The 72,089-nt window shown below is 30.9% G+C and overlaps 9 protein-coding genes across 9 annotated transcripts; 6 read left to right on the forward strand and 3 right to left on the reverse strand.

The window, feature by feature from the left end:
- The first annotated feature begins 2,880 nt into the window (after nt 1–2,880).
- Nucleotides 2,881–10,390, forward strand: LOC132925081 (uncharacterized). The gene is given in 5 exon segments (XM_060989506.1): nt 2,881–3,199; nt 3,261–3,292; nt 3,295–3,489; nt 10,064–10,210; nt 10,289–10,390. Coding segments are annotated over 5 exon segments (795 nt in total).
- A 2,276-nt stretch (nt 10,391–12,666) lies between these two features.
- Nucleotides 12,667–14,984, forward strand: LOC132927256 (uncharacterized). Its single transcript, XM_060991756.1, has 2 exons — nt 12,667–13,281; nt 14,128–14,984. The coding sequence occupies exons 1-2, from the start codon at nt 13,036–13,038 to the stop codon at nt 14,563–14,565; spliced, it is 684 nt and encodes a 227-aa protein (XP_060847739.1). The 5' UTR covers nt 12,667–13,035; the 3' UTR covers nt 14,566–14,984.
- On the reverse strand, nt 13,306–17,103 carry LOC132927255 (uncharacterized). Its single transcript, XM_060991755.1, has 2 exons — nt 16,406–17,103; nt 13,306–13,966 (listed from the first exon to the last, which is right to left on the reverse strand). The coding sequence occupies exons 1-2, from the start codon at nt 16,772–16,774 to the stop codon at nt 13,415–13,417; spliced, it is 921 nt and encodes a 306-aa protein (XP_060847738.1). The 5' UTR covers nt 16,775–17,103; the 3' UTR covers nt 13,306–13,414.
- Nucleotides 17,104–19,534: 2,431 nt separating this feature from the next.
- LOC132925082 (52 kDa repressor of the inhibitor of the protein kinase-like) lies at nt 19,535–22,205 on the forward strand. Its single transcript, XM_060989507.1, has 4 exons — nt 19,535–20,055; nt 20,205–20,602; nt 20,857–21,881; nt 21,948–22,205. Exons 1-4 carry the CDS (start codon nt 19,535–19,537, stop codon nt 22,203–22,205), a joined length of 2,202 nt encoding a protein of 733 aa, XP_060845490.1.
- A 129-nt stretch (nt 22,206–22,334) lies between these two features.
- On the forward strand, nt 22,335–26,267 carry LOC132925083 (uncharacterized). Its single transcript, XM_060989508.1, has 3 exons — nt 22,335–24,001; nt 24,132–25,633; nt 26,197–26,267. Exons 1-3 carry the CDS (start codon nt 22,335–22,337, stop codon nt 26,265–26,267), a joined length of 3,240 nt encoding a protein of 1,079 aa, XP_060845491.1.
- A 17,055-nt stretch (nt 26,268–43,322) lies between these two features.
- On the reverse strand, nt 43,323–44,890 carry LOC132925085 (uncharacterized). Its single transcript, XM_060989509.1, has 2 exons — nt 44,858–44,890; nt 43,323–44,762 (listed from the first exon to the last, which is right to left on the reverse strand). The coding sequence occupies exons 1-2, from the start codon at nt 44,888–44,890 to the stop codon at nt 43,323–43,325; spliced, it is 1,473 nt and encodes a 490-aa protein (XP_060845492.1).
- Nucleotides 44,891–45,813: 923 nt separating this feature from the next.
- Nucleotides 45,814–47,243, reverse strand: LOC132925086 (general transcription factor II-I repeat domain-containing protein 2A-like). Its single transcript, XM_060989510.1, has 2 exons — nt 46,501–47,243; nt 45,814–46,087 (listed from the first exon to the last, which is right to left on the reverse strand). The coding sequence occupies exons 1-2, from the start codon at nt 47,241–47,243 to the stop codon at nt 45,814–45,816; spliced, it is 1,017 nt and encodes a 338-aa protein (XP_060845493.1).
- Nucleotides 47,244–53,990: 6,747 nt separating this feature from the next.
- Nucleotides 53,991–61,627, forward strand: LOC132926614 (protein decapentaplegic-like). The gene is made up of 6 exons (XM_060990988.1): nt 53,991–54,444; nt 59,328–59,429; nt 59,522–59,677; nt 59,881–60,085; nt 60,161–60,381; nt 60,918–61,627. The coding sequence occupies exons 1-6, from the start codon at nt 54,300–54,302 to the stop codon at nt 61,316–61,318; spliced, it is 1,230 nt and encodes a 409-aa protein (XP_060846971.1). The 5' UTR covers nt 53,991–54,299; the 3' UTR covers nt 61,319–61,627.
- A 207-nt stretch (nt 61,628–61,834) lies between these two features.
- LOC132925087 (uncharacterized) lies at nt 61,835–63,411 on the forward strand. The gene is made up of 3 exons (XM_060989511.1): nt 61,835–62,332; nt 62,478–62,557; nt 63,326–63,411. Exons 1-3 carry the CDS (start codon nt 61,947–61,949, stop codon nt 63,409–63,411), a joined length of 552 nt encoding a protein of 183 aa, XP_060845494.1. The 5' UTR covers nt 61,835–61,946.
- The last annotated feature ends 8,678 nt before the right edge of the window (nt 63,412–72,089 follow it).

A 72,089-nucleotide genomic window follows, 5' to 3' on the forward strand; every position in this document is an offset into this window, starting at 1 on the left:
AAATAAATTTTTTATCATGTTTGAAGCCGACGGCGATGTGGGAACTGCTTTCGTATACTTCCACGTCATATAAATAAACTACAATAATGTAAAAATTAATTTTTTTATTTTAAATCTGTCATTAAAGTTTGTTTAATATTACTTTTGTTTTTGTAATTTATGCTTATTTTCCATTTTACTATATTGTATTGTATATGAATAACAATTAATTATAAATATTAGCACTTGTCGAAGTTTTATTATTGTAAGCATTTTACAATAGAAAATCTGAGTTTTTAAAACAGGACATTAAAATACTACAAAAGACAGCTGAATACTAAATTATATTATACAAAATATAGTTTTGAATAATTTTACTGTATGCAATAATATGGCTAAACATAGCTAAACTTTCCGCTGTGCAGTCTGACCAACGACAGTGGAATGAAACGTTATTTTGGGCGCTCAAAAGTCCTATTCAAAATTTATTTAGAAAAAAAAATGTCAAAACCCTATTATCATATATTCCTTACCTCAAATATAAAATGTTACAATCATATATTTATTTTTACCTTGTGTGTAATTATTTGAACGTAGAAAAAATTGTATGTTGTATACGATTTTTTCGTATAAATAATGGTACTTTATATTTTATTTATCAGGGAAATATAATTTATTTTTATGTTATTTACTGTATGTGTAATAATGATACTAAATAGATAAAAAAATATTTATTTTAATTTTTTTTTTGTTTTACAATCCAAAGTTATTTGGACATTTTTTAAATTTCAAGATTTTTTATTTTCTGTTCCGTATGAATAAAAATTACTCAATTTTACCCAAAATATAGTATGTACATAAAATAAAGAAAATTCCAAGGATTTTTAAAATGTTATTTTTATTTTTTGCGTCCATATGTGATTATAGCGCACAGAAATTATTTCTGTAAGGTTTATCGCAATATTTGCAACAAAACATGATTATATAGGATATTTATTAACTTAGACATTTGAATTGGGTATTTTTATGTCATTAACAAATAAGATAATTGTTATGACGATCAATTACGTATATTATATTGATTTGAACTTGTCGTTAGTTAGTATGTAGTTTGTAATTTTGCAAACGTGCAGTTGAAGTGAGATATTTATATTTAACATAATATACTTTAAAAGCTATAGAGTTTATTCTCATAAGAATATACACTTGTATTATTAACTTTATTTATTTACTTTGTACGTGATACATGTTATATGCTCTATGCAATCCATGACAGCTGTTAGTACAAGACAATTATTGTTTATTTTTATTCAAGATAAATTCAGTGGTTTGAAGTGGAACGGTGTAAAGCAATAGAAAGTGCAATTTTAAATTTTTCTTTAGCATTATCAAAAATATGGATAAAAGGTTGCCGGAATAATAATTAATTTAATTAAATGCATACTGAATGGCTTGATTCGTACTTCAAAATATCTAACCACAATAATAATAAAGTTTCAACATCGTTAAATGAAGGTAGACGGTAAACCTATTAAAAATTTTAATGAATGTACAGATAGTTCTAAAAGACGAAAAAATAATATGTCAATAGCTACTTCTACTATGACAACTCCTGAGATACATTACGCTTCACAAAATAAATGTTCATTGGCTAGACAGTGAAATATTTTCCAACTTTTTAAAGAGGTAACATCATCCGATAAAGCTTCAGATTTTATAGTCTTACGCCAAGTTAAACACTTCAAAAATTATACCACTTACGGCTGATGAAGCGTTGGCATTTTTTATTGAAAATGATTTAACTAAACAACAATATTTGAATATACGATTAACCGCGAAACAACATAATGCTGATATTTATTCACCGTATGATACAATTATTGCAGCAAAAGCATTGTGTTATCCCAAAAACTGCATAATATCTGAATCTTTTTGTGAAATAAAACTTCAAGATCTTCTCAACCACGCCTCAAAAAGAATATTTGAAATTCCTTTAATACATTTTAATGAAGATTATTTAAATGAATTTGAAATTATTTATAAATGGGGTTGTGATGGAAGTAATGGACAGTCACTATATAAACAACAGTATCATAATTCAAACTAATGTTCTGTCAGTGATTTATTTCTTTTATCAATTGTTCCTCTCCAGTTGCACTCTTTTAATGAAACTAATGAAAAAAAATATAGTATAGAAAAATATAAGAACTTCTACACGGTTTTGTAGATCAATCAAGTTTAAATTCCAAAAAGAAACAAAGGTTACTACATTACACGAAGTAAATTCTATTGAAGACCAAATACAAAATTGGTTGGCTTCACACATATATTTAATGGTAAAGAAGTAACAGTTAAGCATACCTACTTTGGTATTTACAATGGTTGACGGAAAGATAAATGAGTTATAAAATATTATACATAATTTTTAAATAGGTAGTATTTATTTTAAGTTATTATTTACATGTTATTATCATAAATGTATGTAACTCCATGACAGATACCTCAAGTCAAAGATGTTACATATTTTGTGGTTCTTCTCCAAAAGACATGAATAATATTGATCAGGTAAAAAATAGATTAATTAACCACGAATCTGGACTGTCCACACTTCACGCATGGATACGATTCTTTGAATGTTAGATACACGTTTCATATCGTTTGGAATGCAAGACTTGACAAGTATGTAAGATTGTTATAATATAAAAAATGTATTTAATCAATAATTACATTAAACATTAAAAATTACATTTTAATTTATAACACCAGCACAAAAGCTAAGTTTTGCACAACGAAAAAAAAATTCAAGAACGTTTTCGCATAGAAATGGGTTTATTGGTTGAATGGTTGATGTTGTACTACAAGATAAAAACGAACTAATATTAATTTGATAAAATACGAACTATGCAAATTATACATATATTTACTCTTACAAATATACTTTCAGGAAAAGGAAATACAAACGATGGTAACACGGCAAGACGATTTTCAGAAAAGAGCGCGGAAATAACTGGAATTAATTTTACATTACTTAAACGTTTTGGGAACATATTATCTGTAATTGCTAGTGGACGTGAAATTAATCCAATTACGTTTGATAAATATGCTTTGGCTACGGCTAAATTGTCTGTACATCTTTATCCTTGGTACTATATGCCGGCAAGTGTATACAAAATACTTATTCATGGAGCTGATGTAATAAGATTCGCCATTCTGCCTATTGGTAAAGAATTTATTTTTTTAAATATATTAAAATAATATTTTTATATATTTATTTTTTGTAGGACAACATTCTGAAGAAGCCCAAGAATCTATAGAAATAAGGATTACAAACGAATAAGGCAAAATCATACAAGAAAAAATAGTAGATTAAATACCAATAAAGATTTAAAGTACACATACTACTCATTAGATCCTTACATATCGTCCATAAAGAACTACCGAATAAATGTCGACTCACATTCAGTGATGATTTACAAAACTTGTTTATGTTTCCAGAAAACTCAGATAAAAGTACAATTAATGTATTAAATTCTTCATTTTCAGAAATTGAAATATAAGAAAATGAATAATCTATCATATTAATATAATTATTGAACTTTTTTTTAAAGTTCAAAAATAAATTATTTAGATACGTGACATACATTTACCTATTTAATAATATAAAAATATAAATGTACAACATATTATCTAGGTATGTAGGTAAATACAAAGATGGATACATTTCCTTTGTATATTTTGATATATTATGTATATGTTTCAGGTGAACGAAAAAAAATAAATCATGTTTTGTTGCAAATATTGCGATAAACCTTACAGAAATAATTTCTGTGCGCTATAATCCACTATTGACGCAAAAAATAACATTTTCAAAATCTTGGGAATTGTCTTTATTTTATGTACATATCAGGTTTTGGGTAAAATTGAGTAATTTTTATTTACATGCTACAGAAAAAAAAAAATCTTGAAATTTAAAAATTGTCCAAATAACTTTAAATTGTAAAACAAAAAAAAATTAAAATAAATATTTTTTTATCTTTCTAGTATCATTAATACATATACAGGAAATAACATAAAAAAAATTATATTTCCCTGATAAATAAAATATAAAGTATCATTAAAAATAAGGAAAAAATCGTATAAAACGTACAATTTTTTTCTACATTCAAATAATTACACACAATGTAAAAATAAATGTATGATTGTAAAATTTTATATTTGAGGTAAGGAACATATGATAATAGGGTTTTGACATTTTTTTTTCTAAATTAATTTTGAATAGGACTTTTGAGCGCCCAAAATAACGTTTCAGACCACTGTGCGACGCGCCGACGACTAACGACCACCAACAACATGTATATGTCGCATCCACTTAATGTAATCGTATTTTTCATGAAATGGATATCCATTTCATGAACAACGATCATATCGTGTAAGTCAAATTTTAGTTCATGAAATGGACATATATTTTATCCATTTCATGAAATGGAAACTCTTATTTTACACTTTGTGTAATATTTTTAATTAATTACATCAATGGGTAACATTTTGTGAAATCGAAATAATAATATTGATACGAGTACACGAATCTAGTATCTTTAAACTGTAAGTATTAAGATACTAAATAGGTACCTATTGTAGAACTTACTGTACTATACTAATAAGTAATATGTTATCGACACCTGTTATCGATAAATAATCGCATCAATTGTATGAGTGTAATAGCACTCTGGAAAGTTTTTATTTTTATTTTTATATGATGCCAGTACGTTTTCTCGAGCCGTATATTAACGTTCATTACAAGGAATACAATTTATAAAATGGAATTTGATTCATTTGCTGAATATTATGAAAAATTAAATGCCTACTATGTAGGCAAACCCGGGAAAAAACCACCCACCAAAAATGAGGTTCAATTAATAATTGAAGAAATATTAGCGGCCAAAATAAAAATGTAAGTAATTGTTAAAATATACAAAATATTTACACTTCAAATAAAATTATAACAATCAGCCATCAGGGCTTGTATTTCAAAAAACTATTTTGTTTTATGTTATTTGGAATTAAGAGGAAGCTATACCCGCAGTGTTGTCTCTGTCTTACTAACGTACATTATAACAAATTTTCATTCAGTAGAATACATTTTGTGATGTTAGCTTTAATATTAGAGTAAATTTACCTATTATCAAATTTAAAGGTAAGAATATTATCTAGACAATGACATATGCTTTTAATGATATTATTATTTTAGAGTTATGAACATTTTAAAGTTGTAATATTTCACATAGCTGTAACTCACTTTAAAATAATAATATCATTAAAAGCATATGTCATTGTCTAGATATTATTCTTACCTTTAAATTTGATAATAGGTAAATTCACTCTAATATTAAAGCTAACATCACAAAATGTATTCTTCTGAACGAAAATTTGTTATGATGTACGTTAGTAAGACAGAGACAACAAATGCGGGTATGTCCTCTTATGCTTTTATTAGGAGTGCGATGAAAAAAATAAAGAACCATAATACATCATACAAAAAATTAAAATGATGAAATAATATTACAAAACTAAACACACCATTACCGTCCGATTTGAACGACAAAGTTCAGCGCAAATCATAAGCTTCTATATCTATAGCCGCTGCGCTGTCGTGATGTTATTATTACGCGTATATAAAAAACCCGCGACATCTAATTTTTTAAAAATTACCGAAGTTAATAATGATAAAGAGCTTACATAACGTGAAACAGTTTCTCATATTTCTGGGGGACAAGGTTTTTTAAGTTGCATTTGTAAACGCCAATGTGAATCAAAACGTTGTGCTTGTTTTAAAGCTTCGGTAAAATGCAACATTCGTTGCCATAGCTCTAATATTTGTAAAAATAAGTAATAATTTATTATTTATATAAATAATAAATTATTAATTATTATTATAATGATTATTATAACTATTTATATTTATATAATTTATTATTATTATAAAATATAATTATAATACAATATTACATAATTATAATAATCATGAATAAATGTAATAAAATGTACTCGTATCAATGTTATTATTTCGATTTCACAAAAAGTTACCTATTGATGTAATTAATTAAAAATATTACACAAAGTGTAAAATAAGAGTTTCCATTTCATGAAATGGATAAAATATATGTCCATTTCATGAACTAAAATTTGACTTACACGATATGATCGTTGTTCATGAAATGGATATCCATTTCATGAAAAATACGATTACACTAAGTGGATGCGACATATATAATACATAATAGTATAATACATATTATAGTAAATCATGAATGGCGGTAGTTATTTTTGTAACACTAAATAAGTGAATAACCAATGTTTAAAAGTAAAAATAATATGATATAATATTTTCACGTTAATAAAAAAAAATAAATATTAAACGTGCATAAAATAAAATTTCACTGTATTTTAGAAAAACTGACTTCGAATATCAGAAAAATTAATATAATGATATCATTGAAAAAAAAACTCAAAAAATGCAAAAGAAAAATTAGCGATAATTTAAAAAAAAGCTTTTATACTCTTCAACCTCATATTTATAATTTTATAGATAAAATATTATATTATTACAATATGAAATTTACATTAACATTAATAGTATAATTGAACCTTATAAATATAAAAACCCAAAAAAAAAAGATTATTCAACAATACAATGAAAACACTATTATGAGGGCTGAATATGTGAAGATGATGTCTCATTATTTTTCTGATATATAAGTATATAACTTATAATCATTAGAGCGCGGATTAGTATGCATTGAAAACAAATATGAGCTAAAATAACAATGTAAGTGTTGCAATGAAATGTCTTACTGGGACAACTGGGAAAAATATCTGTACAAAGATGGAAAATGTATTGAAGAAAAATGTTGGTCTTGCTATGCTAAAGAAAATTAAAAACATTCTTAATGGTGAATTAATTGACATGAAAGACTTACCAGAAGACTTAGATATTAATGATCTGACATATTTCTAAATATGCTCCCATCACATCGGTAAACGTAGAAAGATAATTTTCCGCCTATAAAACTTTACTTACAAATAATAGAAGGTCTTTCAAAGTCGAGAACATAAAAAAACATTTGATAATCCAGTGTAACGCAAGTAAGTACATAATTAGAATTATAAAATGATTATTTTTTAATACATAAAAATTATAATTGCTAGGTATAGAAGATGCTGAGTGTTGAAAAATCCAAAGACCTCCCATTCAACAGTTTTTACATTTTATTTTAGTAATATAGCATGTATAAAATATACATTTTTAGTCATATATACAAGATATGTTTTTTTTTAAATTAAATTTGAATAAGTATGTATTTTTTAATTAAAAATAAATGCATATTAAAGCGCATATTTTGATATTTTTTGGTGCATATGTATGCGCATATTTTTAAGATTTTAAGCACATAAAGTCCCGAGCCCTGATTATTATTATTAAAAGTGCATAAAATAACGAAATCTAAAGTAAGGATTTAAACGGAATTAAAATATAATGATAATAATCTTAAAAAACTTACCTCTTTTGGTACAAAACACTTTGTTATCGATTTCTCTGACCAACAACAACCCGAGTATCTGTGAAATAATGTAAAACGGACCTAAGGTCTTGAATCCAAACGTTTTGCTCATCGTAATCATAATATTATTGATCCAAAACAATGTTGTAGACAATTAAATCGTTTTTGCAGTATTAATTTTCTCTAATATATTTAATAATAAACTTAAGATCAGTTATAGTTTTCTTCAAATGACGAATATCAGCTTTATATCTAATAACAAAAAACCTATAATATGGTGAAGGGTATTGACATAATTATTATATAATGTGTACCTGCCAATAATGTGTAATATGTATAATAAACATGACGTACCTATCAATTCTCAGTGAAAACATATAATATTGTATTGATTTAGTAGGAGGTAGGTACTTATTATATAAAATTGCTTAGCGGACGATAAACATAGGTACAATATCATTTAGTTGATGGGACACCTGTCATGTAAAGTCGGTGAAGAACATAATTATCGGGCTTGTTAAAATGTTTTTTCCAAGACTAAAATGCATTAGTGTTAATTGTTTTATTGTTGATAAATCATATCGTATAAATGACAGGTATATATAAGTATAATATATTATACTATAATGGTAATAGATTAGCTTAACTGAGTAGACAAAATAAAACATAAAGTTTTGATTTTTTATGCATACCCGAGTAACATAATAAGTTTTTTTACTATACAATAGTTATAAAAAAAGAACAATATGGTGCACTGGACAAGTCTTAAAGACTTTCATAGGCTGATTTTGAATACGAAAATGTACATACAATAAACCGTGCTTGGGTTGTTTAGAATTTAGTGCAATAACCGTTTATTTTATAAATGTCGAGTTTTTAGTTCTATAATATATCATTCAATCATTGTACATGAAAAACGATTTTGAGCGAAGATTTTTCAGACCTTATCATTAAATTAATTTTAATTTTCAAGATACATATTTGATATTACTATTTAAGTAGGTACACTATCGATTTTTCACACTCATTATGATTAAGGGTATGCGAATAGGTAATCGATTTGTACGGATAATTAAATAATGTTAAATATATATAATGGACATGATTACATGAATATAAATATGAAATATAATTAAAAATAAAACTATTGTACTGTATATATAACGTATAAGTATTATATAATCATAATAAAATAAATATAAGTACATTGTTTTATATTTAGATATGTATTCTTAAAAGTACTTAGTATAATTTATTTTATTTTAAAATTTAAAAATATGTATAACATAAAGAAAAGCTATATATTTATGCTTATGGACCAACTAAATTTAAGATTTGACAAATATTTATATTAAAGAGAGTCGTAGTTAATAATGAAATACATTTGTTCAAAAATTCCATAATACGGATAATTGACGTTCCATTGTAATTTATTTTACTCTTAGTATGCAAGTGGATTTAATTTTTTTTTTTTTTAATATCGCATTCATTATATAATTAATATTTATACAATATTATTAATATATTTATTAATAAATATGTATTTTTTTTCTATTTATTTATTTTAGATTCTGAAAAAAGTGAGAAATGTATTGATTTTATAATGATATGTTATTTTCTTTTTTTGTATCTATCATCACGATTTGGAGTAGAAATAATGCTTTGATTTTTGATTTCAGCCCCTCTTTGAAAAGGAAAATTCATCTAGTTGGTACTAGAGGGTCAAGTAAAAAAAATCCAGTAGTTTTCAAAAGCGTCAGGAAAAACCCTAAAAAAGTAACGAAAAAACAGGTATTTTTACGCATAATCAGTTTTCGACAAAATCGATTTTTTATTTTAATTCAACTTAAAAACGAATCATTGTAAATACTTGAAATTTTCACCAAATGTTTATATTAGTGTTTTCTATTTACGATTAAATTTTCAAAATATTTTGACCTTTTTTAAGCTACCTATCACTGAAAAAAATAGTACTTGTAACATTGACAAACGCGTTTTGTAGATAATTGACAAATCTAACATGTATTACGCTGACAATATTTTATCGTAGTGATACAATTATTGATAAATTAATAAAAAATTTGTCATATAATGTTGTGGTTTTTTTATCAACCTGACAAAAAGTTGAAAGTTTGATAAATCTTATTACATCCAACCAACAAAATGTATTTATTATTTACAATATGCATTTTTTTTAAATCGATAATTATTTCATCATTCTGACAGTGAATTGTACTTGAATGATAAAATCATATTGTATAAAATATATTTTTCTATTGACAAATTAGTTTGTTCAATGCAACAAACATATAAATCAGCTTTACCAAATATGATTATACTTTACCTAAATTCGTATCTCTGTCCACTAGGTATATATATTATATATGCCCACTTTATTTTTTATGAGAATTATTATAACTTATAATACCTACATTGGCTAAACATTGAATGTATGAATTACGTTTATTAGTTATTAAATAATTTATAGTGTTTTTAAATATTATATTTTATATTTTGCAATCCAGCATATAAAAGAGAAGAACCCTGTCCTCTATTACAAAGAACAAGGCGATGAAAAAATTGAATATTCAGCAAATAATGCACAAGAAGATAGGAACATCATATTGGTTATAGCAATTTATTTTCAATTAAGTATATGTTGGAAAAATTTGGTAATCATATTGTATGTATAGATTCAACACATGGGACAAATATAAATGATTTTCATCTAACTACTCTTTTTGTAATAGACGAGTTTGGGAATGGAATTCCAACAGCATTCTGTATATCAAATAAAAAAAATACTGCTACAACCCAGACTTGCTGCGCTTAATCTATTGGACCTAATATGACAGGTGACAGGTGCCAGGTCATTGACACACAAATTTGCGTGATATTTTTTGTTTACGTACTTCACGCACAACAGCGGCGATATCTCGCGCGACAAGATATCGAATAATACGAGTAATTAAAAGGTCGCTCAAACGTCTACGAAGTATTCGTTAGTTCATAAAATATTATATTAAAATATATTAACTATTATAATATGGAAAATAATGAAATTAAAATTATACGAAGTGAACGAGGCGAAGATCTAGTACTATTAGATAGTAATAAATATCGTTTTATTCGGAAACGTAAAGACAAACGGTTGAAATGGAAGTGTTCAAATAATAAATGTACTGCAAATATTCTAATAGACTCGGAAAAAAAATTATTGATTCAAAGACTCGGTAAGCATTATCATTCCGATATCCCCACGTCTACTATAGAAAGTCAAGTTGTACGTGAAAACTGCAAGCAAAAAGCCGTAGATTGCATTTTAACAAAGCCGAATAAAATAATACGCACTGAACTTTTAACAGACAATTATTCGACTCTATGTCATAAAGACTTTAATACGATTAGGAAAACCATGTACACCGAACGAAGAAAATATTATCCACCATTTCCTAAGTCACTCGATGAAGCATTTACTCAGCTTAAAGAAAATCAAAATGTACCTGACAATCAACTGTTTATATGTTTAACTACAATACAAAATATGGAATTTAAGACGACTTGTACTGACTTTTTTGGCGACGGTAAATTTGAATATGCACCGAAATATTTTGTTCAGCTTTACACAATTCATTGTTTTAAAAATGGCCATTATGTGCCTGTAGTATACTTTTTTTTAAATGACAAATTAAAAGAAACGTACAGTAACATGTGGAAGTTTATTGTTGATTTATGTTTTAAAATGACAAATCGAGTGTTAACCATTACTAATTTGCACTTGGATTTTGAACTTGGAGCCCATAAAGCAGCGGTAGAAATGTTCCCTCAAGTTAATATTATTGGTTGCAGATTCCATCTAGGACAAGCATGGTGGTGAAAGGTAAATTAAAAATAAATTATACTTATAATTATTTTATTATTTTAATTTTTAAAACAGTTAACTTTTAAATTATAGCTTTAAAAAATTGGGAAGTATATCATTTTAATTGAAACATTTATTTTTATTTTAGATAAATAGTGAAAGTAAACTTCGAAATGCATATCAAAATCTGATGACGCCGTAGGAAATTGACTAAAGATGTTTTTTAGTTTTCAATTTATAAACCATGATGAAGTTGAAGATGCATTCGTAGAGTTAATCGCTGTTTGCCCAAATGAAGAAATTGGTCACATTTTTTCAGATTATGTTTTAAATAATTACATAGAGCCTGGCTGTCCGTTTAATACGAAATTGTGGACAATGAAACCTTCGGAAAATCCCAGGTAAGTTTCAAATAAATTAATATATGCAAATTAATAATTACTACAATTAATAACTTTCTAGAACTACCAATGCCGCTGAAAGCTTTCATAGAACATTTAACAGCCAATTTTACAGTTCTCATCCAGCAATATATATATTGTTATTTAAACACTAATTGAAACACAATGAGAAACTTCATTAAAAATAGCAGTTATAGAACAGGGTAAAAAAAAGAAATGTCAATAAAACTATAAAAAAAAATAATTAATATTCATAATAAATATATGTGGTAGGTATGTAGCAAATAAAAGTTCAAGTAATTTATTAAAATATTTAGAGTATGTTGGATTACGCTATCCTGCTATAACTAATTTATAGGTAACTCATGTGTCATTACTTATTACTAGGGCAGAGGACTTGTAGCATTTGCATATTTTTTTTGCATAGTCGCAAAAATAGCAGAGTGTGAAACCAATACGTTTCATGCTTTGACAAAGCTAGTTTTGAAATTTTATTGTGCATATAAATGCATATTTTGCGTTTTTTTTTGGTTTTAGGGCATATTTCTTGCATTTAATATTTTTAGATGCATTTTTAAGTAATTTTTCATTTTATCAATATTTTTTGTCAACGTTTTTATTTATTTATTTATACAACCAAAATAACGTTGGATTTAAAATTATTTTAAATTTTGATCATAATATTAATAAAGTTATTGATTTTACACAGACACGTGTTTTTCCTAGAAACACATCTCAAAAGTTGCCGATTAGATTGATTGTTGGGTTATTAATTTTATTTATAGACAGTAAAGCTAGCCATACACGATCCGGTTCGCCGGAGAGGTCGGATTGCGCAGTTTAACCTGCACAGTTTTAAACGATTCCCGACGACAACATACACGCCACGATTTGCCGGATACGCAGGACTGCGCAGTCACACGCTTTCCGACCAATAGTCCTCAGCTGCGAGTCGTCGAATGTTCAAAATATTTATATTTTTTTGCCGTTTTTTTCAATCAGATTCTCTAACATATTTATCACATTATTTTTTTAAAATTTACATTCAATATGTCAGCCCTAAATGACGACGCCATAGCTTTGGTAGGCTTAGCTCTAATTCTTAAAAACAAAAAACAAAAAAAAACGCGAAAAATGGACCAAAGATTGGCTCTTAAAACGAAAAACCTACAGCCATGTCAATTTATTAAATGAATTGAGATTCGAACCACTGGATTTCAAAAATTATTTACGAATGGACGAGGATACTTATCGTAATCTTCTGTCAATGGTTGCGCCTTTAATACAAAAACAAGACACTGTAATGCGTAAAAGTATTTCTCCGCATGAGAGGTTAGCAGTTACCCTAAGGTTCCTCGCAACTGGAAGGACTTACGAAGACTTAAAATACACTTCAGTTATTTCATCTCAAGCACTTGGAAAAATTATTCCAGAGACCTGTGATGCTTTGTACCGAGTGCTACGTAAGGAATATTTAAGGGTAAGTATACAAAGATACAAAATATTGTAATGAATATATCATATTTTTTTTATTTGATTATAAGTCATATTATGAATTATTATGAAATATGTAATTAATATTTATTAAAATCTATAATATGTAGGTACATAGTTTAGTTTTCAAGCGAGTTCATAAAATTAGTTATATAACAAGCAGCATTTTCTGGTTGAGTTTGATGTTGATTAGTTGTGTTGCCAGCAAAATCATCATTTTCTTGATACACGTAGACACCATTTTCAGAAAAACTGGAATTTGAACTCAAATTAGAATTTGTACTAAAATTGGAATTTGAACTATGATTTCGCGAGTAAAAGCTTGATGTAGTTTCTGCTGCTGTTGTGAACTTATGGTTTAATGTCAAGCTACCCATTTCAGCCTCAAAAAGGATATCATTAATCAACTTTTCAGCAATGATTCGCTGCCTTTTTTCCAATTCCCTCAATCTCATAGCAAAACCTTTTGAAATAACGTCAAACCGATCTTCTTCTATTTTTGGTCGTTTAAAATGATCACGCACCGACACCAACACCTCAGTAGTTAACTTTGCATCGTTTTTTTTAGATTTTTCTGCCCTTGGTGGATTAACGATATCTGATCGCTCAACTGTCGAATTTACCGAGTCGATTCCTTCTACTTCATTTTCCAGATTTTCATCTATTCCAATCTGAAATCAAAATGAGATTTTTTTTATTATTTATTTAAAATTACAATGTGTCAACATATTACATGTTATTACAAGGTATTATTTCAAAAATGAGATTCATTTTATTTTAAAATTAAATAAAATTTTAATTTAATATAATTTTCAATTATATTTTTTTTCAGTTTCCTACAACTGAAAAAGAATGGAAAGACATTGCACAATTATTCGAGGGACGTTGGAACTTTCCACACTGTATTGGTGCGCTCGACGGAAAGCACATAAATATTGTTCCACCAGCTGGAAGTGGATCCGAATTTTTCAATTACAAAGGCCACCATAGTATGGTTCTCTTAGGATTAGTAAATGCAAATTATCAATTTCTATTGGCAGATTTTGGAACAAATGGCAGACATTCTGATGGGGGCGTTCTTCAGAATACAACGTTTTTCGAAAAACTACTAAATGAAGAATTAAACATTCCTTTCGCAGACAACATTGAGGGAAGTTCCAATCAATTACCATATGTTTTTGTTTGCGATGATGCCTTTCCGTTACGAACTGATATGCTTAAACCGTTTCGACAATCACATTTGGATTGTTATGAAAAAAAAAATATTTAATTACAGGTTAAGTCGCGCACGACGAATCGTGGAAAATGCGTTCGGAATATTGGCAAATCGATTTCGTATTTTCCATACACAAATTAATATTGAACCAAAAAAAATCGAAAAAATTGTAATGGCATCATGTGCATTACATAACTTTCTCATTGTAAATTCTCCTACTTCATACGCGCCTCAAAAATGTTTTTACCAAGAAGACATAGCAAACGGAAGTATAACTACGCTTGGATACAACGTTGAAAATAGTAATATGCATAGTTTAGATCGTCGTAACTCGGGGAATATTGCAAATAGGGCAAAACAAGTACGAGAAGATTTTATGAATTATTTCTGTAATGAAGGCACCGTGCCATGGCAAAATAAGTTTATCGCGTAATTTAGTATATTATATATTTATTATAAACGATATATTTGTATATTTGTATTTTTTTTTTTTGTGTCTGACGACAATATTTGGAGCAGTAAAAATGCTTCGATTTTTGACTTCAGCTCCTCTTTGAAAAGGAAATCGAATCTAGTTGGTACTTTGGGGGGTCAAAAGTTAAAAATTTTCAATATTTTTTAAATGAGTCGGGAAAAACCCTAAAAAAATGACGGAAAAACGGGATTTTTTAAGCAAAACCAGTTTTCGTCAAAATCGAATTTTTTAATTTGCTATAACTCAAAAACTAATCGATGTAAAATATTGAAATTTTCACAAAATGTTTATATAACCGTTCTCCAAATACAGTTAAATTTTCAAAGAATTTTGACTTTTTTTGAACTATTTATAGACAATTGAAATTTTTAATTTTCATAAGTATTTTTTTTTAAAATAACGATAAAATTTTTTTGGCTGGCCAGAAAATCTTGAAAATTTAATACAAGGTTTCTTATAAGTTGTTCTTAAAGTGATAAAAAAAAATCCGAAATCGTTAGTCCCAATTTTTTTTTTTTTAAGTGCTTAAAGTTCAAATTTATACGAAATATGTCAAAATTGCAAATATTTGTAAGTAATTTTGTGGTTGAAAAATCGTAAAAAATTTTTCTTTTATAACTAAGTTTTGAAAATTTGGTACAAGGTTCTCCAAACATTTTTCTTCAAATATCTGTAAAAAAAACTCTACCGGATTGAGACAAAAATTTTTTATGAGTGTTTGAAATTAAAATCTTTAAAACCGCGTTAAATAACGGTTTAGCCTCAAACGGTTTTTGATATTTGTTGTTATTCAAATAGTATAAGTCGTAAATACTTGAAAATTTTACCAGTTATTTAGATTGCCATTTTCTTTACGTGATTTGATTTTCAAAATATTTTGAATTTTTTTGAGCTATTTATAGACAGTTGAAATTTTCAATTTTTTTTTATTTTTTTTTTATAAATGTTGATAAAAAAAATTTAGCTAGGACAAATTACTTGAAAATTTAATTGAAAGGTCCACATAACTTGTTCTAACACTCATTCAAAAATTATAAAAATACATAGGCACAATTTTTTTTTTATTAGCATTTGAAGTTCAAATATTGACAAAAATTCGTCAAAATCATGAATATTTTACTATCAAAAGCTAAGAATTGATGATTTAATACTATGCTGTCCATAAGTTAAGCTTAGAATAATTATAAAAAAGTTTGAGAATTATTCAATTTAAAAAATTTTACGAGTGTTTAAAGTTTTAATTTTAATTTGAAATCAAAAATACACGTGTAAAATAATGTTTTACTACTAAATAATTTTCGATTTTTGTTATTTTTACAAAAATAACTAAATATAAGATCTTAAAACTATCTTAAATATTTCAAAAAAATATAAAAAATATATTTCATGAAATTTTAGAACCTCAATTATTTTACCAACCTCAGATATGCTTTCATCTTGTGTGTCCAAATTTGATGTTGATTCTCGAGGCGTATCTTGGTCATTTAGAAAGTTCATCATATCATAATACCACAATTTTGGCCGATAAACATCGTCAGAAGAAGCTCCTGACTTGACAGAAGCTTCATATTTTTTTTTTTCTTTTCGGACGCTGCTTCTTAAATTGTTGATTTTTTTTACCACTAAATCCTTGTTCGCATCTGGTTCAAATTCTTTTAATTTTTCTACTAATACTTTGTAAGCCGCTTCTCTTAGTGGGCGGTCATGGTAAAGCTTAGATTTTGTTTGCCACAGACATGGATATGATTTATATAAATCTATAAATTCTTCCAAATTCTTACGGCTCATTATTATATTATATAATATAATTTAATAAAACATGTATAATATAAAACTTCAATAAACATAAAAAGCACTATGCTGCAAAAGTGAACCAGCCGGTCGAATGACGGTAAACCAACATACGGCCATACACGATCCGGTATGCCTGTACAGTCATGACTGTGCAGGCCAAAAGAATCGTTTTTCGATTTTTTTCCGGCCGCCTGCACAGTCTTCGAAAACTGCGCAAACTTGTAACATACACGTTCCGGAAAAACTGTGCAGTCCGCCTGCGCAGTCCGACCTCTCCGGCGAACCGGATCGTGTATGGCTAGCTTAAGATAATATTGTTCAACGCACAAAATATCGATACGGGCCACGGGGACGCCTATCGCCGACGTCGGAAATATTCATATTCAGTAATCGCTGTTTCTCAACGGTTGACCATCGACCATACGTCCAAACGCGTTCTATTAACTATTTATTATACAAAATGTCTAAAGTTAAAGTTTCTTTATCTTCACAATTAAACAATTATGTGTCTGAATTCGGTTCTGAAGTGTTCTCAACAGACGGTAAAATACTTTATTGTAAAATTTGTGATATCAAGTGTGGAAGTGCTGAAAGGTTTAATGTCACACAACATTTGACTACAGGAAAACATCTGAAATAAGTTGCCCAGAGAAAAAAACGTAAATATAAAAAAAGCTCAACAACATTTTCTAACTGATACTAAAAAGTCGTGCTTCAATAAAGATTTGTGTTCCGCGATGTTATCGGCCAATATACCGTTAAATAAATTATAAATTAAATAATGAATCTTTTAAATCATTTTTATTAAAATATACTAGTAAAATAATTCCATCCGTGACAACATTACGAAAAGGCTATGTAAAGTCTATTCAAAATGAGATGATGACTCGGCGGCCAAGTTGTGCGCATGGGCGTGGCCTTTGTTCCATGGTAGCGCTTGACGCGCCACCACGATGAGAGCTTTAATTAGTCTAGAATCGACTGCCGATGTGAGTGGATAATTTAAAATGCATTGCGCGTATTTTTTGTATGTCTGTCGGTCGCGGTCACCAAACTGTTTACTTACACTGTAATATATTAAATATACTGTATTTAATATAGTATTAGTATAGATATTATATTTTGTATTGAATACTCAGTACATGATATGCAGTGTTTCTTTCAGGTACTTCTCCGGGGGGGCTTTGCCCCCCCGGAGAAAATTTGTAGAATAGAAAAAAAAATCAAATAGTCATAGGTATGACAAATGTAAATTCTATATCACGGCGAATCACCAACAATAGATAAAAGATACATCCAATAAGAGTCAATACGGTATTCTATTTATAATTTTTTATTTCCCGATGGAAATCAGTAATTAGTAATCATATAGATAATATTATGGAACAACGGTGACTATAAATTATTAAACACCAAAAACAATATAAGATTAATTTGTAGGTATTTCATTAGTTTGTAATGTGTATCATTGTTGTTCACTGTGATTAATGTACCTATTACTTTACTATTGTCGAAACGGTGAAATGTATTGACTGTTACTATATTATTTGTTAATGTGTGTTGTGTACCCAGGGCCGTTCAGAGGGGGGGGGGGCAATGGGACCATTTTGCCCCAGGCCCCATTGTTGTAATATTTTTAGGGGGCCCCCAAAAAGTCTTGATGTATAATAATTAAAAACAAAGAACTATCACCGACCACCGTTATTGAGACAAAAATAATCTGCTTTGCGTCATCCACATAATATTAATACTTAAAATAAAATTAAAATATAATTTATTACTGTCTTATACAGTCATACAATGCGCGAGTAAGAGCATGACGTCCAGTCACGTAGTCAAAACAATCTCCTCCACCGCACCGCTCGTCTATGCCGTCGTTTCTACTTAATAATATTTTAATATATTAGTATAATGTGTATAGTATATGTGTGTAGTATAATGTGGATAGATCGCGATAACGATACTTGATTTGCTACGATAGGCGATGGTGCACGCAGCACTCGATATTTTTAGACAAAAACCTATAACCGATACATTGTAGAATTGACTATTCTGTATAGTAAACCACAACCTACACGGCCGCACCATTCGGTTGCTAATTACTCGACAGTCGATGTGTACCACACTACCACAGTGTCCCTGTATTTTTATAAATTTATTACTAGCACAGTAAATAGCGATTAGCAGAAACACCAATATTAGTAAGTAATAATTAATTGAAATATGTACATATTATTCTTTATTTTTATTAAAATGATTAATTTTTAATATTTCTATTAGTCTTTAAAGTAGTCTATCTTCGTATTGGGACATTAAGCTATAGTCTGTATCATTATATCTACCTGTACTTATAGAATAATACTAAATTATACCCTAATACGGTTATACCTATTAACATTCATAATTACATGTTAAATTTATTGAAGATAAATGTTTTTAAATTTTTTTTTACTTGTTATCTAAATATTTCATAGCATTTTCCAGTGGCGGACTGGGAGAAAAAAACATATTATAAAATATTATAATAATATTATTTAAAAAATATAAAAATGTATTCATTTATATATGTGGTTTATAATTGAATAAAATATATCCTATTATATTATTTAAACGGGAGACTTTTTTTCCGTTTACCGCATTCGATTACTTAATTTAATTTCTAATAATTTATTTAAAACAATTAATTAAATTAATATAATTTACTTACACTACTTATGTTGTGTGACTTTAGAGTTGTTAATAATAAAAAAAATAATGAAGCGTGTGTATTTATCGGGTGCTGCGAAGAAGAAGGCAAAAAATGAAAAAAAACTTAAAGAAGATAAAGGAAAACGTAATTTACTTGATTTCGGTTGGTGTACGTCAAGTAGGAACTTGGCTCAAAATGATATAAACGAGCAACAATGTGATATTGATGACCCCAAAGTATTAGAAAATGAAAAAACCGTAAATATTCATGTAGGAGAGTCCAAAAAAAGTAAAATTGATGATACAGTTGTTCCATATCCAAAAGAAATTAATGAAAACGTTATTAACACACAAAATAATGAGGTAGTTAAATGTATACCAATGAACGAGAATGAAAGTGTAAAGGAATTAGATAAAAATGTTATTGACAGTAATATATTTTGTTCCAAAGGCATTATTGAAGCCAATTATAACAAACAATCTGACGAAATGTTTAAATTAAGTAACGATCCAGCAACTTGGAAAAAACTTAGTTTGTCAGATCGCGACTATTTAGCTGCAGTTGGTCGGTCTACTATGCCATCAAAGTTTCCCCATGATGAACATGAGAATCGCTCTTTTCCGATTTCACTTTTACAAAAAACCTTACCTAATAAAGAAACAGTAAAACGCGACTGGCTTGTATGGAGTACACTAAAAAATGCTTTATTTTGCTTTCCGTGTTGTCTTTTTTAAGAGATGATGAATTTGAGCCATCGGGTTTATGTAGAAATGGTATTGAAAATAATTGGAGAAAACTGTATGACAAGATCGATAACCACGAAGGGAATACGAAGTACATAGAAAGATATTTATTATGGAAGGACTTGGTAGAAGCAATAAATGGTAGGAAAGGGATCGACAAAGATTTGCAAGTTTCTATTAACACAGAGAAAGAAAAATGGAGAAAACTCCTACGGATAGTAGTAGATATCACATTGTTTTTAGCAGAAAATAATTTGCCATTTAGAGGCATACACTCAACGATCGATCATGATGACTGTGGACTTTTTATTTCAACTGCAAAATTAGTTAGTCATTACAGCGAAACAATGAAAAATCATTTGGACACTATTAAGGAATATAAAGACAGTGGTAAAAAAATGTCTGCTCACTATCTATCTCCACGAAGTCAAAATGAGTTTTTGGAAATTTGTGCCAAAAAAGTTCAACAAAAAATTATTGAAGAAATAAAAATATGTCAATATTATTCAATTATTGTAGACGGTACTCCAGATGTGTCACACAAGGAACAATTGGTATTCGTTATAAGATATGTTTTTGAAAATGCTGGAACTTGGGATATACAAGAACGATTTCTAACAATGGTTGACTATGAAAAAAAACAGGAGCTGATATTGCAAACAAAATAGAAGAAATTTTAGTTGAATGCAATTTAGATTTAGCACTATGCAGGGGCCAAGGTTATGATAATGCAGCAAATATATCTGGCAAATATAACGGCGTGAAAAGTAAAATAATAGAGAAGTATCCTCAAGCTTTGTTTTCACCATGTAGTGCTCACTCTTTAAATCTATGTGGAGTACATGCAATGGAAACCAGCCTAGAAGTAAAAACATATTTTGGAAACATTCAAAAGATATACAACTTTTTTTCTTGTAGTCCATCAAGATGGAAGATACTTCAAGAAACTGCTGGTCTTTCACTACATTCAATATCAGCTACTAGATGGAGTGCCAGAATTGATGCTGTTCGTCCATTATCTAAAAATTATTCCGGTATTCTAAATTCACTTGTTCGTGTTAAAAATGAAATTAATCTACCTGCAGATAATCATGCTGAAGCAGTTGGTCTGATTTCGTGGTTACATTCCTTTGAATTTATATTGTTAACAACTATCTGGTACAAGGTTCTTCAGTGTATTGATGATCGAAATAAAATTCTTCAGAGCAAAAAAACTTCCATAGATGAAAGTTCAATGCATTTTCAACAATTAGCTACAGAAATTCAACAGATAAAAGACTCTTGGAATGATTTATTACTGGAGTCGAAATCAGTAGCTTCCACTTTGAATTTAACGACAGAATTTAAGATAACTTCAAGAGTTCGAAGAAAAAAACATTTTCACGATGATATTTCAGATGAACAGCCTTTCCATGATATTGAAAACAAATTTAAAGTTGAAGTGTTTGTAACCGCATTAGATAGGCTTTTATCAGATATTTATGGTATTCAAGCAACTATGGAGAAAATAACAAACACATTTTCTTCAATAATCAATCCACCAGATACAGAAGAACCAAGTGCTGAATATTTCAAAGCTCAAGCTAATATAATTTCAAGTGTATATCCTAATGACGTGTGTGCTAATGTATTAAAAGAGGAACTACGAATTTATTTCAAAATACACAAAGTATCAACAATTATTTTTAACGATAGCGAAATTGCATCGATTTCTATTCTTAATCAAATATATAAGAAAGGACTTCAAAATATACTACCTCAAATATGTATTTGTCTTCGAATACTTTCTACCATTCCCACGTCTGTGTCAACGGGAGAAAGATCTTTCAGTAAACTGAAATTAATAAAAAGTTATTTACGTTCAACTACAGCAGAAAACCGCTTAAATCATTTAATACTTCTCTCCATCGAACACAAGTTGGCAAAGACCCTAGATTATGATGATATTATTGACAGCTTTGCTGAAAAAAAAGCTAGGAAAAAGGTGTTCTGATATACATTTTAATATTTTATTTAAAATAATAAAATAATATACGTACATAGTCGCGATAAGTCAACCATCGAAGCAAGTCGTTCGTTAATTGTCGCTCCGTATCTACGTTTTGCTATCGCCTTTTGTATAATGCCGGCGTCGTCTTCGGGCGGCGACGACAATCGTCCGCACGCTCTTAACAATTCAGTCGGTAAAATAAAAAAAGCATCAAATGCTTCCAGACCACACAACACGGATCAGGAATGGACCACCAAGACAAGTAAAAAAGCATCTCAATCTAAGAAGGTATCAACTCCAACTAGCCCTATATCTCCCACTCTACAGCAGATTAAAAATAATCCACCAGTATTAAATATGCCCAACAATACATTCGATTACGACATTTCGTTATCTCATTCTACTAATGACACGGCCTCTAATAATATGAATATAGATATAGATTTATCGCATTCTACAACCGATCACGCTAATGTTCCCGTTTCCGCAAATACAACATACACCGCTGATATTTCAAACACTAATATAAATTACGATTCCAACGATATACAGTCCTTACGTAATTCCGAACAACTTAATAAATTTTTCTCCGCGGATTATAACGGTCCGTTCACTACCATTGCGGAACATTCAGATATCAACCTAAAAATTGATCACTGGCACCCGTTAAAATATGCAAAAATTTTTTCCACCAATTTCATTGGCATCAACAACATCAAACCAATTGGTCATAAAAAAATCAAAATCACCTTCAATACTAAAGTTTCAGCCAACAACTTTCTCACCTCCCCTCTACTCGCAAACATTGGATTTACAGCATATATTCCATCTACGCTTATCTACTCTTTCGGAATTATCAGAGTCGATAGTTCCCTAACCGAAGAAGATTTCTGGGAAGGACTTGATAACACAGTCCGCGCTATTGCCTTCAAACGCATTTCAATCAAAAAGGATAATGTCCTAACGCCTACTCGTGTCGTGGAAATAAAATTTTTATCCCCCAAAATCCCAGATGCCGTATCAATTTACAACGTCATTTTCAAAATTTCTCCTAGCGTCCGTTCTCCCATACAGTGCAATAACTGTTTGCGATTTGGCCACACGGCTAAATTCTGTCGCAGTAAATCCAAATGCAGCCACTGTGGCTTAAATGACCATTCATTAACTACTTGCCCTTCAATCAACGCAACAGATCCAGTTTGCATCTTCTGTAAACTCCCCCACCTCTCCACTGACCGGAATTGCCAAGAGTGGTCATTCCAAAGGGATGTTAAGAAAATTATGGCTACGGAAAACTTACCCTTCCGCGAAGCAGTCTCTCTCAAGAAAAATAATTACTCCTCAAGTGCATTTAGCTATTCAAATATTGTTAATAAACAGTCTGTGTTAAATCCTTCTCATCAAGTTCCGGATACCTCCACTAACTCTTTCCCCCCGTTAACCTCTCAATCACATTACCACCATACACCTCATAGGAAGTATAACAATCATTCTTCTCACTCTAAACAAAAACAATTTCACGTTCCCAACCAATCTAATTTTTCCCTACCAAATGGGCACTTCATAGATTATGCTAGTAAAAATCGGTCCCAGGATCCCAAACCTCCTCAATTTGATCTAACCTGGGTCAATGCCTTCTGCATCAAACTCTCCGAATCCTTATCCAACTCCCCTAGCCTCTCTCCCTTATCTCCCTCTTCCCTTCAAAACTTAATTGAATCATCCCTTATGTCTTGTCTCTCGATTCCAAAAATCTCCGTTATTTCTTCTAATGGTCAATATTCTACAATGGAATGTTCGTAGTCTTCCTGCAAGACTACCTTCTATCCAACACCTCGTATCTTCCTATAATTGTTCCATAATACTTATTTCTGAGACTTGGTTACTTCCATCCCGTAATTGCTTTATTCCTCATTTTAATTTATTCAGACAAGATCGAGTCGATGGCTACGGGGGCGTCGCAATTGCCGCCCATACCTCACTTAATGTATCTTTAATAGAAATTAAACCCCCCTTAAAACAACTTCTCTTGGAAAATAATATCGATTTAATTGGTCTAAAAATAACAAATATTGACGGTTTACCTAATACATCATTCTGGTCCTGCTACAGTCCAAATGATTCACCTATCCCCTTTGAAGTATGGTACTCTCTCTTCCAACTCACAGATCACAACTCTTTCTTTACAGGTGACTTTAATGCCCATCACCCAGCCTGGGGTTCCACTACGTCCACCAGACGGGGTAACTTAATCTACGATGCGTTGAACTCTTCTAATCTTAATATACTTAATAACGGCTCACCTACGCATGTAGGCAGACCCAACTCAACCAATTCGTGTATTGATTTATCCTTATCCACTCCAAATTTATTCTGGCTTTCAACCTGGCGCATTATAGACGATCCTAACGGAAGTGATCATTTACCTATTATCATATCTGTCAATGTTACAAACCCTAACTCCTTACCAAATAACAGATCTACCTTACCCAATTATCTCTCCCCCAATCTCAAATTTAACCTCAATAAAGCTGACTGGCCCCTTTTTTCTCAACTCATCAATTCCTCTATCCCTCTTCTCAACACTTACACATGTCCATTAAAAGATTATGAACAGTTCACTCATATGATCTTAGATATTTCTAAGAAAACAATTCCTATCAAACGTAATAACCTTAACAATTTCCCTCCCTCTCCCCCGTGGTGGAACTCCTCCTGTTCCGAAGCAGTTTCCAACCGCAAATCCTTATATAAAACCTTCATTCGCTCAGGCTCCGTTCAAGATTATCTTACTTATCGCAATGCCAGCGCTGCAACCACACGTCTCTTAAAAGAATCTAAAAGACTAGCTTGGAAACAATTTTGTACGAACCTCAACCCTTCTTCATCCATTCAATCTACCTGGACCACCGCTAAACGCTTTCGCAATAGTATTGTTACTCGCTCTCGTCCTCACAATGACAGTTGGTTCAATGATTTCTGTTGTAAAGTAGCACCATGTTATGTCCCTTCATCTTCTGAAGCCTTACATAATTCAATTTTGCCTGCCTCAAATACACTTACTAATCACATAATCTCCATGCCTATAACCTTAAGTGAGCTAAACGCCGCCATCGCCTCACGTAAATCAATCGCCTCCGGCCCTGACAACATTTCCCCTGTTATGCTCAAACACCTTCCTACTAATGCCGTCGAGTACCTCTTGAATATACTCAACAAAATTCTCCTCCTCAATAAAATTCCTGACTCCTGGAAAGAGTTTATAGTCATACCTATTCCCAAAGCCAACTCTACCACTGCATTTAGGCCCATCGCCCTGTCCTCAGCGTTATGCAAAACCATGGAATTTATTCTAAAAAACCGCCTAGATTGGTGGCTCGAACATAACTCTATTCTCTCTGACAACCTATATGCTTTCAGAAAAGGAAGAGGTACACTTGATTGCCTCGCAAATTTTTCGAGTAAAATATACCAATCTTTTAACAACAAACATTTTTTACCTGCAGCCTTTATCGACATTCGTGGTGCCTTTGACTCTGTCCATATACCAACTCTCCTATCTCACCTTAATTCACTCCAACTACCCCCTATATTCATTAACCTTGTCTCCCTCCTGTTTTCACATAGAACTCTAAAATTCACATCCCCATACGGCTCTACAAACATACGCTCCACTCACACAGGTCTACCCCAAGGTAGCTGCCTAAGTCCCATTCTTTTTAATTTGTATATGAATTTCATTATTAAACAACTAAATACACTTGGACATGAGTGCCTAGTGTATGCTGATGATCTTGTCATATTCTCCTACAATTCAAATATCGATCTCGCTATTGACTCTTTAAACAATTCGCTCAATCTCCTACAAAACCTTCTATCTTCTTCCTTTTTCTCTGTAGCTCCCGAAAAATGTAAGGCCATGATTTTCACTAGAAGACGTTACCTTCTCTCTTTAGATATCACTATAAACGATTTTCCAATTCCAATTGTCCAGAACATAAAGTATTTAGGACTAACACTAGACTCCAAATTACGCTGGGCTCCGCATCTTCAACATCTCATTAAATTTACCTCTCTTTGGGCCAATTTCCTTAGATCAATTTCCAATACGTGGTGGGGATCACATCCCTCCACACTTTTAATCATTTACAAAGCTGTTATAAGGTCCAAACTTGACTATGGATGCTTTTTATCAGGCTCCGCATCCTATTCACATTGGAAAAAAATTAATAATCTCCAAAACTCCTGCCTTAAGTCAATTATTGGTGCCCTTAAATCTACCCCTAATGCGGCCGTTGAGATCGAGACGGCATGCCCCCCCTTTAATATCAGAAACAGATGGTTGGCTGGTAAATTTCTACTAAAAAACTTCTCCCTTCGTCATTCCACAATATTTAATTCCTTTCTTGACATATACTTCTCCTGGCGTTACGTTAAAAAATCTCTCCCAATTCTTGCCTCCACGGCATACTCCTTATCTTCAATCCGTAATTTTGTTACCAATTCTAAAATATTACCCTTATATGAAATTAATTATTTGGCTCTCTCCTACTCACCTATAGTTCACACCAACAGACATTTTCTGAACTTTACTTCCAAGGCACTTAAATCTATATCACCCATCATCGTCAACAATCTTTTCTTAGACTACATTCAAAATAATTTTCCAAATTCCACCCTAATTTATACAGATGGTTCAGTTTCCCCTCTTTCGGCTGGTTACGCTTTTTTCATTCCTGACTTACACATCTCCATGTCTAATAATCTACCCTCTTCTGCCTCATCATTCACTACGGAATGCTTCGCAATATTAGAAGCCCTTTCGACCATCTCTGCCCTCCCCCCCAGCAGTTATCTCATCGTCTCCGATTCCTTATCATGTCTTCTTAGCCTCTCCTCCGATTTTTTCAATTCCCGTCCTTCTCCTATTTCCATTAGGATCAGGCAACTTCTATATGAACTTACCCTTTCAGATTTTATAGTTGAATTCCTTTGGGTGCCCGGCCATTCTGGTATAAAAGGAAATGAAATAGCGGACTCCATTGCAAAATCTACCTCCTCGTTCTGCTGTCCTTCTCCTACTCTAATTCCCTGGACCGATTTTTGTCCCTTATTAAAATACCATATTTATAATTTATGGCGCAACCAATGGAACGGACTAGCCCCCAATTATGCCTCTTGGTACAAAAATATCTCACCATCTATCCCCTCTCACCCTTGGTTTCACAACCTCAAATTAAATCGTAAAATAATTACCTCTTTTTCACGTCTAAGATTTGGACACACCTTACTACCTTCTCACTCTTATAAACTTTCTCTCAATGACTCTCCTTTATGTATGTTCCACGTTCACGATCCCATGATTTGCGATATCTCACATATACTTTTTCACTGTCCCTCTCTGGTTCCCCAACGCAATACCCTCTTCACCCTAATCCACTCCTTTAATGTCAAACTCGACACTCAATCCATTCTCTCTTCACCAAATGTACCAATTATTACCTCACTTATATCCTTCATCAACCAGACTGGTTTAAAAATTTAATTTATTTGTAATATTATTTTTGTTGTTAATATTGTTTTCTATGTAATATTTATAATCATAATTGTCGAAGCTAATTGTTTACAAAGTTTCTTTTAATAAAAAAAAAAAAAAAAAAATATACGTACATTTTTTTTAATTTTCTTAATCTACCTTATCTGTTGTTCTGATATACATTTTAATATTTTATTTAAAATAATAAAATAATATATGAACATTTTTTTTAATTTTCTTAATCTACCTTATCTATTTATTTAATCCTATAAACATCCAAGTTAATATTTTCTTTGAATATTTATATCTAGGAATAAATTTTAGTTTTTTGTATACATGGTAATACATTGCTAATAATGTATTGAATAATATTGATATAAATAATATGAATAATATTAAATTCTATTATGTAAGTATGTAATGCTATAGGTACACGAATTTAAATGAGCTTGATTGGTTAAGGTTTGGAAAAATAACGTTTATAAACATTTTGTTATTCTCAGTGAGTATTTTGTTTATCATATTTTATTATTATGGTCAAAGGGCCCCCAAATTAATTTGCCCCTGGCCCCGAAAAACCTTGCGACGGCCCTGTGTGTACCTAACTCATTGAAATTTGTATAAAACGATAAAAAATCAAATGATATTTGTTTAATAATTTAGTATAGTTCTTAATCATCATCAAAAAAAAAAATCGCCGAATTCGATTTCTTTAGAACTTAAAATAATTTAATAACAATAATAATATCATTTAAAATTAAAATTTAATAATTTTTAACCAAAAATAAGGTAAAAATATTTTTTCTAGCTATTATTATAATTTATTTTTTTTTTTGTACCTATATTGAACTTAACATACGTGTATTTAAAAATAAGGTTGATATATAATAATACTATGTGTGTATTAAAAACTTTATGTTAAATGTTGTGTATGACGTATCTATTTAATTATAATGTTCACAGTCATAACAGACTACCAGCTATTATAATATAATAATGTGATATTGTGTAAATAAAATAATACGTATTATAATTGCCCCTCCGATTTTTTCAAATGCCCCCCCGAAGAAAATTGTCTGAAAGAAACACTGCTTATCATTGTTTGCCATTGTTTGAGTCTTTAAATAAATAAAAAATAACAATTAGGTATAAGAATATTTAATAAATAATTTCATCAATAGAATCTTTAGGAAGTTTTTAGAATTTTTGGAACAAATTTGAATTTACAGTTGGAACACATGAATAATTGAAAGGAATCAATAACAGTGATATATTTGAAATGGTTTCACCTTTTCCACCAGAATCTCCTTTACAGTCAGCGTTTTTTAATGCGTTCTTTAAATATATCCAAGCACAAATAATTATTTTATTTTATTTTAGTACTTCTTGAATTTTTCCCTCCACAAGTACCGAAAGATATATCAAAAATACAATCGATAAGTATGGGTCTTTTTACCATATTTAAGAAGTTCGTTATATGGTGTTCTTTAAATATATCCAAGCACAAATAAATATTTTATTAAATAAAGAAAGAAAGAATAATTGTATAGGATTAAAATTGTATAAGAGGAGTAAGATTGATTATGTATGGAATTGTTATTTGTTAATAATATAATTTTTACCTTAGTCATTTTACTGATCTTCATAATATCTTCTTCTTTACTAAAATCATCTGAATGGGCTATTATACTTCGCTCAACAGCCACACCTGGAGTTACTGGAGCCTTATCATGAGTTGCCAAATGTGTGATGAGTGTTTTATTCTTTTTTTTTTGTTTTGGTGCATTGTTTGGCATTTTTTGAGTCTTTAAATAAATAAAAAATAACAATCAGGTATAAGAATATTTAGTAAATAATTTCATCATAATAATCTTGACTAAAATCATCTGAATGGGCCGTAGCTATTATAGCGTTTTTTAATGCGTTCTTTAAATATATCCAAGCACAATATTTATTTTATTAAATAAGGAAAGAAAGAATAATTTTATACTGAATTTATAAAATGTAAATTTTTTGATTAAATTTTTATGTTTTGAGCATAGTAATGTACCATACCTTTGAATTGCTGGGTTTGGATTTTTTTTTAGGAGGGTCGGGCTGGTCACTCGGGTTTTTAACTTGTGTTGTATTTAGTACATATTTTATGTTTGTAATTGTTGCTTCAAAAGGTATGAAGTAGATGTTTTCAGTATCTTCATAGTCTATTTCAACCCATTTATCAAATGTGAAGTTGTAATTCGGGTAAGGGAATTTTTTTCCGAATGTTTGATGAAAACCAAATAAAGAGAATAAAACACTCATCACACATTTGGAAACTCATGATAAGGCTCCAATAACTCCAGGTGTGGCTGTTGAGCGAAGCATTATAGCTACGGCCCAGTGTGATGATTTGAGTCATGATGAAAATGTTATGAAGGACAGTAAAATGACTAAGGTAAAAATTATATTATTAACAATTCCTTACATAATCAATCTTACTCTTCTTATACAATTTTAATCCTATACAATATTATACAATATATTTGGCAAACCAAACAATCAAACATTCGGAAAAAAATTCCCTTACCCGAATTACAACTTCACATTTGATAAATGGGTTGAAATAGACTATGAAGATACTTGAAGATTTTCGAAAAATGAATAAGTAAAATACAGTTGAAAATAATAATTTTACGTAATTTAAAAAATCTAAATAATCTGGACGCTTGTGTCTCGTGTGAACGTACTAATTGAAATTCATTTGTTATCTGTGGCCGAGACACAGACACTGTGTCTGGCGACTAGAGGGGGTGAGACACACAAAACGGTGGCGCGACACCTACACCGTGTCTGTGTCTTGTGTGTACGCTTCTATTTATAGCAACGTTATCTTAGTGGCGAGATTCTTTTCAGACACTAGTCGCCGGCGACAAAGTGTCTCGTGTGAAAGAGCTCTAAGTGGATATATTATGTTTATGAGGACAGTAAATGGCTGCTATGGAAACAGGTATATTGTTGATTATTATGGATACTGAAGTACGCGTGGATGAAGTGAAACTTCTTCAGTCATGAAACTGATATTAGGTGCGTATTGGAGTAAAATAAAAATAACACACTTTACAATTTTATTTTCAATAGAACTGTATTTTTTTAAATTTTATTATTTATATATTTTATTTATTTACTATATGGAAAAGGGGCGATCCGTGACGACCGTCGTCTTTTTTTTGTGCCCTCTGTAAAGAAGTTTCACTTCAAAAATTTGAATCAATCTAAATATTCTATAAAACTTGAAAGCAGAAGACATTTTGACATGGTTGTACTTTATAAAATTAGATCTAATTAAACTAAAATATCTGTTTAAATGTTTGGTTCAAAGTTGCCGTGTACTTTTTATAGGGAAATTTGTGATAACAGTCTGTTTGGAACCAATGAATCGCGAAACCACATGAATCGTAGCAAATTCATCATTATCATAGCAAATTGTGACGTCACACTATTTTGCCCTATTAAAAGCAAAATCATGTTATCATAACAAAATAGATTTATTTTGTCACGTATATTGTCATGTGCGTTATAATATTATGTTTAACGTAAAAAAATGTAATTTGTCTAGTAAATAAAAAGTGTAATTTAACACCAATTTTATTATAAACCTACACAAGCTTTTTTGAAATGGTAGTATTAGTCCCCTTATTTCCTTCATGTACAATCATTTGAGAAATAAACTCATTCATTTCCAAAACAATACTTTTTTTTTTTGCTTTCAATATCTAGAGTCTAGAATGAAAATAAACTTATTGCACTGAACCAGTTTCATAGGTAGTTTATAAGCAGTAAAACGAAATGTGGCCTTCTAATTATAATTATTTAGAACAATATCGCTGCATAATAACATGTGCTCGTAACATTATAGTGCATGGTCTCCAAGAGTCTTCGTCCAATGATCCTACAGTTCGAATTGCATCTGATATTAAATTACTCGATGATAATATTCATCCGTGTAAACTTAACTTTACCTCAAGATCTTAAGTTATTTAGGTTGGGCCGCAAGATAAGTGGTAAACCTCGACCTCTAAATGTGGTACTTCAATCTAAGGAAATGGCTCTTAGCTTGGTGTCTGTCTTCAACTCTCATAAGCGAACTCAATCGGTCCCAGCTAACTCAATCTCCATCTCACGTGACCGCACCCTCCTTGAGCGTCAAGAAATTCGTCGTGTCTACACAGAGCTTGAAAACCGTAAGAAAAACGGTGAGCACAACATATCCATCAACTATAGGAATGGAATTCCACTTATTGTACCTAATGATGGTGGTGTTTCTGGTAGTCACTCGAATCATCCGTCTTTTTCGCTTTCAAAAAACTAGTCACCTGCATGCATTCATTCATCTCCAAGGACTGTCATCATCCTATCTTCACGGTAACCCCTAACTGTACTATTTGTAATAATCTCAATTCTTCCATGAATATCTATGTACATGAGTTTCTCTCATTCAAAAATAAATTCTCTAAAGCTAATTATCTATCGTTAAGTAAAGAAATGTATAATTTAAATTTTTATTACCAAAATGTTAGAGGCCTTAGATCAAAATTATTCAATCTACATTCTAACTTTGTTCTTTTATCATATGATATTTTTTTACTAACGGAGACATGGCTCTCTGATGATATAAACAATGCTGAGCTTAACTTTTCCGGTAATACCATATTTAGATGTGATAGAAGCACTCATTTTAGTAACCTCTCTCGTGGTGGTGGAGTTCTTATAGCAGTTAGGAATAATTTACGCCCCTAGCTCGTCCCTACTGGTGTACAAAATGTCGAACAAATAAATTATTTGTTCTTATTTCTGTAACAAATGAACTCTCTGCTCTCATTAGTGTGGTATACATCCCTCCCAATGCAAACTTGTCACTTTATGATACTTATGCGAAATCTGTTGACCTAACGTGGGAATCGTCTAATTGTGATCTAGGTATATTTTGTGGTGATTTCAACTTACCAGGTACATCCTGGAGTTCCACTAACCAGGGCCTCATGTTTAGTGGCACAGTCAATGATAAATCTTCTCTAATTGGTGATCAATTTATCAGTATGGACTGGACTTCCTCCAATTGAATTCTATATACAACACTTCTGGTTCCCTTCTTGATTTGATATTTGCTAATAAACAAAGTATCTCTGTTGATGTAGCTCCAGTCAGTCTTGTCCCTTGTGACAGCTATCATCCAGCTTTGTCATTTAATTACCAAGTTCCTGTCCCTTTAATTATGCTAGATGATAGTCACTCGTTTCGCGATTTTAACAATGCTGACTTATCTGCCACAAGGTTACAGGAATCTATTCTTGACGCCATTCAACGGTTCGTTCCACTTAAATCATTTCGTAGATCAACCTCCCCATCATGGGTTTCCCCCGTTCTCAAATCTCTTCTTTTAAAAAAAAAATCAGCTCATAAAAAATTTAAAAAAACGGGCTCGTTTCATGACTACAACTCGTTCTCCAATCTACGTTCTCAATGTAAAGCATTATCTAAGTCATGTTTAAGGACTCATATCAATGTTGCTCAGTCTCGACTTACCTCTAGCCCACGTGATTTTTGGTCTTTCGTAAATAAGAGACGTGACTCTTCTTTGATTCCTAACCAAGTATACTTGAATGATATCTCTGCTAATGGTCCCGATGTTGCTCAACTTTTTTCTTCTTTCTTCGCCTCTACCTATAAACAACCTTTAGCTACCCCTAACTTAGCTCTAATGAATATTGAAATCCAACAGTTCTCCTTCTTACCTAGCCATTTATCTATTTCCATTGAGAAGTATCTGATGCTCTCAGGACGTTATCTAATGTCCGTGGGGTGGGCCCTGATGATATTCCAGCTTGTTTGGAAAATTAGTCGTGTTACACCGATCCTAAAATCTGGTGATCCAACTCTAGTCACGAATTATAGACCGATATCTAATCTTCCCTTTATTGGCAAACTTTTTGAACTGATAGTTCTTAAAAAAATCGAACGCTCTCTTCATTCTACATTGTCTACGGACCAACATGGCTTTTTTCCTGGTCGTTCCACTATAACCAGTTCTCTAGATTTTTCTTGTTTTATCCGTGATGCTTTTAGAGATAATTCCCAAGTTGACGCTATTTTCACCGACTTTTCAAAAGCATTTGATTCAATTGATCATAATTCTCTCATCTACACTTTGGATAAACTGGGAATTGGTTTTCCTCTTTTATCATGGATTCGCTCATACCTAGTGGATAGATGGCAATATGTTAAGTTGTTCAATATCTCATCAAGTAAATTTAAAGTTTCTTCTGGCGTTCCGCAAGGTGGACATTTATCTCCTCTATTATTTAATATTTTTGTTAATTCAGTATTTAGCAATGTCCTGTCGGTACGTTTACTTCTTTTTGCTGATGATGCTAAGCTGTTCTCCAGGATATCTTCCAGTACTGATTGTGACGTCCTTCAATCATCATTCAACAATTGTATTAACTGGTGTCAGGCTATTGGTCTTACCCTAAACTTTGATAAGTGTAAAATCATATCATTCTCCAGATCACGGATTCCAGTGGATCACGTATATACTCATAATGACTCACCCCTATTCGAGTGTCTGAAGTAAAGGATCTAGGTATAATATATACTTCCTCACTTTCCTTCAGACCTCATATTGATTATATCACTTGTAAAGCCTTACGTCTTCTGGGATTCTTACGCCGCCACACTAAACACTTCAACACAGCACCTTGCATAATAACCCTTTATTCTGCTCTTATTCGTTCAATTCTCGACTATGGGTCAGTCATTTGGAATCCTCATCTTAAAACGGAAACAAAACTTATTGAAAGAGTACAGACTCGCTTCTTAAGCTATGCAGGCTTCTTACTAAAAATTGAACACCCCCAACATTCATACCAACCTGTCATGGGCGCGCTTAATCTCCTAGGATCTCCAGGAGGACAGGCGACTATTTGCGGATCGTAACTTCCTCTTAAAATTAATCCAGGGTAAAATTGATGCTCCGCGTCTTCTTGAGCGTATTAGCCTTAGAGTTCCTACCGCCAATACCAGATCAACCGATTCCTTTCACATCCCAACTTCCCGTTCAAACTTCTTATCTAATGATCCTTTGGTTAGAGCTATGCACAATTTAAATAATAATAATTTTGATATATGGCCTTAATTTTGTATTCACCTAACGTATGTAATTTTCCTATTATAATTATTATTCTTCTTATTTCTTAGTATATTGTTAACATTATCATTTATGTATATTATTCTTATCACTAACACGTTAATTTATGTAATATCGTTATTGCTATATGTAAAAAGCCGTTTGGCGTTTATACAAATAAATAAAAAATAAATAAATAAAAATAATGAAATACGACCTTAATTCACTAAAATAATTATAATATTTTTCGATACAAATATCGATAAAAGCCGTATATTGAAATACGGCTTTCTTGCATTAAAACAATGGTTTAATTAAATATACCATGAAATGCTATTACTGAATAGCTCCTTCAAACAAGTCAACCTCGACCTTTTTATATATATCCATCTATTGTGCTTATTGTAAATATATTTTATACAGATTGTACAAATAAAGATAAATATGACAAAAAAAAAAATTAAATATAAAATATCATATTTATAACAAACGACCAAAATATTTTCCAATGATATAATTATTTCGTTTATCATAATTGTGTGGTTTGTTATATCAATTGTCATTGTTTTGTACAGACAAGACTAACGTTCATAATAATATTATTATTTGTAAATCATTATCCCAACAAAAACACTTCGTCGAACTCCGTTTAAAAAATTGGTAAGTCAAAAAAAACTAGTCATTTTCAGCATTATAAAGATGTGATATAATTAATAATTGCTAAGTAAATTAAATTTAAAATAAGTTATTCTATCTCAATAATTTATTTACTTTCCAAGAATTTATTTTATTTATAAATTAATCATTAAGATTAAGACCTTATAGCAAAACAATTTAGTAACATTTGTCATGAAAATTTGTTAAATAGTCCAGTTACGAACAGACACGTTTATTTGTTGAAATAAATGCTCGTAAAGTATACATGATATTATCGTATTTTATCTTTATACGCTTTATAAACCATTTTACAAATTTTAGTTAATAATTAATATTAATTGTCGACGATCCACACGGACCACTACAACAACGGAATACAGCAATTACATGTGGTTACTGGTTATTACGAATGAACATACACACTGAAATACTGAATGTCGCCAGAAAGGCAGAAAGTTTCTGCCAGAAACACAAATACGATAAGCAAAGGCGCAGGCAATCAGTCAACGGTGGTAGCCGCTGCCCAGTGTTGTACGACCGCGACGAAAACGTATACAGCATAAAGGGGGTAATACGGTTACTGGCGCTGCTACGTGAAACGTTGTAACTAAAACGGTCGAGTACAATATCTTTTTGCATCAAAAATACTTCACTTTTTTGCTAATATATTCGGCATTATTTAACCGTTTTTTTCAAAAATAACAAAGGTATAATCTGCACATCATGCCCGATCTATTGATACCACAAACGGACCAATCCGTCCATTCATTAGGTCTGTAGCCCTGGCTAAAGAAAATGGGCAAATTTACACACATTCAATGGGAACAATTTTTGTGAGCTTTAAAATAATATTCACAATGACAGACTAAAGAAAGTATTTCTAAACAAGGCTCTTTCAGCTCATCTTGGTTTGCGCCATTTATGTAGAGCTTTGATTTTCTGATGAACTCAGCTTCAGGTTAATTTTTATTGGAAAAGAATTTGATAATGCGGAACAACCGTGTTTTATAATTGCTTCCAGCAATATAAAAAGTATAGTTTATAATTTATATCGCGATGTGTCATTATCCGACTGAAATCTTCGAGAGAAAAATATTGAATTGTAATTTCAGACATTTCAGATGTTGAGACGTTATTGGATACAACAATAAGAGACTTGGTTTCTAATGTAGAATTTATTTTCTTTACAGAAATGTAATAAAAATTGATCAGTCACTCATAAAACTAGGCTTCTTTTAACTTCAGAAGTTCAGACACAAGCTGAGATACAGAATTAATCTAACACTTCAAAACGCTTTTAATGCAGTGGGCGTTGATATTTACCTGCAGTGAATTTGAGAAAAAATGTTTTCAATAATATCTTGAGTAATCCGGTGCAGGTATCACACTGTATACAGACCTCATTACAAGGAATTGACATTTGCTACTTCGAACACACCGTTATATTTATAGCCACAATAAATACTTTATAAATGAATACGTACACATCTTTACTCAACGAACACAATATATGAACTGTGAATAAATCAATAGAACCAAAATATTGCTATCTTTTGCTATATATTGGTCGGCTCACAAGTCTTTTCTCGTTGGCTACCTCTGATATATAACAATAATATAAAAGTAGTTGGTACAATATAGCAATAAATAAAAATAAATTATTTTCTGATACAAGATTATATTTTATCATAATATATTTTTAAATAAATAACAATATAAATAATTGAATACAAATACATATATAATAATTAATTTGTTATTGAAAAAAAAATGTATAATGTAATATTAATATAAATAATTTAGTAATATACCAATGAACGATTATATTCTATAAAATAGAAGATGTCACAAAACCTAATAGTATTTGCATTGAAATTAATATTTATGACATGAATTAATTCGTCAGATATTCAAACAACTACTACGTAATCCAACACAGTAATCCTTAAATAAATTTTATAAATTTTGTTAATTCCAAATAAATGTCAACACTCAATACAATAATATTGTTACGATTTTGTGGAATTTATAGTATGGTTTAATCAAATTCCCAAAACTTTTCTTCTTTTTTATCATCTTTCTTTTCATTTCCTTTCGGAGATACCCATTTTAAAATAGTATATGAACACGTGTACATTCTGGATACCAAGCACACCACATCCATCTATATTATACATAAAATTGCATACTCCATAAAGCTTGTTGTTATAAACTATTGGTCCATCGCTGTCTCCATGACATGTCATTTTCAAGTAATTCTTTGTCGTAGATTCCGAACACAAATATTGTGGCCACCCTTTGTTATTCGGTTATATTTCCTTCCGGACCATCAGTATTGTTATTATCTGTTATACCAAATCCAATTTTTACACTTTTCAATGCTTTGTGATCGGCAAACTCTTTAGGCTCGCCACCAATTTCTATATATGTCTTGACATTCGGAAATGCGCTAAAATACATAAACCTGTACCAGTTAATACATTTTGTCACGTGAAGCCATTGCCTTCTGTGTATGTCCAAACTTTGCCGGATGATTTACCTGAAGGAATTCTACATAACTGTACTAACATCGTCTTAATGAGTTAATAATCATTTTTATATTTTTTCAATTTTAAAATTTGAAAGAAATGTCAAAATTATTTTAATCCAATAAATCATCTTTCATGGTGTCTTACTTCAAAATTTCCATAGTCAGCTTATGCCATTCATCAATATGGTCACCATGAACCACATAACCCAAAAAAATGAATTATGTACAGAGTTAAGTTCTCAAATGGTGAAAGTTTTATTTTATCAAAAAACTATTTGTTTTATAATGAAAAATACAACAATTATGCTTGTAAATAATGTTTATCAATAATATACTACTTTTTTTATTAAAACATAGTTGTTGACAAAGAGTAGGCCAAAGATATTTGTATTAAAACTATAAATCAAACTGGACCTTATTGGCATAAAGTAAGACAATTTAGAATAACTGGAACGTCTGCTTACAATTTGCTTACTTATTGTAAAAGGAAGTTAATGATTGGAATACCAAAGTAAAAACGATGTTTTTTCCTAAATTTTTTGGAAATAATTCCACTAGTTTTGGTCAACTGAATGAAAAAAAGCTATTATAGTTAAGTTAGTGAATTATAGTTTAATGTTCGCCAAACCGGCCATGTTTCATTATGACCAGATGGGAGTGACTCGTTCGGCACCCAGATGGAGGTAATGCTTATCTCATTTCTCCATCTGGTCGTCCTTTCTGCTTCAGGATGTATTAACGAGATGGGTTTTGTATGGTTCATGAAACTCTTCCTGGACTTAAGACATGGATTATAATCCACATTTTTTTTAGTATTTGTGTTAAATGATCAGCAGTATTAAAAGATATATTGTGTTCGGATAAAAAACCACAAATTAATATTTCAGCTCTTTTAATTTGATTGATTTTTTTAACCTCATTCACGTCGTCAACTTTCTTAAAAATATTAGTTATAGGTTTGCCAGTAATGGATTTAGCATTTTTCAAATGAGCCAAATAAGCTGCATGTTTTTTTATTGCTATTATTTCTGAGACCATTTTCCGTTTGTAATAACAATTAGCTTTTGTCATGTTGTTTTTCACTGATCCAAGCCAATTTTTGAAACCCGGTTGTTGCTCCCATTCCGTCCTATGGCCGAGTTTATGGGTGCTTTCACCACGCGGTGTTGATGTCGAAGGTGTATCAATATCATCATCACTTTTATTAAACATCATAATAAAAAATTTATAAAATCGATAAAATGCGCAACAACAAAGTATTATAGGTTAAATGTTTATTTTACTTAGCTATAATTTATATGGTTTAAACCTAAAACTTAGAGTTTAATACCAAAAAATAATAAATATTTCAAGAATTTAGAATGATGACAACCATGTCGGTAAATAGAATTACCGTATTTTTCCATGATTTTGACAGGACCGTACGGTTGGCTCAGTGCACAATGCCCGACTTCCCCACTTTGCACATAACATATATATATTATGAATTATAAGTGGAAAGGTTAACAATATAAATATCAAAAAATAAATTCTCATACACATTTTCTAATAATAATAAAATATGTGTTCACTATTTTCAATATTAATAGTATTGGTATGAAAATATAAATAAATATATAATTCATAAATAATATAGGTAATAGAACCTTTGTTAAAATTAACCTTTATAAAAAAATAATGGTCGTCCGGTAAATTGGTCTTGTTCCAAAAAATTGAAAAATCTGTGTTTGTCCGCGTATAGGTCGTAGCGCTAGTGTCGACGATGCGTCCTCTATCGTTTCGTTCACATTTCACAGACAGTCATTTTTACAATTCCCGCTGGGCGCAGACCGGCATTACTATCATTGCGTACGCTCGTCTGGAACTATGTAATCAGTTTGCATTTTTATAGTTCACCAAGTATTTGTGTCCAGTTAAAAATGTAAAGTGTTCGACTTAAAATATTTCTTCTGCGGCGATATAATAAAAATATAATTACTAACGAAGTAATGACGTACAATATTATTGAACACTATCGTCTTCGATTTCACGAGTAATAGGAATATATACGTTTCCGGTGTAATGAATATGAATATTTATATTTTTCAATAATATTATGATTTATGGGTGACATTGATTGGTGCTTATCTGACGATTTTTACGGACACACAGAACGGCTATTGTAAAATGCGTATTAATATACGCTTACACATTCGCTCGTCGTGCGCTAATATTTACTAATTATATTATTATTGTTGGTTTACTAAGAGAGAAAAAAAATGAACTCAAATGTCGAGTTAATTAGTTTCGACCATCACCGATATTTCAATGTAATTAATTACCAAGGCTCGAAGCTTATAGCACTTAAAATCATTAAAATAAGGGCTCAGACATCATTATAAGCATTTAAAAACTTAAATTTATGCAAAAATATTTATTAAAATTTAACAATTTTTATTTCACACATTGGAGAATACAAAACATGGACCGTCTGTGGAAATATTGTCAGATCGAAATTCAGAAACGTATATCTTTTTAGAGTAGCACAAGTGGATGATTTTTCTTTTCCTATTCCAAATTAATTTAAATACTTGGGTACAAACGATGACGAAAGAAATACGGCAACACGACGAATGTAAAATCGTGAATTATTGCATGTGTTATGGTTATTTTAGAAGTCGTATTGAATGAGAAATATGAAATTCAAAATCGTTAAAGTATTAAAACTCAACGATGAAATGTACATCAACGAATACCTACATGTTAAATTTTATTATTTTAATAACATTTATAAAATCTTAAATTTCCATTTAAAATTAAATATGTTTACTACAATGTTAATTAAATATTGTATTAACTTTTCAATTAAATGTTTGAATTCATACCAAAATCAAATATTTATACAACATTTATGATTGACAATTAATGCTGTGTGGGATGCTATATGTGTATACCATATTTATAGTTACACTCGATTTGTTTATTTTTAAATATTTTATATAAGTATAATAATATTTTTCAGAGCAGTATTACATAATTTATTTTTCATTATATAATAAAGGTATCATATTGTCATTTATTTTTTTTGTATTTTAATGTTTACAATACAATAATTTAAAATTCTTATGATAATAAATCATGCTTGGATGTAAAGAAGGCATAATATCTGAAAAGCTTAAGTATGTTTATGAAACAGTGTATCATTCAGGCTCTGATCTGAGATTTAGACTGTAGATCCGTAAACTGTTGCTCATACACAAAGAATTAAAAGTCTTTGGGGGCTTCTTAAACTGAAAATCGTTATGAAAGTACAAATTAAGGCCTATTAGAGATGTACTTGACCAAGTATACAAGTAACAACATTGTTTTAAAATGGACAAATAAGTAGGTACGCATTGTAGTGGAAATACCCGTCCGTGACTGCCATCGGGACTGACTGTCGCTGCCGATCTAATAATAAAATATAAATTGTTCAAATAAGGCCGGGGCTTTAAAGGGCGTATTCCGCCGCGTTTTCCGTCGAATTCAAGATTCGTTGTCTTATATAGGAGTAGCTTCTATTTAGCTATAGGCCTATAGCTATACATGCGTAATACGCCGCGTACAGCCCTGGCCTAAATGGGAAATTAAAATATCGTATTTTATTTTATTATCAATGTACGTGCTTCGTCGATTCGTGTGTCCGTGTTAATGTGTTATATTTATAATGCATTAGTTTATTTTATATATTTATGCTGAATTCCATTTTAATTTTGACACAGAAACAGTTAAAAGCCGTCAGTGCTCAGTCATTAGTATTCAGATAGTACAACAAAAATTAACAATATTACTAGTTTTATTAATCTGTATGTTGCCAATAGACTATAGTTTATTTGTTAAGAACATTTGTGAATATCTAGTATTTGTTATGAAACTTTATTACACGGAAGATTATTCGAATTACAGTTTAAAGTTGAAGTGCCAAATAAAACTGAATGTTATGCAAACATTGCAGTAGAAAACACATAAAAATTGTGGCACGAACGATTGGGTCATCAAAATATTCAATACGTGAAGAATTATTTGGTTAAACATAATATCGATTATACAAACAAGGATGAACAATTTTTCTGTGATAACTGTATAATTGGAAAACAACAACGTAAATCATTTGATAGAAGTACTACAAAGCATAGGGGAAGATGGGGGAATGGTGGCCACCTAAGCGGGAGTTCATGTATCTCCAGTAATAATGAACCAAATATTTTACTATTGCTAACATTAGAACTACAAAGTTGTTAGCTACTACATATATAAGTTTCAAATTTTTAAAGTTAAGTGTAATATTTTTTTTTTCATTTTTAAAAAAAACGCAAATGACCGGCATTACCCATATAGTGGGGTAATACCAGTCACATAAAAATAAATGTAAAAGTAAAGGACAAACTATAAATGTCTAAAAATCTTACAAATTATGATCAAAATATGATGTCATCTGTACAGAGATATTTATCAATATAAAGAATTACTAAAATGCATTAGAAATGTGTAATTTTTGTATTAATAAATTTTAAAAGTATAAAAAAATATCTTAGGTACCAAAAGTGAACAAACTTTTAATTTATTTCAATTAAAATTCTTTTATGCATTGTATTTTGTATATCAGATTATTTATTATTAATAAACAAATATAAGTTACCTAATATATAAAATATAGGCAGGTAAATATGTACTTTCATAATATAATAATCATTAAATAGAATAGATATACATATTTCAGTCCACATCCTTGGTAAAAAAAAAAAAAAAAAATTATAATATGTAGGTATGTAGTAATATGTAGCTCTTAGGTAGACAAGTCTTCATGTAATTTAACAATTTATAATAACATTATCACTTTCTTAAAATTAGTAAACTTCAAATAGAATATATAAATTGCAGTCTTCTCCTGCTTGGTAAAAAAAAAAACAAATTATAATATGTATAGCTCTTAGGAAGACAAGTCTTCGTGTAATTTAACAATTAATAATAACATATATATACTGATTCTACTTACATTTGTGTTTTGAATCATTTACAAATTCATCAAAAATGTTTCGTTTTGTGATTTTATCTTTTTTTGTACCTAAAAAAATACAAAAATAAAATGTAAACAATATTTTATTCTTACTATCAAACTATATTTACTTACATTTAGGTTTAGAATTTCCTATTTTTTGAAGTTTTGCTTCTGCTTTTGTTAACTTTTCTTTTCTTTATTGTTCTCTTTCTTGCAGTTTATCTTTCATGGGAGTACCATGAAGGAGTACCTGTTATCAAAGTGGAGTGCTGTTTAGCAGCTACCCTTCTCACCATTTTTATTGGCATTTTTTTAGGAATTGGTGTTAATTCTTCAATACTAATCAGGCTTTGAGATATTTGAGTTGAAACAAGAGAATCAGCAGCATTCTTAGAAGATTGAGGAGTTGAGTTTGAAGTATTAGGGGTTTCAATTACATTAATTGGATCATCACAATTTAAAGTGACAGCAGCAAAATAATCTTCATCGGTGAAAATATTAGGATTCATTGGCACAATGCCCGTTGAGGCAAACCCTGAAATCCCTTTCTGTATTGTAGCTACACAAGAATAAGCTTTATTAAATAACTCTGCTAAGTCATATGGTGTTATTTTTACTAGACAATGTGATTTAATATATAAGTCACACTTTCTTTTAAATACAGCTTTTAGTGGACCAAAAAAACTAACATCTAATGGCTGTAGTCTATGGGAAGTATGCGGTAGTAATGATAACATAACAATATGTTTTGATCTGCAAAATTCATAGGCTGCCATGGAAATATGACTGTTGTGGTTATCCAATATTAATAAAATAGGATATTCTTGAGATGGTTTTGCATGATAATTGAAATGTTTGAGCCATTCAAGAAAAACTTCATTAGTCCAACCATTTTTTGTGCATTGATATAATGCTCCAGGAGGACCATTTTTAGTTAATTGATTGCTCATCCTTTTCCTAGGAAAAATGAAGGTTTGTGGAATAAATGTTCCAGATGAAATCATTCCACAGATTACTGTTACATTCTTTCCTCTTTCCCAACTAGTAATAGAGCCTTTTCTTTTCTGACCTTTTGGAGCAATAATTTTGCCTGGATCCTGTACTGTACTTATCCCTGTCTCGTCCATATTATAAATATTAGCTGGAGTAAATTTATATTTTTCCATTACTTTTTCAAGATTTTGAAAGAATAGTGTTACCTCTGTTTTGTTAAATGCAGTAATTCGACTCATGCTGGTGGCTTCAGGTTTTCTTACAGTTACAGAAGGATTCCGTTTAATAAAATTTCGAAACCAATCAACACCAGTAAGCTTATGATGATGATTAAATTTGTTTTTAATATTATTTTTAACAGCGAATGTATAGGCAGCTGCTCTTAATTGTAAAGGGGTCAAACCATAAAAAAGATTAGCTAGTTTAATTATATGATCAGCAATTTCTCGTTCATTTGATAATGAAAACACTGACAAACAACCTAATCTTGGTGGTTGATAATTACTGTGGTTTATTCTTTCTTGGAGAGTACTGTATGGTATATTTAATTTTTTAGCAGCCTTACGCATACTCATCTCTTTATTAGCAACAACATTTATGGCTTGTACTAAGTCTTCGGTATTCCAACTAGCTTCAGTTGTTTTTCGAACATATGTTCGTGGCATCTAAAATAAATTATTAACCTATTAAAATTATAATATTTAATATAATTTATTTGAGACGGGGTAATGACAGTCAGACAAAATTTGACCGCAGTTACCCCATCACATTTGGCCGGTAATACTCCTTTCATAGTTACTTTTAAATACATGAATTTACTTAAAAACTATACTATTTAGGTGAATCATGATCACATAATTGTAATCCTCATAATATTTAGAGATAAATACAACCATTAATGTAGAAAAAAAATTAAAACTCTTACCTTTAGATGATTTTCGATTTTGAAAAATATTAGATTTAAAGTGATAATAAAATTTATAACACAGTTTTGGTGGGAAAAATTGTGTTTATCATTTTGAGACATCTGGTATTAGGTTTTGATAACAACACTTATCAAATAACGTTAAAATCTAAATTTTAGCTATCATATTTCATGAGATATGTCACTGACCGGTATTACCCACTGGCCGCCAATCCTCCCACGTTCCCCTACTAATGTAGGGGAACTAATTCATGCAGATTTATGTGGACCAATGCAAAAGGACCAATAGGTCGGACAAAATATTTCTTATTATTCAAAGATGATTCTCACACTTCAGAACGGTATATTTTATTAAAAATAAGTATGAAGTTAAAAATATTATTGAAATCTTTATTAAAGGTATTAAAACAGATAAAGGATCTAAAGTCAAAATACTAAGGACAGACAATGGATTAGAATTTGTAAATAATGATATTACAAGTATTTTACAGAAATACGGCAAATGACAGTCCCATATACACCAGAGCAAAACTGCGTGTCAAATCAAAATGTTTGGTTTGATTTTATTTGCCTCGCGTGTCAGACCTTTTTTTTTGCTTAAAAAATAATTAATTAAACATAATATAAACATGATTTTGTTAGGTGTATAAAATATTTAAACTTTACAGCATTTACTATTACTATTTACTATTTATAAAGTTACATGTACATATTAATATATCTTTACAGCATTAATTTACTATTACATATTAATACAAACACATATTTTTTTTAATTACAAAAATAAGTTTTTAATGAGAAATTTGTTGCTGCATATTTCCAGCTAACGAATCAATCCTGGGATTATAATTTGTAGATTTTAATTGAATACATGTTGCACTGATATCTGTTCCAAGACGATTTCTCAAAGTGGATTTGATAAAATTCATGGAGGAAAATAGCTGCTCACATGTATATGTAGAACCAAACATAGTCAATAATGAAAGTGCTAATTTTTTCATGGATGTAAATGAATTTGGTAGACTTTTCCACTCAATAAGAATTAGGTTTTCGGTTTTAATACTGCTATCAATTTCACAATAATTTTTTTCCAGTTCACTGTTTAAATTAATAAATTTATTTCTCCAAATTACATTTCCCTGAAATTCTATTAATTCTATTTCTAAGTTTTCGATATTTAGCCATTCAAAAAAGATAGATCAAGTTCATCATATGTAATTTTATGCGGATTTATTAAAAATTGAAAGGTTGGTTCTAGACATCGAAACTGTGAAAATCTATTAGAAAATAATTCAGTTGTATTTTCTAATATATTAACATATTTTTTAATTATACATTTGATGTCAGTCTGACTATCTGCAAAGTGTAATGAATTGTTCAGATCATTTTTCAAATGTGGAAAATATTTAAATTTTTCATTTTTAAGATCTTTACAATAAATTTCAATTTTTTTTTCAAAACCTTTGATATTTTCAAACATTGATAAGACTATGTGACCGGGCCCTTGAAGTTTTTTATTTAATTCATTATACATTGTAGTAAAATCAGTGAAAAACATTAAATCGTTCAACCAATTTAAATCTTTAAGTTCTGGATAGTCTTGAGATTTTTCGAATAAAAATAATCGTATTTCTTCTAATAATTCAACAAATCGATGAAGAACTTGACCACGACTCAACCAACGAACACTGTTATACATTAAAAGGCCAGCGTATTGTGATTCAACTTCATCTAATAATTTAGTAAATTGTCGGTTATTTAAAGCACGAGATGTAATGAAATTGACAACTTTTGTAACTACTTCCATTACATTTTGAAGCGATTTCAAGCTGTCTTTAGCACACAACGCTTCTTGATGTATTAAACAATGAAAACTGATTAACGGAAGAGAAATTTCTTTCGAAAAAAGTTGAACAAATCCATTGTGTTTGCCAACCATATTAGGGGTACCATCCGTAGTTATTGAAACAATATTATTTATATTTATTTTTAAATTGGCGAATTCTTTAAGTACTACATTCATAATATCTTGACCAGTTGTTTTAGTAGAAATCGTCATTAATTTTATTAATTCTTCCCTCATAATATTAACACTACTGAACCTAACAAAGACTGCTAGTCGCGCCTGTGAAGTTACATCTGTACTTTCGTCAAGACAGATTGAAAAATAATTTTCTGAAGCCAAATCTGTTTGAAGCTGATCTGTTATATCATTACTCATACAAATAATACGATATTTTACAGTATTTCTACTAACAGGCAAATCGTTAATACGTTTTATTATTTAATTTTTATTAGTAAAATCATGAAACAAAATGTTAGACGCCTTAACAAAAACTTCTTTTAAGTATTCTCCGTCAGAAAGTGGCTTACCATGCTGCGCAATGCAATGCGACACAGAAAAACTAGCGGCTGATAAATTATTATTTTGTTTGAACGCCACTTTAAATTTGTTTGATTGACTTCTAAAAAATTTTACTTTTTGAGAAATCAATTCTAATTTTTCTTCAGCCGATAGAGAAAATATATTATTATGAACTGTCTCGAAATGTCTTATAACATTAAAACTACGGCTTACAACTGTTTCGTTACACAAGCAACATAGTACCTTATTATTGTTTTGAATTACACCAAAATCCACTGTCCACTGTTCGTGGAATAATCTCCCACTACCGCTTTTTTCTGGATTCAGTTTTAATTTTTTGAACATTTTTATTCTATAAATTAAGAATATAGTATTAATTATTTTATACGAATTTTTAATTTTTGAAAATAATAAAAATAAATAATATTCACCAATGTATTAAACTTCCAACGGTTAAACGTGAATTATATTGAGAAAGCCCGAAACAATATTGAATAGGTTGGTTAAAATAGTCGTCGTGTAAGGCATCCGAAACTATCTGTTGACGACTGTCGATTGTTCTGTTTTACCTACGTTTGTTACGTAAACGCGATAAACGAATTTATTGATAATCTAATCGTTTCGTTTACGAGCTTAGGAAATGGAAAGTACAGATTACAATATCTTACGATACATTCCAATAATAAGTTAAAAATAGTTTAAAATTATCAATAATTTTTTTGGAAAGTGACACGCGTGACATAGGTTCGCCATCCCTGACTTAGAACAATGATATGTGCTAAGAATTTAGATGTGTCATTATGTTCTGAAGGAGTAAACACGGCGGTATATATATTAAATATAACATTTATATTATAAATTGATTTTACACGGATTTTCGAAAAGGAGTTTAGCTATTGCCGGGTGCATACCGCGGTAGACCATCAATGCACAATGTGATCGCCGTCTCCGTGATATTTGTAGTAGGTTCACCATTCACCAAACTCGCAGGTATGGTAGCTCGGGAAACTTTCTATGATGTGTGTAAGTTTCAAAACAATAGGTCAAAGGGTTGATTTTACATGGTTTTTAGAATTTTTTAAAACGCGATTATACGTAATATCGCATAAAAGGTATCGTACGCGGATTGCTGTACTACCAATGCACAATGAGAACGCCTATATATAAACTCCTTTTCGAAAATCCGTGTAAAATCAACCCTTTAGACTTACAGCTTTGTAAGTGGTATGAGTGCATTCCTTAGTGCATTTACTATCGTTCTGAAGGGTTTTTGTATACATCAAATCCAAAAAATGGCGGTCTGGAAGATTTACCGCTGGGATGCATTGCAATCTGGCGGCAAAACAGATGTATGGTGGTTCATGTTGGCCAGGGCCGGATCTTAACTTTTTAACACCCGGGTAAAATGAAAAATATACTAATAAGTATTTTAAAAATGAAGTTTTTGTACAATACTAAATTCTAATATTAAAAATAAATAAAAATAGATAAAAAAAAAAGAAATTTTATTTACTGCATTTATATAAATACTAGCTAAGTGTTAATAGTGTTTAGGTAATAGGTATAGGTATAGACGTAGGTCCATGCTAAAGACATTCATGGAAACGTTCCATGCAGGACGTAGGTACATATTTAGAGGAATCAAATTAAATAATGAATATTAGATTGGTATAACTAATACAGTAATACCTGCATTATAGACATAATTTTAAAAGTTTTTTTTAAATTCACAATACTGGAATGGGTGCTAAATAATTTGAAATTGTAACGCGTTATATTAAAGAAATTACTTATCGTTATCAGAAGTGTAGAAATTGAATATTGAGGCATTTAACACAAATAATAACATGACTATGATTATAACAACAGTATTATATAAATGTAACATACAACTAGATATAGTCATAATATAGACATACGTCGTACAACGTGCCGTGTCCAAGAGTGTCGGAGAGTGAATCTTGTACACAAAATGAGCCCTATATATAGGTACGCGTCATCGACGTCACATAACCATACCTATGTATGTGTGTGGTATTAATAAGTATTGCTTCACATTACAATAGAAAGTTACTAGAAAAGTTATAGAAAGTTTTTGTAGCAGACTCACCAAATTCGCAGGTATGGTAGCCCGGGGTACTTACTACGAGCCCTGTAAGTTTCAAAATTAAAGGGTTGATTTACACGATTTTCGGAATTTTTTGGGGGGTGAATCTAATAAGATTAATCGGGTGAGTAATAAGATGAGCCGGGTGAGTCTAATATTGCTTGCTTATTTAATTATTAATTATTAATTATTAATACGGTAGCCGGTAAGTTGAATAAATATTATAAAATTACAAATAAATAACTAAAATCTGTTATTCGTAAGTTATGACCTTTTTGAAACAACATTTTAAAATGATCATAACTTACTTAAAAATAACAATGTAAATAAAAGGCTACGTGGGGCCCTGGATAATTATCTTAATTTTAAATTTTATAGTAGGTCAGTTTACTCTATAATATTAAAACTAACACCACAATATTGAAAATAGTGAACGAAAATTTGCTATGTCGCACATGTATAAGACGAAGACAACACATGCGGGTTGTACGTCCTCTTAATATTAAATTATAGACATAATAAAATATTATTACATTCGCCCAGCGTTTTAAAAACGATTGTAAGTCAAGATAATTAAATTAATAATAATAACCAAATAGTATAAATCAGTTCACCTCCTCATGGTGCACCCCAGGTAACTCTAAATGAACTGGACGCACTCGGAAAACACTCAAGTTTGGTGTGTAAATAAATTATTTAAATTATAATATACAAATGATAATTAGTTAATTATTTTTAATTTTTACCTTCAAACATATTTTTAATTATGTTGGTACAAATGGCAATGTTAAATGCAGATTGCAGTTATACTTTTAGTTATGTCATTTACATTTTACTATTTTTATTTTGGTTTTCATATCAAATCATTATTTAATCATACATTATATATTTATATGTACTACACGGACCAAGAGGGGGCCTTTGCTCCCCCCCACTAAATACTCCACTGTGACTACCTAGCAGTTGTACATTCATTAATAATGATAACTTATTAGTTATTAATACCAAATATGATATTTACTTATAGTACACCATTAATTTTAACTTGATGAAATTTAAATTGATTCATTAAATAGTAAATGAAAAATATTACGCGAGCTACGATGTCTACAGTCATTAGTTTGTGTTTGTCAAAATTGATGTTACATGGAAGGTCAGAATAAAACATAGATATCAAATTCAAAATTTAATGAATAATAGATTTTATTAGAACCAAATACAAATATTAATATAACTCTATCACTCGTAATGGTAGGTGGTCTTCGTTATGAACTTGATATCCATAGAATGTCACTGAGGTAAAAAAAAAAATGTTTTGTTCGACGTGTACATGGTGTTAATCAGTTATTCGATTGAATAGAGCGGGTTATGTGTTTGGGTGGTCAATCGTGGGTGGTTATGTAGCTCTATGTGGTGTTCCGACTCCCTCGGTTTTTGAAACAGGTGCTCTATGCCTACCTACCCACACACTGCGCGTCGGACCGGTGGTCGACGGCTGAATACGGCTGAAGGATACAAACCCTAAACCGATCTGGATTTAATCGATAATTTCTTTAATATCATGACGTGTCTCTATACTTTTTTGATATGTTTTATTTGGAATAATTAATTTTAGTTCTTTTGGTGAAAAGTCCTGTATTATTTTATTACCAAAAGGACTCTTTTGAAATACATTTATATGTTCTTCTCCTACAAATAACAAGAATGTAAATTTTATTTTATTGGAATTTGACTCAATTTGTATTTATGTATAATATGTAATAACGAGTAATATGTTTTAATTTTTACAGTTTCTTAATAAATAATAAGTAATCATGCATTATTTTAAAATATATTTTATATGTATTAGCATAAACAGACATTAGTTTGACTGTTTGTCTTGACTTTTAATGAATTTTGTTATTAGTGGTTGTATAATTTTATGAAATGTCGACAATGGTGCGTAACAGGCAAATGCTATTAGGTATACGAATATTCGGTATATACAAAATTATTTTTTTATCATTATACAATCATTTTTTGTCTAAAATTGACTTTCTTTACTATTTTTTTCACTCTTATTTAATAAACTATTATCACCTTTTAATTTTCAAATGGTAACCTATATTTAAAATGTCATAAAATAGTAGGAATAATTTTTTATGAATTTTAATGTTAAAATCATTATTTTTCATTTAACCGTTAATGTGTTATAACTACTCAAAGTTGGGTAGTTTGAGGTTTTTAGGTGTTCATCCTACAGATTATTACGGCTGCGAGGCGTTGAATTTAACTACAGGTACATAGTTCATCATCGATAACGAGTTTATTACATATGAAAATATGTAGCGTTTATTATCTTACTGGTCTTAAGAAACAAGTATTAAAAAAATCGAAATCCGCCCAACTTTGTAAAGCTATATCTTGCTAAAAAAATTAACGAAAAATAATAATTTGAACGTTAAAATTCATAAAAAACAGCCTTATTAATACAGTACATTTTAAATGTAAGTTGCCATTTGAAAATCAAAAGTTGATAGTGGTTTGACTATAATAATAAAAGGGTGAAAAAAATAAAAATTTATTACAGGTTGAGAAATTATTACAATAATATACAAAATATTTTGAAAATAAAAAATTAAAAAATTCAATAATTGATGAAATAATGAGTGTGTATGATAAAAGAATACCGGTGTATATTGTTGGTATACGGCATACGCGATGCCCGAAATTATTTTTATCGATAAACTCGGAACAATAATTCATACCTACACACCGATATATTAAACACATAATTTGACGAACAAAAAGGTCAGGTTACAGGTAGCTGGAAACCCACGGGCCACAAAATTATGTATTTAGGTATACAATTTACATATTTATTAAAATAAATATGTAAATTGTATAGATAACTCAACTGTTCATTAAATTAGACAAATATTATTGCAATAGGAACCTTCTCCGTGATGAAAAAATCCATTAAAAAAAAATTAAGTTAATCGGTTGAGTAGTTGAGTTTCTGAAAACAATAACGTCAAAGGTTTCAATTTTCTATTTCATATAGTAAGATTTCAGAAGATATATAATACGTATGTAGTAATTGAAAATTTTATGAATTTCAGTATTTTAATAAAATTATTATATAATGTATACATATACTTTTAACTTTTATTATAAATATATGCTTAGTAATAATGATAATATATCATGGCATCATTTTTTCGAGTATTATCGACTACAACTACACTGATTGCATTAAATATTAATATCAATGATTCAAACAACAATTTATGGACTATATTATAATTAATTAATAAATGATTATCATCAATATTTATATTTAAAAAAAAATTCCATGTTTAATACAATTATTATAACTAATCCAGTCTAAAAAATAGAAGGAATTGATTTTAAAAAAGTTTCCATATACGGACTTGGAATATGAATGAATTTTATGTATTATATTTTAATAATTAAATATGCCACAATTTACGTAATTTACATCGATTTGTGGCACTAACATTTATCAACAGCCTTGGCAAATTGATATATGTCGCATTCGTAGTTATATATGTATACAAATGAATAAAAAAAAGACCCTTATGACCGCCCGCTGCTTTATATACACCTGCTTTTAGAAAGCAGCTGGACATCGACTGCATCGAGCCCATCGAGGCATCAACTATCTATTCATCTAGTATCCAAATTATTAAACGGACAATGTATTATTCGTCAAAAAGTTTTTTTTTTTTTTATAAATATTTCAATAACAGTAATTTATTCAAGTATTATTTAATTAATAATACTTGAATAAATTATTAATGTCGTTTAAACAATCGCTTATGGAATATAAAATGTATTATATCATATATTTATTATTTACTATGCCATAATGCCATAATAAATTATTATACACTACCAGATTCGTGCTGACGCTAGCCAAATTTTAATTTTGTAAAAATGACAAACGTCAAAATGTATTATATTTAATATCAGTTAATATCAAAATTCAAAACTATATCATTACGAATTTTGTTATATTTTTTTTAGCGGATCGCCTCCGATGTAACAATATTTCTAAAAGGGTTATAAATTGATCATGATTTAATTGTAGTTAGGAGTGATGTTTTTGGCATCGAGTCTCCGCGGAAATACGTGTAGGCATAAAGCAATATAATATAACTGCGTATAAAGCAATATTTGTCACGTTTTTGCGCGCCCCTGCAGTAGTTGTGTACGACTGTTATTTTTCAAACTCAAGCATCATACGTATATAGCATTCTTCGTACATTAATATGCGTCGTACATGGCATATTATTATATCGCACCCTCCGAGAAATGTGGTTCCAGTAATACGAAAACCACGCCCTGCTGGCCATCGACTACCCCACCCTCATACCAAACTATCGCACAAACACGCACTCGCCACCCGGCGTTTACCCGCTCGTCGCATTCTCAACCCGTGCGACTGCTCGTTCGTCTCTCGTTTTCCCGCGGCGCGGTGGGTCGCTTTGTCAAGCGTGTGCATAGCTCGAGCATATATATACATTGTATTATATTATGTACAATGGACCAACAATACCCTCCGAAGACCCTGCGGTCATCATTTCGCCACCATCGAATGTGCAGTTTGGTCTTGTGCAGCAGAAACATCGCACGCATTTTGTACGTATTGCTTTAGTTCCGCGATTTTTCTGCAAAATAACACTATTATCATATTATAACAATATCATTGTAATATTAAAATATTATTGTATGTACACGCGCTGCATCAGTGAATCGTCTTCGTCTCTCTTCGTATAATATCATAATGTACAGTTGGTTCGATGAACGGCTTAGTGCGCGTCACACAGCGTCCGTTCATTGTTATAAATCATAGGCAGTTATATTGTCGTCAATTCGTTCGCGTCCACGCACATTTTTCTGGAATGATGTCATCCGCCTCAATAAAATCTTACATTACGATATCTGGTAAGCCGTGATTGTTTTATTTATTTATCATAATAATACACCGTACACCACATTATACTAGAAATATGATCAGGCGCGGATCCAGCCTACATTAACGGGAGGGGCGGACTATAAATTTCTATACATATTAACTATTTACCTACTGTTAAATACGAGCATATATATATATATATATATATACAATATTACTTAATGCAATTATTTCTTATTGTTTATAATGAATACTTTTTTTTCATTAGTTGAATTGAATGTATTTATTGACTTATTTACAAATAAAATTACCCTTTTATTGTCAGCTACATTTTTTTAAATTTCATGATAAAATATTATAGTATACAAATTTCAATATTAAAACATGTAGTAGTTACAAATCATATTACAAAGTCCAATCTTCTATTTACACAAGATAACACAAAATATTAAATTTAAATAACACTTTTTTTGATACAGCCAAGGGTGGGTGGGAGGCGCATCTATCGCCTCCTACTGGATCCGCGGGGTTAGGTATGATAATAGTTTGTACCTACCTACATTAGACATTGCGTAGTTATACGTGGAATACGTCAATAATTACATTGATATTGTATATTGTATATTTATTCATTTATTAGTTTATTGTCAATTGAATATAATAAATTAATAAACCTTTTATTATTGTATAGGTATCAGGTACCTGGCGGCGTCGCGGAGGGAATGCGAAAGCAGTTCCCGCGGCGTCGTCGGTTATACATTGGAAAAAAAAAAGGTAACAGGTACCTATAGTGACTAAGATATAAATACGTTTCAAAACATCTTTACTAATAATAGTATGGTGCTATATTCATATCTTTAATTGGTACTCGACTTTTTCTTTAGTATGGAGGGTAATAGCGGAGTTTATTACAATTTATTTTTGTGTAACTCAACTACTTTTTTTTTTACTGGACATGGGACGGTAAGCTAATGTCCAAATTAATTTTCTTTAAATGTAGATTTGAATTTTATATTATGATACTACATTATTACTGCTGAGTGTCGACTTATTAATTGAAAAATGTAATGAATGTAAAGGTACCTAAGTTTAAAATTTTTGATTTTAGTTTAGTTTATTTGGCAGTTTGTTTATTTAGTAACACACCTGTGCGGTTTCTATTGTTACAATTATCATGCCGGTTGCGGTGACCCATTCCACCTCACCCGCGCCAACGATCCATCCTCGCCGGACACAATAATAATTCTATCATATTTATATTGCTTTTTTTAACAGTTTTTAGTTATCATTGATCGTAGTTATTGCATTTTTGTTTTTTAATTAACAACTAAATCTATAAACGGTGAATATAATGGATTATATTTTTAATACAGCAGATTTGTTGTATTAAAAAAAAGAACTGATGCCTAGAGCCGTGGATTTTGTTAAATAATATTTCATTCGGAAAAATGTCTTAATCATTAGATTTAACTCCTTTACTTATTTTTTTTTCCAATTTGAGCACTGTCACTTCGTATTAAGACTAATAGCACAATGCGTGAAAACGATTTATAAACTATCAACTATTTTATTATAAACCATACTGTATACCTATTACACAAATATATATATTATACAAAGATATTTATTTTGACACTTTGCTAATTTGTGTTTTCAATGGGTGCGTTATCAGATGTCATTAAAAATAAGAATATACCTACATACATATAAAATAAAAATAAAACATACAAATGGATAATAGGAATGCGTTCAAGTTAAGTATACGTAGGTAAATAATGTGTTTTTAGCAATTAGTTATATTAATATTATCTATTAAATAATAATGATATTATAATTGATTGTTAAAAACACACAGTATGTACAGATTATAATACAACGATTTTCGAATATTATGAACATACATTTTTTATACATTAGCAATTTTGGAATAGTTTTTTTTTTTTATTAATCTTATATTAGGATATAGAATTTAAGAAATTTTTTTTATTGTTTAAATTATGGTGTTCTAAAAATTTTTGTCAGTAAATTACTTCTATGTACAAATTAAGTAAAAATCACACTATCCTACAGGCTGTATCAAAATAATACGTGATGTTACAATATACGCAATTCAGATTCTTTCATCTTAGTATCCTCAAACGTGTCTACAATTTACAAAATTAAAAATTGTCAGTCAAAGTAGTATATTAAATATAATGAAATAAGTAAACATTTTTTTACCATAGTGTCATAGTGCATATATTATAAATATTTTATGTTTTTCACTAAATTTATTTGATAAACATTTAAAACCTTTTTAGCCAATAGGTATATACATAAATTCTGTCATATCTATTATAGGTATTAGGTAGGTAAGTATTAAAGTAAAAAATACAACAATTTATTTTTTATTAGTGAGCAAATTACTACTGTTTAGAACATAAAGATTTATTATAAGTATTCAATGGTTAATTTGTAATAGGTACTTACTGACAATTTATGAAACTATTTTGACTGGAAAAGTTGGCCTATCTAACTTAGGATAAGTTGCTTTCATAATCATTGAGTTCACTACACAATACATTGGCCATTTAGATAAATTCACATTATCACAGTTTAAAATCCAAGTAAATGGTATCACAGAATATTTGTTCTCTTACGACCCACTGAAAAATTGTAAAATATGCATTTAAACTATAGGTACAAAACCATAAAGGTTAGGTAGGTGGTACTTAAATTAATAAACTTGGTGCATGATTGCATAAATAATAAAATTTGAAATTTAACATAAATCTAGATATAGGAAATTAATTTTTCCTGTTAAATTAATACCAATCTAACTTGAATTTAATAAAACATCGAAAAATTACATTTTTAATATTTAAGTAAGTAATCAATTCGATTGGTCGATTTTAATCCAAGAAAAAAAAAACGAAAAAAAATCTTTAAGGGCTACGGGTTAGACCACCCTAAATAATATGTTATAATATAAACATTTAGATTTACAAATACTTCTATAGGTACATGAATAAATTATTAAAATTTAGCTGTTTTAATAATTTATAGGTAGGTCTCGTATAGTTTAATAAGTACTAATTTAAAAATTGTTATTTCTTCAAATATGTCGAAGTCTAAATTAGTAAATTCAATTTTAGTAAGTAGATTACCTATTATAAAATAATATATTACCTGTTTCGACAACATCGTGTGTCTATAGGTCTCAACGATCACTTTGTATACACACTATTGATATAATTTTTACGTATTTAAATTAGCCGTAACATACGTCAGGTTGTAACAGTATTGTAATTGTAGCGACTGGACAAAACTTGGCCGAAATCGAACTGATAAATGATGAGTATCTATACTATATCTCTTTGTTTGAATTGGGATGTCACGGCGACACGACGATTGCCGCAATTTCATTAAAACTTAATTTTATAATTTCTTTTTATAGTCTTACACTATAGATAATATTAGATAATACTTGCATATATCCCTATGATATCTCAGAGACCTCGCTTTGTATCAATTAAAATTATAATTTTGTTACATCTATAAGTAATCACATAGTAAAATTATCCCAGTAATTGCATGGAAACAATATTTATGTATTATTACAAATGGCCGTCTCATAGAACTCTATTTGTGATGTCACTAAGTTTAAACTATATAACTATATAATTGCACACAGGGATAATGAGTGTTTATAGAGACTTTCAATTAAGCTCATGTGTAATCTCATCTTCCATTATAATAACATTCTAATTGCCTAATAAAAGCTGACTAATTTACCTGCAAAGGCCACCGGTTGCATTCTCGCGGACGTAGATCGAAACGTCGTGGTCGTTTGCGATACCGATCGCGATAAGAATGTCAACAGTATGTCGACAAGTACTCCCCCCGAGACCACGAGACGTGCCCGAACTACCAGTTGCTACTCCGTAGGTGGGGTGGCTATCCAGTCGGAGGTCACCTCCATGGATTCGATCCACCTCTCCACTACGGCCAGCCCTACTTCCAGCGTAGGGGAGGGAGGCGTTGAGTTGGCTATCGCTTCGGCGACTGTTGATCTGGTGTGGCTGCTGTCGCTGTTGTGGCTGGAAGTGATCTTGTCTGTTCAGCACGTCGTGGTGCTGGTAACCCTACGCCATTTGCCAAGGTTTCACTCACCCGAGTTGTTCTGCCCTAGGCCTTGCGTCCTCGTGCTACGGAATATTCGCCCAAGTGGAACCCCCGGCTCGATTAGGACCCACGCCATCGGAACAACCTTCTGGCTTCAGACATTCTAAGTCAATCATTGAATCTATACATTTTTTAAATTTGTGATATTAACATAACTTACAAAACTCTTATATTCATTGTTTTTTTACCAATGCATATATTATTTAAATAAGCCAAATTCTAATAATTTAGTAATAATAACAATTTGTCTGATTTTGTATATAAAAAATCGTAAGTCACTATTGTGACTACATATTTCATTAGTTTGATTTATTCTGTCTAACATACACATAAGAAAAATTATTAGGTTTTTTTTTATTATTTATATAGGTACATATTACATATTTTATTAATTTATTATAAATAATTGTATAAAAAAATATATATATATTAGCTATTAACTCTAATACGTTCTCAGTATAAATTCCAATCAAATGAATAGTCGAGGTATAAATAAAAAAAATAATAACAGTAGAATCATGCGTCCCCAATTTGAGCATTGATATTCGTTTAATATGGTATGATATAAAATTATTTAAAATATAATAAACTAATAAGTTATTAGTAATAAATAATACAAATATTTTGTAATAGATGAATATTTGTAAATTATTTAAAATCAGTGTTTAATGGTAAAATTAAATTAATATTGCATACGTATTTTGTGCTCTATTTTTGTTAATAAACTTATCAATTGTTTTAAATTTAGAAACAATGATTACCATACTACTGTTTTTGGCTATACTACACACCGGATTGGCGGCCATCGCTGGATACGAAGAAGTGGAAAACAAATTCCTTACAAAATTAGGTGAAATTTATATGATACATTAATTACTACAATAACTAATCCAAAAATGATAAAATGAATATAATTTTGATAATTATTGTTTTATTATAAAGGTTTAAACCAAAGACCTGTGGTAGAGAAAAATTTGAAGATACCATCTGCCACAATGGAGCTGTATAATTCTATGGCAAATTCAATGACAACACACTTTCCTCTTCCTGGTTTGCACACAACTTCCGCTAATACTGCTAAGACATATTACAATAAAGGTAATAGTTTTTTTATGTATGGATACCTACATTTTATATATTTATACAAATTAAAAATTGCTTACCTATATAATATATTACAAAGAAATTATAATTTATGCTTTAAATCTTTGAATTTTTTATTAAAATATAATAGATTAATACTAGTATAAATTTGATGAATAGTGAGTACCTATAATGATAATTTAATTATATTTTTATAGGATCAGCTCCATTAAATGCTAAATCTAAAAAATATAGGCTACAGTTCGATATAGATTTTATACCGGAAAAAGAACAGATTAAAGCTGCTGAAGTTCGTTTTACTATGATATACGATAAAGTTCTACAAAATGAAGAATTTATTCATGTAATTATGCATGATATAATTCAACCTGGCACGAAGGGCTTTTCAAAACCTATTCTCAGGTAATTATAAGTAAACAATATTATTATATTTATATTATTTAATAATCGCTAAATTTAAAAAATATTTACTCATAGAATTATCGATTCGAAATCAATTAGTATGTCAAATGTTTCAAAGTCAGAAAGTTTTGATGTAACTCCTTTCGTAGAAAGACTGTCGATGAATAAGTTTAAAGAAAACCATGGTTTGCTAGTACAATGCGTCACGTCTGATAGTCAGACACATTTGCTCAACGTGTTTGATTTTGTGTCACCTGAAAAGACTTTACTACTTGTCTACACCGACGACGGAACAAGTAATAATAATGTTATTTTAACTATAGAGCTAACTTAATTAATATTTTTATATAGATAAGTAAATAAAAAATGAACTCGTGAGATGTGATGGGTTTTTCCAAGCGCTAGAGTTTCTAAATGCTTTTAAACTCAATTTTTTATTCGAATTCATTTGTAACTTACTATACAACCATTGTCTCGGCAGTCGCCAATGTAAAGGTCCATTTTATCTACGATTTATTTATTTTTCTTATTATTTAATCATTACTCATTAGAACTTTGTCTTCATTGTTGGTAATCGTAATTTTTCAAATTCTGTATGACGACGTAATAAGAACTGATTTATATTTGTTTGGTGCCTTCCTGGCCTCTGCTCTATCATTTTTAAAGAAATATATAAAAATACACCCCGGCATGGTTATTACGATTGAATCGAATACAATATTATGTAGACATGTACACGAAATATAATATTATTGTTGTTACGTTATAATGTCAATTGTTATTATGATTCAATGTGATAATAGTAATATGACGTCATTGAATGTTTGTGCAGGCGAGAAGAGCACGCTGGAACGGATGATGCGACGCAGCAAACGGTCGGCCGTCCAACCGGGTGGGCCGCATAAGAAGACGAAAAAGAAGATCTGCCAGCGGTATTCGATGTACGTGGACTTCAAGGAGGTCGGGTTCAACGATTGGATTAGGGCGCCGCCCGGGTTCGATGCTTTCTACTGCCACGGTAAGTGTGCGTTTCCGTTGGCCAGTCACATTAACGCATCCAATCACGCGGTCATGCAGACGCTGATGAACTCCTACAACCCGACGCTGGTTCCGCTGTCGTGCTGCGTACCGACCAAGCAGAGTTCGCAAACGTTGCTCTACGTGGACTCCGATGGAAAGTTGGTGGTGAAAAACTATCCGGACATGTCCGTGGACGAGTGCGGGTGTAGATGAGGCCATTGCATACACATTATTACATTATGTCACGACTACACGCGTCCTACTCAATGATATCGTTGACACTGTATATATCAATGTTCATGTTTTTGTACATTATATTTCCGGCTATTTTTTTAATTCAAACATTAACGCACACCTAACCTTTACAGCATTGTTTACCTTATCGTCTTAGTCTGTAATTAGGCGTGTTCGTTTCGAAAACCATCATAACAGCATCTGTACGACCTATCGCATTTGTTTTAGATAATACTTTGTTGGTTTTTATTTTTCAACGATTAATTATTACATGACACTTATACAATATACACGTATCATTGCATAATATAATAAATAATGAAATTAAGATTGTGTAATAATATTTAATTAAGTTAATATAATACTGTATATTATATTTAAGTAAATAACAACATGTATCTATTTGTCAATGTACCTACTTCTAATAGGTAATTAATGTATTTATTTTTATTTTATCTTATAAATGTTATTTAGGCTTGTAAGTTAGGTAAAAATATGCATTAGGAACCCATAAAATATTAATTTATAGCATTAATTGTATAAAATGTCTTTCAAAAAATATAATTATGAGGGTGCATAAAAACGTTAAGTTTGGCGTGGTACCGCTATGGAAGCAACTACTAGAAGACTGCCACCAGTTCTTCAAATCGAAGCAAAAGCTAAAATCAGTGCATTACTCTCGGATTTGGAGATGAAAGCTTACTATCTTTCTACTGAACATAATGTTTCTATTGCTTCGCCACATCAAAGTACCAGCTTATCCAACTCCCTCAATGATACAGCAAATATGACGCTAACTGCACATAATATTGCCTCACCACTTCAAAGTACTTCTTACCAAACAAACAATATGACACCAACTGTGTCTCCTAGCAAACCAATGGATTTTTCAACTTGCCAACATCGTATAATTACTCATTGTACAACAGACACATCAACTTCTGGAGGTCAAATTGAAATCTTTGGAATCGATAACAATTTATATACTTTTCAATAATTTTTTTGCAGTTGTTTAAACATTTTTTTAAAAATGTGTAATATTTTTTTAATATTGAAAAAAGTTCAATAAACAGTAATAAACCATTTCTTTTTAAATTATGAATATATAACTTATATATATTATGTTTACTTACTTTAGGGTGATTGCTAATCTTTCATCCGGTGGGATACAGCGCCTGAAATTTGTGTCTTGCTTTTGTAGTTGTGGCAGCATGTCCAGTAATTCAAAAAATTTTTTCGAACTCATTCTAAAATATTTAAAAAATTTTAACTCATCTTGAAGGAGGTCTGGAAATAACGTATGAAATTCTCCATGCTCGTCTCTTTTTGTGTTGATGTTATCAACCCATAACCGTTTTTTTCGCCTTCTTTTCCTCCTCTGCAATACTCGCCATTATAAATAGTTCCTCGTCGGATGAAAAGTCCATGGTAAAATTGCAATATTGGTGTAATAACAAATTTAATTAAAAAAAAAAATACTAATGAAAGAAAAATCACGATCAAATACACTATACTATAGCATAAATGTAAAATGCAGATTGACGACGACTGTCTGACGATTACCGGGAGGGTAGAAGGAATATATACGTATCTAGTGTGCGTGACGCTAACGTTCCGTCACATCACGTCTCCGACCGTCACCGTGCCGTAACGTGACGTGACGTAACGTAACGTATCTGGTGTGCGCGCTGCTTAATACATCGGACCGTCGATGAATTGTAGAACAGTAAAAACATGAAATATTATTCGCTTTATTTCCAATAATTTGAATATTTTTAAAAATATAACCAAATAAAATCATTATTTTCAATCTAAATGTGGTTATTTTCCAAATTATCTGATAATATACTCAAAAATAGCACTAAAAACCTTAAAATGGCAAATAGCAATAAAAATCATAAATATGCAAAAAATGGCAAAATAGAATTTCGTGTATGACATCAGATAAGTGTGAAACATATTTGTATCTTACTTTGGGTGTTCTAGGACAAACCAAAAAAAATATGCATTTGCCACAACTTCCGAGCCCTGTTAATAACGTTTACAATTCAGTTGTTTTAAACATTAGTTAGGTTAGATCGAGAAATTAATAAATTACAAAATAAGATTTGTAGCTGCACTTGTACATGCTGGTGTTTACAATCTAAATTTATGTACTGGTTATTATGTTCTTGTTGTCTCTACATTAAAACATTTAACTAAACTGTTTTGTTAAAATCTATTCGGTTATTTTTTCCGTGTTATAATGTGTTCCTGCAGATATATAACTGTATTATTTTACATTTGTTATGTTATGATAAAAATTAAAAGATTTAATTATTTCCGGTTTGGTCACCGTTCATAAAAAAAATCAGTTACATTTTGTTTTCAATATAATTTATTTACTTTAAACGGAGATAAAAACAATACTGGCTTAAAACATTGTGCTTGCGACTAATCTTATTTTCAATACATTAAATTGTAAATAAGTTTTCTAAAACATTCATATTCTCGTACCAGTTAGCATGTACTTAAATATCATAATAACTTAAAAAGTTTACCTTTGATTTTTAAACTATCAACTACAACTGAGAAATACCTGTGACGAAATATTTATCAGAATTAACAATAATATAATGAACAATATCACTAGTATTCTGATGACACGTGCCAAAAGTAGACAGTATTTGTGCGATGTATGCGGCATGACATTCACTCCGAACAGTCATCTATCAATGCGTCGACGGACAGGAACGAGAGTGAAATGCTATTTGTGCGATGTTTGTCACTAACAGTGAATTGATGGTAAACCCGCGTACGCACACGGGTGAAAAATCATAACCCGTGTAACGTGTATGATAAGTCGTTCACTCGAAACGGCAATCTGAAAGTGCATCGCGGACGCATACGGGTGAAAACCCGTGCTTGTGTAACGTGTGTGATAAGTCGTTCACTCAAAACAGCAACCTGACAGTGCATCGGCGAACGCATAAGGATGAATAACCGTACTCGTGTGACGTATGTGATAATCGTTCACACAGCAGCTCCGCCTCCTCATCCGGTAATATCTCCATATCGACCGGTATTGAAGTGGCGGTGGCCGGTTGTTCCGTGGCCTCGGCTTGTCCGTTAGGCATTGCCATCTCCGGGGCCTTGGCCTCGGGGACAGGCATGTTGGTTGCCTCCAGCGACTTTGGGCCTGGTGCCGGTTTTTCCAGGCGGTACTGTTGGGAGGTAGTGGGTTCGGCGGCCTTTTTCTGTCCCCGGTATTCCCGCATTCGAGCCTGGTTCCGGCGTTGCCTCGAATTTTGTGGTGACGCTGTTGTCGTCTGTTCTGCCGGTGACCTTTGGGCACTTTTCTGGTCCTCTTTACTCGTCGCGGGCGGTGCTGGCGGTATGGACAATCTTAGTCGTGGGACCGGTGCTGCCATGAGTGGTTGAGGGGGTGGTCGGAGCAATCGTGCGGACTGCGGCATCGGGGACGGTCGCGGTGTGCCAGCTGGCTGTACTTGGGCTCCGGGACCTGTCGGTTACCGCTGGTGTCAGACCCACGTTGATCACCTTGCGGAAGACCGCCGTGCGGTCGTCCCACCCGCGGGTGTAGGCTGCCCACAGTACCGGGTCCCGGCGTAGCTCTGCCGTGGACATCTGGCGCACCCGTACCGCCGTAGTCGCGTGGGCGGCTGCCTCCACGTTCGCGGCCTGCAGTAACTGCTGGCTGCGTTCCAGAGGCTTGCTGTAGGGGGGTGGTGGCTGTTGATCACTTGTCCATTATGTTGCTGTTGTTGGCTGTGTGCGGGCAATGATAAAAAAAAAATAACCAATAATTATTGTTACCTGTCGTTATCTGTTTGTGGTGTTGTTGTGGTGTGGGTGTGGTGTGGGTGTCGCGCGTTTAAGACATGACACGAGAATTTTGCGCGGTGGTTGTTGATCCGTGAGGAACACGCCTTTTCCTACGCCTTTGTGTAGTCAGTAAAAACATAATTGTTCTTTTTTTCCGCGGCGTGCCTGGAATTGCGCGCCGGTGTGTCCGGTGTCCCGTTGTCCACTATGTCTCGCGTGTCGGGGTCATTTGCCTGCCACGTCACGAGCATAGCATGCGTTATGGTGGGCTCGTTAATGGTGTTGCCCGGGTCCGTAGTGGCGAACAGGTTGTCGATCGGCGTGCTAGTAATGGTGGTGATTTGGGTGGTGGGTACTCCTACTAGCCGTTCCTTGAGGCGGTCCTCGTCTACGGGGGGTCCTGGGGCTGGGTTGCGGGACAGCATATCAAGTGCCTCATTCTGTACGCCGGGCACGTGTGTGGTTTTGAAGTCCAGGTTGGCCAGTTGTAGTGCCCACCTGGTCAACTTGGAATTGGTGTTTTTGGCCCGGTGGAGCCATGTGAGGGCTGAGTTCTCTCCACGACCGATCAACGTTATAGGAATACGAAGGTGCGCGAAGTCGAGCGCCACCTCAATTCAGTGGTAAACAAAACCACATCGAAAACACTATGCGAAGAACTATACGGGTACCAACCACGATACCAAGGAGGGAACTTACATTCTTTGAGCCGAACCAAAAACGACAAGACGGAAACGTCGGAACAATATGCCAAGGTACGTGACACGGTAGTGAAACGTCAATATGATTGAAGACATCACGATCGTGTACACTTCAATATTGGCGAAGTGGTCGTCATGCTGAGACAATCTGTGCCCGGACAGTCGACGAAATTTCAAAGTACCGTGAGAGGCCGTTGCAAATTATAGAGGTCCTTCGGCAGACACATACCGGGTGGCGGAACTAGCGTCCGATGGTACGTCTACGCAACAACTACGAAAGAATTATAGTCGCATTTCTGTACACAGATTAAAATGTTGGCATTCCCTATGTATACTTTTTTCGCCTAAATATATGTTATAAGCTATTTATTGTCTTATCGAAATATCGAATCAAAAATGTACACGCACCGTTTTACTTAATACGATTTGATCTACGAGTGTACGATTGATACGTTTGTATGTCAGTGTGTGAACAGTTATAACATACGAACAACAGTGTTGCTGCTCACGGCATTTTTTTCTTTTCTTTTTTTACTTTAATTTATTATTTATATTTAAATGGAATTAATTGAAACAACAAAAAAGAAGCCATCTTTAATTGACGGTAGCGGGTTTCAATACCGACAACATCGCAAAAATAAAGATGGAACCATTAGCTGGTTGTGTATAAAGTTTATACAAAATATATTAATAATAAACCATAAAATATTTATTTCAAATGTCATACCTATACATAAAAAAAAATATACTTATTTCATAAATCTCATATACTAAAACAAAAACAAAAATATTATAAAAATAAATCTTTTTTTATATTATGTTTTGTAAATTAAATCTATTCTTCTGTCTTTGAGTAATGCAAATTTGTCAATTATTTTTTCATAAAATTTTTCATCATTTTTTGATAAAGTATTTATTAGATCCTTCTCAATAGAAATTGTAGCTAAGGAAGATAATCTTTCTTAAAAATTTCAGGATATTAGGGTTGTTATTGTGCCCAAACGTTTGCCTAATTTTAGTAAAAAACAGTTATAAATGGTCTTGCGAAAATTTAAATGTTAAAAGATATTTGATAATTAGAAATTAAGGTTTACAGTTTTGACCAATGCGCGACAGTAGCGTATTTATGGGGGATAGATCCCCCCCCCCATTGGCCTTTTTTTACTTGATAGGTTTAATAATATCGTACATATATTACAGAAATACAGAATAAAATTATTGAAAACGCTACATTTTATTATAATGAAATTTTAAGAATTTGGTAATATTATGGTTCATGACCGTAGTCAATACACAATTTACTGCTAAATATATATGTGATTAAAAATAATTCGTATTGTAAACCGTAAAATTCCGTCAATCGTCATTATTGTCAATAACAATCCAGCTATTATAATGCTTTTAATAATAAGCGTTTGGTTGCTATTTCAAAACATATTGCAAGGCAAAGGTATATTTATATAAAAACATTCTAAACAATAAGTTCTAATAATTAAATGGAATACAAATAATAAAAAAAACTTAAACACTAAATACAAATTATTACTTATTTTTATAATATTTATTATTGCATTAGTTCATTTTTAATTTAGCATAATAATTCACTATTCATTATAATCGAACACTCGTGTTAGTGCCAATGCCGAATTTCCACCTAGGCAAACTATAGTCAGCTGCCTAGCGGTCTTTACTCTTTACCTTCCCAGGGTCCAGGCCCCCCGGCCAAGTACCAAAAAAAGGGTCCTTTCTTAGTAGCTGTATTGAGACCCTGAGACCCTTAAGTTCGGAGCATGGTGCATTATTTTTTACTGTTTTGATTTTTCGTTCTATACATATACCTATATTTGTATACTTATCAATAAGCACTACTATTGTATTCTTATGATTTATTCCATTTTATGAAAAAATGACAATGAATCAATTTTTTAAAAACGGTAGTAATGGTAAGTGTACCCCCCCCCCCCCCGGTAGAGAAAATTATATATTTGCCAACGTATATCCCCTCCCTTTACAAAATTCTAAATACGCCATTGATGCGCGATGGACACGTATCAAGACCGTGTGATATAAGAGTGAGTATAAGACGCGTATGTGTTCACCATACATCGAATTGAATACAACACGCGCTCGAGCACCTCTGACAGTATTATTATACTCTAATAATAAATAGTTCTTTAACCAAGTTTAATACTGATTTGACAGCAGTCACAAAACCTATAAATAATAAAAGAAAATTATATAAAATTGACATTATGTAAATATTATATTTGCTTACCAATTACAAACGTTTTTCAAGAAATTGAATGAATTGGTGTTCCTTCAATACCTGCCAGGCTTAATAAATAATCAACCAATGGTGTTATCTCATTTTCCACTAGTTCCAAATTATTTCAATATTTTTTGAATCCCTTACCAAATGGAAAACATGAATTGAGGAAATCAAATATTCTATGAATCACTCTTATGAATTTTTCGGTTGCTTCACCTATAACAAAATAAATTAGTTTATTATTATTTATTTAATACAAAATATAACATAGGTATAATAATGTCTATAATGTCTAATAATCATAATAGTATTATAATAAAACTCATTATCATCAAATGCAGGGTCATTTAATGTTTTAAAAAAACTATATTGCATCAGCTATAGATTAACTTATTGTCTGTGCTGCCATTTAAACTTTCATAATATTTTTCCTCCGGTCATTGTGAGCAGATATCAATTTATTAGTTAAATGCACGGACTATAAGATATACAGGACTGGCAACGGAGTATTATTAGGATTATTATAAGGATATTATTATCAGTGGAAACCAAATGTTTCCATATGGTACAGTACAGACACAGTTGTAGACTTGTAGTTGTTAGTTGTACAACCTAATTGACTTTTGTTAATTTTAAATCATTGGACATACAAAATAGTTTTGTTATCGAAACCATGCTATCGGCAACATAATTTATGTATTAATAACTGAATAAATATAATTATACTAATAAAATGTTTAGTTAATCTCGCAGAGTTATTATGCTTGTCTAGCAAACTGTTATGCTAGTATAACATACTAATATTGTCATAGTTCATACTTCATATACGTAGAAATCTATTTTGTTACCAAAACTAACTTTTATGTAACAAGTATTGAGTTATTTTAGTTACTGTAACAATAATTTTATTTTATTGATAATACCAGACATTCTTATTGAGCATAAAATTCTTTAAGTTAAAGTTACAATATTATTAAGTAAAATGTACTACAATTACTAGTTACACCAACAACATAAATTGTTATTAGAGAAAATTATTCTATAATTTTTTATGATGCAAAATATTATGTGTAGCCTGTGTAGGTAATACATAATTTACACCTATAATCACAGAAATAGTTATTAGCTTATTAAATATTAGATACAAATAAAAATAAAACGGCCATAAAATATATTCATAATACAAAAGATTTTATTCAACATTAATTACAATTTATTTATACACAACACTCACAAATATAGATATACAAAATTTAAATTGTTATACATTATAGCTAAATACTTATTACTTAACACATTTTTAAATATATAAGTAGGTACATTAAACATATACAATAAATATATATACAAATAATTTACAGTTAATAAATAAATAAAAGAAACAAAAAAATTATATATTTTTAAAATTATTATAAAGAATCTCTAACTGTCACATATTTACTTCCATCAAAAGCTCGGTGTTGGTGAGTTGCGGCCCGATCCCTAAATAACGTACGAACTGCGGCCCGTGTTTATGAAACAGACGTGCGAGTTGCGGCAATTTGTTTTTTTTTGTAAAAATGGCAAAATGTATGGTAATTTATGGTAAAATTAATTTTAATATTTATGTAAAATATGTAAAAATGTAAAAATATTTATTGGTTGGGCAAAAACTTAAAACTTAATGATTTGCCGAAATCAAACTGCTCTATTTCTTTTTGTGCTAGCTTTGTCATCTGTTGTCTTATAAATGCTTCTTTTTCACATATTTTCTTCGTTTTTATTCCATTGCTTCTACATTTGATATACGTTTCTGATTGAATTTCTACTAACACATCAATAAAATTATAGATGTTAGGATGACTAGAGTAGAACGATGAATTTAGGTGTGAATGAAAACTTTCACAGCCGTTAGTGGTACGGTTACAGCTAGCAGAGAACTGTGCCCAAATATTTGGGGGAAACATAGCATCCGGGGATATATAGTTTTCGAAAACATAGTCGGTAAATTGTACAACCCGATCATCTTTAGCGGGCAGTATTGCTAAAAAGTCATCCGTGAAACAATCAATGACGTTGTCAGAGTCCAAAAATGGCAAACCAAAAAAAAATTTTGAAAAATAACTTTCATCTGTATTTGTGTTATACATTTTCGCGAGTCCTAAACTTTGAATTTTCCTCCACCAACTTTGCCCTAGGTGAAATCGACATCCACTTATTTTAGCATTAGGGAAGACTTCCGCTACAGCACTGTGGATAGCTTGTTCAAAATCTATAACAACTTTAGTAGGAGAGCACGTTAGACCAATGGACATGGAATGGCAAATTAAATGTTGAAATGCACACTTGTACGTGGTATTACACTTGTCGGGTAGTAAAAAAAACACTAGAGGTAAATATACATCATTTTTTAGGCCATGGATGGTAAAAAGTTGATAAAAGTGTTTAGGGCAGCTTTTGAAAGTTCCATCTACGTAAAATTTATTTACATCGCACAGCACTTTTATGTTTTGTATAGTAGAAAAACCAATTATACGATTTTCTTTGTCGTTGATAAACAAAAATGGCTCACCTATATTAGTTTTGATATTCATAGACTCTAAAGCAGCATGTAATTCTTTAATGCATTTTGGCAGAGGGGGGTGTACAAATGAACGGGCACGATGAACATTGTGTCTAATTAATGATAAATCATTCGTTGTCAAAGTCGATATATCGCCTTTCTTCAATTCTGAACGAATTAATTTTGAAGGTTTGCAAGAAATGTCTTCTATGGCTTTTCTTTTCAGAGAATTACTTAATATTTGCCTATTCAGGACTTTTTCGTCGTTTTTATTGTGGTTATGATTAGTATTACTGTCAACTATTTTATTTAAAGGAGATAATTTTAAAAAGCACTTACAACTTTTGACACTGCAAGGCCACCTCTGTACATCGTGTTTTAGTGTTTTGTGGAAACGAAATTTGTAGCCTTCGTAGAGAATAATTGGTTTTGATTTTTCACTATTTACGAACTCCATAACGCACTTATAATAAACTGTATAACACATTCAAGTGGTGAACAGACTAATATGTACACAGTAATATTGTTCAAGATATAATATTATTAGCTATCGCGTTATTCCGATACCAAGTTCGACGACCTTTGAGCAGATTAAGCTCGGCAAGTTCAACAGCCGTCCCCTCCTCTCATGCCTATACGACAACCGTGGATATCGATCACGTTCTTATTATTTATTATTATTGATTGTCAGTCATATTATTTTTCTATTTATTTTATTTGGGCACCCGTATTTTTATTATTCATATTGTGTCTGTGTATTTTATACGAGTATTATAATATAATATATATACTGTGAGCACGACGGTGCATATAAAGTAATTAGTTATTTGTTATAATATTGGTCACTCACTCCGTGTACGATAACTTATTATATAGTCTGGGCTTTATTAGCTTGCCATCCTAGGCCAACCGCCTTACGTAGGAGCCTGGTGGTACAAATATTTTTCGTTTGAACTATTGACGTTATGGTATCTACTTTAGATAAGATACTGCCGATACTGCCGGCACAAAATTGAAAATAAAATAATTTACCCGGGCCGCAATTAACTTATTGATAAAATATGACCGGGCCGCAATTCACCGGTCTTCAACACGTAAATGACATGTCGGGCCGCAACTCACCTATAGCCCAAAAGCTATACTTAAAGTGTTAGGTATAGGTGTTATTAATGAATCTTGAAAAATAAAATTCCTATTTGATTCAAGTATATATGTAGCCGCGGTCAGCTCTTATTTTTTTTATATAAATAAGTAGTGCCTTCACGACTGAGGGTAGGCAACATAAAATGAAGCACTACCTATGTGAATATAATTATATTATATATTAGAAAAAAAAACAATAAAATAATAAAGATTAATTTTGGTGCATTTTATTTTGCAATAATGATAACAATAATAATATATTTTTCAACG

The sequence above is a fragment of the Rhopalosiphum padi genome, chromosome 3, assembly GCF_020882245.1.
Source record: "Rhopalosiphum padi isolate XX-2018 chromosome 3, ASM2088224v1, whole genome shotgun sequence".
Taxonomy (NCBI): domain Eukaryota; kingdom Metazoa; phylum Arthropoda; class Insecta; order Hemiptera; family Aphididae; genus Rhopalosiphum; species Rhopalosiphum padi.

Excerpts from the sequence above, each read along its gene's own strand:
- LOC132927256 (XM_060991756.1), top strand. The coding sequence starts at position 13,036 with ATGGACGAGGATACTTATCGTAATCTTCTGTCAATGGTTGCGCCTTTA. Across the intron at positions 13,282-14,127 it reads TACGTAAGGAATATTTAAGG|TTTCCTACAACTGAAAAAGA; the intron begins GTAAGTATACAA and ends ATTTTTTTTCAG.
- LOC132927255 (XM_060991755.1), bottom strand. The coding sequence starts at position 16,774 with ATGAGCCGTAAGAATTTGGAAGAATTTATAGATTTATATAAATCATAT. Across the intron at positions 13,967-16,405 it reads AAGATGAAAGCATATCTGAG|ATTGGAATAGATGAAAATCT; the intron begins GTTGGTAAAATA and ends TTTTGATTTCAG.
- LOC132925082 (XM_060989507.1), top strand. The coding sequence starts at position 19,535 with ATGAAGCGTGTGTATTTATCGGGTGCTGCGAAGAAGAAGGCAAAAAAT. Across the intron at positions 20,603-20,856 it reads TAAGGAATATAAAGACAGTG|GAGCTGATATTGCAAACAAA; the intron begins GTAAAAAAATGT and ends GAAAAAAAACAG. Across the intron at positions 21,882-21,947 it reads TTTATTTCAAAATACACAAA|AAAGGACTTCAAAATATACT; the intron begins GTATCAACAATT and ends CAAATATATAAG.
- LOC132925083 (XM_060989508.1), top strand. The coding sequence starts at position 22,335 with ATGCCGGCGTCGTCTTCGGGCGGCGACGACAATCGTCCGCACGCTCTT. Across the intron at positions 24,002-24,131 it reads TATTCTACAATGGAATGTTC|ACAAGATCGAGTCGATGGCT; the intron begins GTAGTCTTCCTG and ends TAATTTATTCAG. Across the intron at positions 25,634-26,196 it reads TGCTTTCAGAAAAGGAAGAG|AACATAAAGTATTTAGGACT; the intron begins GTACACTTGATT and ends CCAATTGTCCAG.
- LOC132925085 (XM_060989509.1), bottom strand. The coding sequence starts at position 44,890 with ATGAAAGGAGTATTACCGGCCAAATGTGATGGG. Across the intron at positions 44,763-44,857 it reads TACCGGCCAAATGTGATGGG|ATGCCACGAACATATGTTCG; the intron begins GTAACTGCGGTC and ends AATTTATTTTAG.
- LOC132925086 (XM_060989510.1), bottom strand. The coding sequence starts at position 47,243 with ATGAGTAATGATATAACAGATCAGCTTCAAACAGATTTGGCTTCAGAA. Across the intron at positions 46,088-46,500 it reads GGTCACATAGTCTTATCAAT|CAGTATTAAAACCGAAAACC; the intron begins GTTTGAAAATAT and ends TGAAATTGATAG.
- LOC132926614 (XM_060990988.1), top strand. The coding sequence starts at position 54,300 with ATGAACGGCTTAGTGCGCGTCACACAGCGTCCGTTCATTGTTATAAAT. Across the intron at positions 60,086-60,160 it reads TTTTCAAAACCTATTCTCAG|AATTATCGATTCGAAATCAA; the intron begins GTAATTATAAGT and ends ATTTACTCATAG. Across the intron at positions 60,382-60,917 it reads CTACACCGACGACGGAACAA|GCGAGAAGAGCACGCTGGAA; the intron begins GTAATAATAATG and ends ATGTTTGTGCAG.
- LOC132925087 (XM_060989511.1), top strand. The coding sequence starts at position 61,947 with ATGGAAGCAACTACTAGAAGACTGCCACCAGTTCTTCAAATCGAAGCA. Across the intron at positions 62,333-62,477 it reads AACAATTTATATACTTTTCA|GGTGATTGCTAATCTTTCAT; the intron begins ATAATTTTTTTG and ends TACTTACTTTAG. Across the intron at positions 62,558-63,325 it reads TAGTTGTGGCAGCATGTCCA|GACAAACCAAAAAAAATATG; the intron begins GTAATTCAAAAA and ends TGGGTGTTCTAG.